The following is a 71,221-nucleotide window of genomic DNA, read 5'->3' on the forward strand; positions in this document are numbered from 1 at the left end:
CTGCAGCCAAAAAAGCAGCCCACTCAGCAGGGTAATCTATTCAATGGCTGGGATTTATTTTTAACGCTCGGCTCTGCAGTCCTTTTAACTCGAGCAGAGAAGTGAACATTTTGATAACAGCAGCCTCCAGGTCAAATGTGATGAGAATTCGTAACTCGCCACAGAGTGGGTTTTGGAAAACCAACCAAGCAAAACAATTTCCCAGAATGAGACGATGAAGATTTGCGTTTCTCTGCACAATGTTGTACACGGAGCTGATATCTGTTGGAGTGTCTGCTTATTCTCCCTCCACAATTTGCAAATAAAATGCCTTCTGGACTATTTTAAATTTGAACAGCTATTGCAACCACGGCTCTGCCAAGCTCCTCATAAAGACTCGAGACATCGGATCTTGAGGCCATCGAAGAAGAAATATTAATCCTGTAATGGGAATGTTCGGATGGTCCCGTTTCTAATCAAAGCCAAAGCCTGGGTTTTCTGCTTCAGGCAAGGAGTCTGGCATCAAGATTTTAGAAACTGCAAGGAACAGGAGGGAGCTCCAGCTCCTGGGATGCATGGGAGCAACACAGAATTAGCAGCAGGGATGGCATAGGTCAGAACAGGGATATGCAGGGGGAAAAAAAACCTGAAAATCTGCCCAAGCTGAGCTTTGTGAAGGAGCTGCTAGGAGGCAAATTTTTATTTATTTATTTATTTATTTATTTTCCCAAATAACTGGAAATATGTCAGAGCAGGTCTGAGAGGAAGGAGAGGAATGTGGAAGGAAATTTGGTGTTGCAGCATTATTGGCTTTATCAGTGGGTTCCAGAACATGTTTCCAAAACTGTTTTCTCTCCATTCCCGATCTGTAGGGAGGCCCTGGAGGCAGGGGCTGGGCTCCTCTGCACAGTGCTGGTGCAAGGAGACAAAGTGGGGGGGGAAGAAAATAAAAAACAATGATTAAAGCCAATAAAAAGCAGCACCCCCTTTCCTGCAGGCTGCAAACTTTGCTGGCCTTGTCCAGAAGATTGTCCCCACAGCCCTGCTGGTGGCTGCAGCACCTTCCTGCTCCCCCCTTATGCTTTTCCCCATTGCTGTTGCAGGAGCCTGGTGCATAGTGAAAAAACTATGTTGGCAATGGAAAACAGCAGCATTTGCTATGCAGCATGGAAAGCCGTGCTGATGGGAACAGTCATTGCTTTAATATTTAATTTGATGAGATCTAGCTTTGAGAAATGGAGCAGGAGCTGCCACAGCTTCAAGCTCAGCCCTTCCAGGGGAATTTCCATGGGGTTCGCTACACTGCGGACTTATCTATATTCTGGCTGGGTGACATGGTAATGCATCTCATTAGCTAACCGAGCACACAGAGCTGCGTTTCCTCCCATTCCCTTTAATTAATCAGGCTTTCAATGCATTCAGGGGTCGCTCGGACACTGGTTTGTCATTCAAAGCATCTCCCTTCCACCGGACCCTGGCTCCTGGGAGCTGCTTGGTCTCTGCAGAGCAAATGTGGCTGCTCACGTGCAACCTGGTGGCATCTCAGGAGGGAATTTCCTTACACCATGAGCCTGTCAGTGCAATGCAGCTAAGGCCCAATCCTGCCTCTCACCAGCCAGAGCTCCCTGGTGCTGTATGGGCTCATGCTGCTGCAGAACCAGGAACCAGGAGCAGGGCCAGGCTGTGCATCAGCACATGGGAGATGTCTCACCTAGAACCTGTTCCTTCTTTGCCCTTTCAGGTGGGTCCCATTGGCCCCAAACCATCTCTGAGACTGAGGTCCAGCCTGCAGCAGAGCCAGCTTTCCTCTGTGTGTCATCTCCTGCCTTCAGAAGTCCTGTTGCATGCTTCAGACAATTTGGGTGTCTTCATCCAGGAGCTGGGATTCCAGGAAGCCTGATGGCCAACAAACAAGCTGGAAATGTGGATTTGTCAGAACTATAATCCAGGTACCACCTAGCTTTCTGCGTGTGCAAAGCCACACACTTTGTCCTTATACCTGCCTCTCCCTCTGCAGCCTCCATCCCTGCAAGTCTTTCCTGCCAGTCCTGCTAAGCCATAGCACTGACATGTATTTCTGCTTTTCCTTGTCTCTCCTTAGCATACATGTCCGAGGCACAACCCCAGAGGCCAAAGGAAAGCAAGAATGTTGAAGAAGATCCACATATGCCTCTGCTTCTTCTTTGTCTCGGGCATTTTGTACGAGATCTCCTTGCTGTCCGGCTGCTTCTTCTCCTGTATGCCTATGCCCAAGCACTTCCTGACACCTGAGCAGGTCTTGAACCTGGGAAAAAGCATCATCTTCCTGGAGACAACGGAGCGCCTGGAGCCGCCCCCGCTGGTCTCCTGCTCTGTGGAGTCTGCTGCGAGGATTTACCAGGACCGGCCCGTCATCCTCTTCATGAAGGGGCTCACAAACGACACGGTGTTGGACTCAAACTCCAGCTATGCAGCCTTCTCGCTTTTATCTTCTATGAAGAATGTCTTCCTTTTCCCTCTCCAGATGGAAACCATCTTCCAGGAGACCCCCCTGCTGCAGTGGTACAACGAGGTGAGAGTTGGGATGAGGGGAAAAACAGGGAATGAATTATAGATGGGGGGATCCTCAGGACGAGGCTCAAAATGAATGGAGGAGAGTGGGCCTGGCTACGTGAAACCAGTCACTTTTATTTTTCTGGTTCAGAATAGGTTTATTTTTGCCATGTTTTGCAATGTAGTCATCTATCTGTTTATCGAACACATTATCAGCATTTTCCCACTATCTGGAGAATCAGATTTTTTGGCAAATGAAATGTTGGTAAAAATAGATTGCATACGTGTTTTGATAAAACAGAGCTTAATAGTCTTGCTCAACAGAAGCTAGTCTAACCAGGCGTGTTGCACGAGTCATCTGAGCGCTTGTGAATGCTGCCATGCTGGCAGAGCACCACCTTTTGTGGTGTAGGAACAGTTTCATGGTGCTGTTTGATGCCCGATGGGGGATGTGGTTGTTCTCTACTAGCATCATGGTCTTGCCTCTCCAACTCTGCAGGTAGACCCGGAGGAGGAGCAGAATTGGGTCCACGTCAGCTCTGATGCCAGCAGACTGGCTCTCATTTGGAAGTACGGGGGCATCTACATGGACACGGATGTCATCTCCATCAGGCCCATCCCCGAGGGGAGCTTCTTGGCAGCACAGAAGTCGCGGTTCTCCAGCAATGGGATCTTTGGCTTCCCTGCCCGCCACAAATTTATTTGGGACTGCATGGAGAACTTTGTTCTCAAGTACAATGGGAACATCTGGGGGAACCAGGGCCCCTTCTTAATGACAAGGATGCTCAAAACCATCTGCAATCTCACCGATTTTGAAGGCGTTGAAGACCACAGCTGCCAGAACATCTCCTTCCTAAACCCACAGCGTTTCTACCCCATCCCGTACCCAGCCTGGGGCCGGTATTATGACGTATGGGACAAAAACCCCGATTTCAACCACTCCTACGCGCTGCACTTGTGGAACTTCATGAACCGCAACCGGAAAGCTGTGGTCGCTGGCAGCAACTCGCTGGCCGAAAAACTGTACAAAACCTACTGCCCCACCACGTACGAGGACCTGATCAAAAACGCAGAGCTGAGGGACTTATCGAGCTATGAGGACTCTGTGTGACGTGTGGTGAGAAGAAGGGGAGTGATCCTTCCAGACTTTCCTTGTCCAATGGCCAAAACACGGTCACCACTGGTGGCAGCAGCTGGGCTCTGCTGGAGAGAGACCTTTTCATAACCACTGTCCCCGCTCCCCTGGACACTAAGGAGCATACGCAGAATGGTGGTGGTTATCCATGGGATGTAGCCTCTACTGACATAAGGACAGCTTTGAACAAGTGGTTTAGGAAATTAGGTTCTGTTTCCTCATAGGCACTCAGAAACCAAACCTTACTTAGTCAAAGGGATGTTTGGGCCTTTCTGGTGAGCTTTCTTGAAGGGGAAAGTTCCTGAAGAGTTGTGTTGGCCTCCTGGGAGGGATTTCAAACGCCCATCTTGACATTACTGGCAGCTACGAGTCTGAGGAGTTGTAGGCAGAACAGGCCTTGGACTGGGATGAGGGCTCTGAGCAAGTGTAGAGCGAGTGTATAGCAGAGGATGGACAACAGTCATTACTGATGAAAAGTAGCCCAAACTACTGTCTTCATTAATCTGTGTCTTTTCTCACATGAACTTTATACCCTACGTTTTCGAGAGGGACCTATCACTGCAAGTGAAAATAAAATGGGTAGTAAACCACCACTCCTCTGAGCTTGCTTTCGCCTGGAAAAGCCTTCCTCTTTTTAAGGAAGTTTACAGTCCTGCACCTCTACTTTGTCTCCTTTCAGGAAGGGGCTGCCCTTGCCCAGCCCTGGGGGCAGTTCTGGCCACAAGGTGTTGTCTCCTGAAGGGTAGGTGCTGGGGCACCATGAACTGATGGCACCAGCCTGAGGGGACTCCCAGGTCCCATTGAAATCTATGGATTTCAGTTGCCCTGAAAACGGGGCACGGCAGCTCCAGAAAAGCCCTTTCTGGAGGTTTTGGGAATGTCACCCATCTCCAGACGTGCCACCAGTTTTTGCTTTCTCTCCGTTCTGTAAGACTTTGCAGTGCCTGTTGCATTTGTCCCGTTCTGTCTTGCTGGCCTCCTGCCCACCCTGGAGGTGCTTCCTTCAGGATTTGCTATTGCTGAAAGACAGGATTCCCATGGGCCACATCTCCCCACCAGCCTCTCTGAATTCTCTCCATGCAGCTCCATTTTTAGGGCCACTGTGAAAAAGAAAGGGCCCCTTTAATCCTAACAGGCTTCCCAGTGACATTTCTTTTCCTGCAAGAAAGCAATGCATCCCCTTGCATTTACTGCCTCCCCTCCCCGAGGTAAAGCAAATCCACCTAACACCACCATGAAAAGCCCAGCTTGCAAATCTCTTCTGCGTCTGTCTGAGCAGCTGTTTTTAGGCTGGGAGCAGAAAGGCGGGGGCGGGTGGCTTGCCCGTCATCGAATGTTTGCCATCTGTACAATGCTATCTTCTGTAAACACAGCAGCTAATGAGCGCGCTGCAATCTGCACATGGCGATGGCAGCCGGATTAATCGGGAGGAGAAAGCCCTCTGTGCGCGTGGGCTTTAGCAGTCAGGTGCCGGGCTTGGGTCTCACTCCAGCCCCACAGATCGACCCCCATCCATCCTCATTAAGCACTGAAGTCAACCAGTGTAAGGGCAGAAGGCACCAAGCCAAGCTGGGGGTTGTCAGAGCACCAGCATGGCACGGGGGGATATTTTGCCTTTTCCTTCCCCAGTGTGAAACTCTCATGGCTCAGCCCGGGGCCATGGGTTTCATGCTTCAGTGCTGCCCACGGAGGCTGGTTTTGCCCAGCTATGGCAGCAGGAGCTGCTTTTTCTCCGTGCTTTTGAGTTTCACAGGCTGGGGGAAGTCTGGGAGGAGTGTAGGGTTACAGCACGGGAAGTTCTCCCTGCTCTGCAGAGCTGTGGACAGCCCCTCACTGCCCTGTCCCATCCCCGTCCCAGCTCCTCACTTCCTCTGTCTGTAGCAACAAGTGAGTATTTGCTTTTTTTTTGTTTTTCTTTTTCTCTTTTTTCCTTTTTCTGCCCCCACTCCTCAAGCTGTGGAGGGGAGGGAGGGACGGTGCTGGGGGATGTGCTTAGGCTTGAGCTGCTCAGGCTCTTGTAGTGCGTTAGCTCATGCGAAAAACATTTCCGAGGCTCCTCTGGGCTGAGTTTTGGCGAGAAGAGACGCTGACGAAGGGAGGGAGGTGAATGCTGCTTGCAGGCAGGGCCCGGGGAGCTGCTTGTGGGCAGGGTCTGGGTCTCCTGACCCCTCTGCTCCGTGGTCAGTGCTGCTCCACCATCACCTTGATGGAGCTGGTTTGTGCACAGTGGAGTGGGAATTGTGCAGGTGAGCACCTCTGACTAAGCTCAGGTGGATGGTCCTCGCTGCTGCCTCTGTGACGGACCCTCATCCCTCATGGCCGGTGTCTACAGCACCCAGCAAGCAAAATCTGAGTCCCAGTGAATCAATGTTTCCATGGTGGGCCCGGAGGGTAGCTTCTACCAGCAGCCATCGCATCTGCTGATGCTTCACTGCATTGCACAGCAGAAGGCAAAGTGCTTTTACACCAGCTGGGGACATACCCAAGGCAAATTCGAGCAAGAACTGAGGAGAAGGAATAAACCTGAAGAGCTGGGTTCCTGCCTTGCCTGCTGCAGTGGTTTCAGTGCACCCCAAAGCTCTGGTTGCACCAGTTGTGACTTGGCGTGTGGCATTTTACAGGAAATGCAGGGGAAGCCCACCAGGCTCTGGCACCCATGGGCATGCCCGAAGCAGGTGATGGGGCAACCTCAGCCACGCTGCTAAGCAGCAGGGCCAGGTTAAACACTGCTGGCTTTGGTGCGTGAAGGCCTTGTTAATATTAACAAGGTTGTGCAACACAGCCTGCTTCCCAGGGCGTGTGGGAGATTGCTAGGGGGTTTTAATTAGCGTCCCAAAGAACAGGGAGACGCCTGAGAGGGAGGGGACTGGGGTTGCTGCTGTCTCCTTTCCTCTTCCAGACCCCGTTTCCAGGCATTTCTCATAAACTCAGCCTCGTTTAGGCGTGGTTGGTTCGCAGCCCAGAGCCTCACCTGCAGCAGCCACGTGCTGTTCCCCAGCAGATCTACGCAGTTTGTGGCCGTGAGTCAGGGCTATATTTAGACCTATATATACATATGAGTGTACATATCTACACAAGCACTGTGTCTGATGCAATGAATTGGGTTGTCTGACACTTGAGTGCTGCTAATAGCATATATCTATATATATACATATATATATAACAGCAGTAATAATGCTAGTGATCTTTACTGGCCATACAAGCCTGGGAGGGAAGGGGCTTGCTGACGTGGTGATTTTAGGTGCACATCAAAGAAGATAAAGTGAATAAAGCCTAAAGGAAGCCTGTGGTTATCTTCATGTCACGCTGATGTGCAGGCCCTCCTGAAGGCTTTCTAGCACAGCTGACCAAAGAGAGGCAGCGACATGAACAGGCTCATGCAGGGCAGAGGAACAAGAGGGGACATTGCAGAGCTTGCAGTGGGTTTGAACATGCTGAGCTGGACTGAGAGCAAACAAGTCTTGCAAGGAATAGGGGAAAAAAATGATCAAAAAATTATGATCCTATCCCAGAATACATGCAGGCACCGCAGAAGGCTTCCTGGCTGGGATTTTCCAGCTGGAAAGCCCCATGCAAGGTGCTCAGCTTGATAGCGCCTTGCTCATGCTCCGTTGTGCCTGTGCCACTGTCACTGTACGTGCCTGCTGAGACCAAGCCCTGAGGAAAAGCACAGGGTCTGGAGCATCCCACTTGCACTTCTGGGGACTGAAATTGTGGCCAAAAAAAAAAGCTGTAATGCTAACCATTGCCCCATCTGAGTTAGCAGAGGAGACCACAGCAAAGCCCACATTTATTCGGCATCTCCCTGGGATGCCAGACCCAGCGTGTCCCTGTCACATGAGTGCAGAAACGGGGCCAGGAGTGGTGACACGGCTGCACGCAGCACACCCAGCAATGCCCTGCCCCACGTCCTGCCCAAAAATAAGGTGAGTGGCCCCCCAGCAAAAAGCGAGGATTAAAAACGAGGCGTCCTCGAGACGGCCAGAGGGCGGCCTGCAGTATGTGGGGCAGCTGCAGACACAAACTCATAGCACAAAGCATTGCAGCTTGGTTGAATTTGTAAATGTTTCACAGCAGTTTGCCTGTGCTCAGACAAGAAACCCTAGAGTCTAGGAACTGCATAGGGCAATTTCACAGTTTTAAAGCTATGTGTTTTAAATATAATTACTTAATTATTGCTTAGGATGCAGCTAGGAAAATGGGTGAACACTGCTTCTGGAAATGATTTAGGTCAGAGCAAGATAACGCAGAGGGAAGCAGCACTGTGATTTTTGTGTGACCAGTGTTTACCAAGTACTGCTTGAAAACAGGCTGTTTTCCTAAAATGTGTAAGTCAAGGAGGTTGGTAAAGGGGGTTACAAATTTGTTCACAACACTTTATTTTAAAGAGTGGCAGTGTGACGGTTTTAGAAAACTTTCCTTTACCAAAAGCAGATGGTAGATAAACTGGAAGGGTGTTTTTTTTTCTTTTTTTTTCTTTTTTTTCTTTTTTTCAGAGCTTGGCAAAAGCAGTAGATAGCAGCTGCGGAGAGGAAGAGAAGAAGAAGGTTTTGTGCTTGCTCCCAGGTATTATGAGCATTGACCTGCTCCCCACCATGGTAGGGCATCCAGTAGAGCTGGAGGGCAGCGGCGTGGCCAACCTTAACACATCCCTTCTCCCTCCCAGCCCTTTTCCACAGGCATTTCCAGCCCTTGCATGGGGCTGTAGGGATGCTGGGCACAGTCCCAGGGTTCACCGGCCCGATCCACGTCCCCTGCTTCCACTTCCAGCCCCGCCGGGCCGGCATGGACTGGCGTCGCTTCAGCGCCGTGGACGTGGAGCGGGTGGCCCGGGAGGTGGACGTGGCCACGCTCCAGGAGCACATCGCCAGTGTCACCTTCTGCAACCTGGATGGGGAGCAGTGCCCCCACTGTGGGCAGCCGGCGGACCCCGTGCTGCTGAAGGTGCTCAGAATGGCCCAGCTGAGCATCGAGTACCTGCTGCACTGTCAGGAGTACCTGGGGAACAGCCTGGCCACACACACACAGCGCCTCCAAGCCACCCGCACCGAGCTGGCCCGAGCCCAGGACCTGGTGTCAGAGCAGGCAGCGCAGCTCCGGGGAGCCAAGGAGGAGAACAGGAGGTGGAAGAAGCTGATGGCTACCCAGCAGCTCCTCCTGCAAGCCGGCCCCAGCAGCTACTGCAAGGTGTGTGGCAGAAAGGTGCAGAGCGCGTCCCCGGTGTGATGCTCTTTGCTGCATCCCGGTGCTGGCTTGTTGCCTCTGTGGAGACTGCAAAGTCCTTGTCAGCCCAGGGGCTCCCTTTTTGGTGGACATGCAGGGGCAGGGGGTGAGAGCTCCATGGGCTGCAGGAGAGGAGGCTGGAAAGGGATGACTGGGGAGATCTTATGAGATCCATGTGTCCTGGGGATATCTTGTGCCAAGGAGACCTGGAAATCCTCCAGCCCACTGGGGGGTTTCTGGAGGCTCCTGGTTTCAGTGGTGGTTTTGACTGTTATCCTGCTGCTGAGGCTTTCCCAGCCTTTCAGCAGAGAGACTGCCAGCCGTGCCTTTGCGTGCACATCTTCCCCCTCACCAAATCAACCTGCTTGCTTACTCCTGGAGGTCAGAAGGCCCCAGACCAGGTGGTTCAGGTTCATGCCCACAAACACTGCTCTCCCTTCCTGCATGGCCTGAGCAGACCCCATTACAAGCAGCACCTCACTGCTGCTTTGCTTATGCTGGCCTGCTGGGGGAAGTCATGCCTCATGTTTTCTGCTGAACCCCAAGGGGCTTCTCCTTTGGCTCCCGCCAGAAGAAACTCCTAACACCTACGTACATCTGACACAACAGCCACATCCCTCGAGGTCTCCCCTTTTGCTTTATGGCAGCAAACCTTTGCCATGCCAGGGATGTGGGGAGAGCCGCTTTCTGCTTCTGGCATCCTCCTGCTGACTCTCTCCCCCTCCCCAGTGCCACCTCTGTGACAAAGCCTTCATGAGCGATGTCTTCCTGCGAGCCCACGTGCAGCGCCGGCACGCGGAGGACACCGAGGCAGGTGAGCACTGAGATGGTTTCCCTGCGCTTTCCTACGACTTCTCATTTCTTCTCTGTTCCTGTGAATATTTGTAAATGTTTTCTGCTCACTGCCGCTCCCTGAAGCACGGGCAGGGTGTGTGGTCAGACACAAGACTGCAGGCACCCTTACAGCCCATCTATGCACCTCAGGCTCCCCGAGGACCTTCCCTACCCGTGGGGATGGAGCCACAGTGGGGAGTCTGGGAGAGTGTTGTGCTTGAGTGGCAGAGGGATTCACCTTTTTTGCTCCTTTTGGCAAGGAATTGACGCTCTTGGACTTGGCAGATCAAAAAACTTTTGCTCTTTGCTGGCAGGTTGAAACCCCAGTCCAGGGCTGATGCAACACAACAGGTTTGTCTTTGCTCTGAGGCACCTTCCTGGGTGCAGCCCAAGACGTCCAAGCAGGGCACTTCAGCTGCTGCAGACAGCCAGCCCAGCTGCTCCTCTAGCCTCTAATCTCTCCAAGTTTATCAAAAAAATAAATAAATCAGAGGCCACTTTTCTCATGTTTTTTCCTGCAGCTGAGCCAGCTCCTTCTGCAGCCTGACACCCTGCGGTGAGTTTGCTCGGTGCTTTGGTGGGGTGTTGCTGGGTTTTTCTGGGTGTTTCTGTCACCTCTCCAAAGCAAAATCCCAGTAGGAGCTGGCAGATCGCACCCTTGCTCACGGTGCCTCTGTTTCCCCAGGCTTTGCAGAAAGGCAGAAGATGAAGCGGGTGGAGCAAATGGAGCAGGAGGTTGAGGAGCTGAAGGAGAAGCTGCGTGAGACACAGCAGCAGCTGGCAGCGGAGAGGGAGGCAGAGAAGCTGCACAGGGAAAAGGTATGGAAAAAGAGGGAGAAGCAATGAAACGTGGGACATTTTTAAGCATAAGTGAAAAAGGCACTGAAAAACATCATACGGTGGGGCTTGTGTCTATTTATGTGGAAAATTTGCCCCAGAAGGTTCCTGTGGGAAATGTGAAGTGGGGGTAAATGTGGCACTTGTGTAAGTGTGCCTGCCCAAGGCTGTGCTGCCTCGTCCTCCCGTTGTGTGCAGCATGGGGAGCCCCAGGAGCATTGCTGCTCACGTGGCTGGTCCAGGGCAGAAGCCCCAGCCCTTGCCCAACCTGGGCTCTCTGCTCCTCAGCCAGGACATCTGCTCCACTTTTTTTGTCCTCTTTAGGAAAAAGAGAGAGCTCACCAGCGAGAAGAGGAGAGCAGGAGAGATTTGGAAAGGTGGAAAGAGGAGGAGAGGATGAAACTGCGTGCAGAGATGGATGGCCTGAAGCAGCTCTTCCTTGGGGAGCTGAAGGACATTGCCAGCAGGAGCAGTGCAATGGAAGGGGTGAGCCAAAGGGACAGCAAGGGGACATCTGAGCTTGATGCCTTGCATGATCCAGGTGGCCTTGCAGGTTCAAAGCCTGAAGAGTCACCCCTTTTCCTGGGGCATGCATGCACTTTGGATTTGGGGGCAACAACTGGCTGAGGTGGGACTACCTGGGAGGAACAAAGAGCCTCCTGAGACCCCCCTGGGACAAGTTGCTCCTTCTCCATGCTGCAGAAACTGCAGGAGCTGCAGGCCAGAGAGACAGTGGTGTCCAGCCTGGGGACCCTGCAGGACGATGACTCTGAGGAGATGCAGTGGCAGACACCAAGCTGGACAGAGCAGGAGAGGACAGCTGTGCAGGTGAGCAGTGGGGTGCCTGTGTCCTCACCCCTGCCACACATCCCAGGAGGTGTGCTGGATGGAGATGGACCCACATCCGTGCACCTCCGTGTGCATCTGCTCCCCGCATGTGTGGTCTCAGCTCAGTTTCTGGTAGCAATGCGCCCAGAAACGGGACCTGGAGGGCACCAAGGGCACGCCAAGGTGCCAGGTCAGCCCTGGAAAACCCTTCTTCACTGGAGCACTGTCGCAGCTCACTGCATGGAAAAGCATTTAAAGTAGCAAATGGACAGAAGAGATTTCTTTACCCGTGCACCAGCTGCCTTCTCACTCTTTAAAAACATCTGAACAAGGCCTTGGCATGCACAGCGCCTCTCAGTGTTGAGTGGGTTGGGACAGGCACAGCTGCTGTGGTGGCAGGTGTCCTTCAGAACCCAAAGAAATGGGATTTTGCCATGCACTAATGCATTTGGGTGCCCCTGCCCATGAGGACCCCACAGCCCAAGGAGGGACACGTGGGTGTGTTTAATTTGGCAGAGGACAGAGGGGAGGCAGGCACTGAAGGACCTGGAGAGGGAGCACCCAGACATCCTTGACATCTTGCCCAGGTGCCAAAGCACCTCACTCAGGAAAGGCCTTTGTGGTTTCTCTCCATCTCAGCTTCAAATCCCAGAGATACAGGTCTTGTCAGAAAAGCTGGGGGAGACCCTCTTTGCAGGTCAGCTTAGTGCCTCCTGATAATGGGAAAGAACGGATCTGCACACCTGAAGTGACTGTAGCTGGATTTCAAAGCCCAGGTCAAGAGAATACAGTTATTTTATTATAAAGGGGAAAGGCGATATGAAATGCAACAACCAAAGTTATCACAGCTGATGAGAAGACATAGGCTTGCCACCAGCAGATTTTGAAGTTGGCCATAGGTCTTCTGTAAGGCCAGTGATACCCTTTGGGGGACGCCTCCCTGGGGATGCCAGGATGACCCGATTGGACTCACATGTCTGTTGGCTTGTAGATCACCAGAACGGCTTGCATTACAATTTGGAGCATCTTCTGCTCATTATCTGATCTGTGAATAGCACAGAGGTACAACAGCCTGGCACCTGCTGTGCGGTGGTTGTACCATGGAGGAGTATGCCCTGGCGGGTATGGTCTGCTTAAAGCTAAAAGCATTTTGGGGTGTATGTGTCCAGGTTAGGCTCCTGCTGTTTTCTGCTCATTTTGTGGTGCATTTAATAGTAATACTCCCCAGGGAGAGGAAAAGTCACCCAAAAGTGTTGATGAAGAAATGACCTTTGAGTGATGCACAATCTGTTTCTTCACAGACCAAGCTGCTGTCTGCAAACAAGCCTGAAGGTAATGATTGCTTTTTTAAGGTGAATCAGTTTGGGTCTAGATCAATTTTTCATAGCTAGGAGCCCTTCAGACCATACCATCCTCTCTGTCTCCCACTACAAAAGCGTGCCATGGAGTCCTCTCTGGGGAGCTGGCTGTGTGTCCTTTACCTGAAGGCACGGAGCAGACATCCTCCAGCCTCCTGACTGCCTGCTGCAACAGCATGGAGTACAGCTCCAGCTGCAAGCAGAAAACCCCTGTCTCTTTGGGTCTTTTTTTTTTTTTTTTTTTTCCCCCATAAAACTAAGAAGCTGGGACATGACGTGGTTTCTTCTTTACAGCCTGGGTTTCCTATAATCAGGTGCCAGGGAGGAAGAGTGGGGACTTCCCAGCTCCCTGATGCCTGCTGTCCAGCATCTCGTCAGAAAACAAACAAAAATAGGATTTCAGACATGGATGGCTATTAGCAAATACCCTGCGGGTACATTGTCCACACCAATCCCGAGGGATGGCAAAGGGCTGTTTGGCCACTGACATCCTCCGGCTGGTGGCCCCAGAGGGTGGTGGTGCTGCTGCTGAGCACCCCGGGCTTTCCCTCAAGGATGCTCTCCAAGGCTTGGGGCCAGACTTGGGCCATCCTTGGACCCCATGGGCACAGATGTGTCGGAGCTTTCCATACAGTGAAACAAGGAGGTCAGAGCTTGCTTTTGTGCTCACCTTGGCCCTCACAGGCTTTTTTCATTCCTGCAGTGACCCGGCAGGTGACCAAAGTGCTAGCTGCTGAAGAATCCTCAGAAGAAGGTGGGCACTGGGAGTGAGACCATCTGTGTCCTGGCAACACCAGGACGAAGCTGGCATTTAGCTTTTGGGGTGTTGCACAGTGAGGATGAGGGGTGGTGGCACATGGTGGGGTGGGGACACGTACCTCCATGCCAGGTATAGCAGCACCATGATCAGCCCTGCGGGGAATGCTTCACCCTAGAAAGCTGCCCCAGGCAGCTGCTGTGCTGTGGGTGGGATTTTGGAAAAGCTGTGTCTGGGAATGACTCAAGCTGGAGGTGGAAGGCACCTCAAAGGGGACCAGGGACCAGCTGGCTCCTCAGGGCACAGCCACTGCCTTACTGCTCCCACCTTCACTGCAGGCGGGAAGGAGGATGCCCTGGGTGGGAGGCAGAGGCTGCTGGAAGCCCTGCAGAGAAACCCAAACCTCCTGAAGAAGTTTCGGCCCATCCTGGAGGAAGCGCTGGAGGAAAAACTGGAGAGTATGGGCGTCAAGAGGGTAAGTCTGTCCTTTTGCTGCTGGCACTTCCAGCCCTGAGCCAGTGCAGGGATGCAAGGAGTACTGCGAACAGATTATTTTGGAGCAACCAAAACACTAGCAGGGAGTGAAACAGCCCATGCCTGGAGCAGTCACAGCCTGAGAGGCAAACAGTAAGGTGGAGGCAGAAAGCACATGGTAGCGCAGGGAATAAACCGCCTCTGAGGTTGGTTATTAATAAATATCCAGCAGCTCTTTCTCTCAAGCAGCCTTTCATATGCTAAATCACCCAGGGCTCCCTCTCTTCCAGGGAAGGAGGGTGTGTGAGGGCACAGCAGCCTCTGTCACGGGGATTTCGAGAGGACTTTCACTGGTCCTTTTCATGCCAAGCATATTAAACAGGACCTCTTATGAATCTTGCCGAGCTCCCGGCAATGCAACACCACCACCTAGCACCTTGCCGAGCTGGTGCAACAGCAACCAGTGGTTGAAGCCTCATCATTGGACTGATAAGAACATTGCACTGGGAAAACGATGGGCTGGGGAAACGATGGGCTGGTACCACCCTTGGGGTTTGGGCAGGTCTTGGGATGGAGCTCAGAGGATACTCATGAGATATGGGCAGTGCTGTTGATGGCTTGTGTCACCACCCAGTGCTGTGGAAGGACAGCTTGGCCACCCTTTTCTTTAGGTCATGACGGGTATCTCCACTCAGACCTACCAGCACCTCCGGGCTGTGGTCAGGCTTCAGCAGCAGCAGAGGGCTGCGAAATTTCCTGGTCTCCTCAACCTAAGGAGAGAGCTGATCCAAACAGTGAAGAGGAAAGTCAAGCAACGCAAGAAACCTGGCATTGCTGCCCCTCGACAGCTCTCCATCATCCCAGGTGAGGTGACCTGTCCCTAGAGAGCAGCCATGGGGACCTGTGGCCACCTGCTGATGGCTGTGGGATGCTGTTCCCTTAGGCAGCAGGGCAGCCCTTGGGCAGCTGGCAGCTGCATCCCTTCTCGTGGAGCTGTGCCAGCGCCAGGCCCCCATTTCTGTGATTCACCTGCTGTGCCCCTTACAGGGACAGCCATGTCCACAAGGGAGAAGCCCATGGAGAGATGCCTGGTTGCAACCACACGGAGACCAGCTGGTGGGGTCAGCTCCTCCCAGCCCTGAGCTCAACATCTCCCAGAGCCACTGGGAAACTCCAGGTATCTCATGTGAATGGTCCCAGGGATGGTCTTGGATGTCATTTCCAGGAAAATAAGGTTTTGTATCCATCAGCAGTGCCACAAGGTCGTCCCTTTGCAAGGAGCTCAAACTTAGAGCAGGGGAGACCTGGCCACTAGTCCCTTCCCCAGGCAGAGACAAGCATCCTTCACTTCTTCTTTGTCCATCTGTCCTCTTTGGGGGAAATTCAAACAGTGTTCATGCAACTGGTATCAAAACACTAAGTGTTAGAGAGTCAGATTAAGAAAAGGTCTCTGGAAAAAATCCCCGAATAATTGGAGTGATGCAATGGTGAAATTATTAAATTACTGAATATGACTTAAACATAACCTCAATTTTTGGGGGAGAGCTGATATAATTAAATTGTGAGCAGAGTCAGCATCATATTGCTTTTATAGAAATGGGGGGAGAAAAGAGGGGAGGGAGGGGGATTTTACAAAAAGATTTTTTTTATTATTTATTTTTTTTATTGCAGTGAGGATGAAATTCTTGTCTTTATCTGGCAAAGTGAAAAAAAGAAGCGGAGATTCCTGGGGCACTTTGCAAGCCATGGAAATAGAGAGAGGGTCTCCTGTGTGGCATCCTGATGCAGCTGGGTTTTGCCATCTGCTCTAATTTTGCAAATACAGGATGAGCATCCTGCCCCACTGCCCCCTTCACCCTCCCCGGGCTCAGTCTGCAGGTGACAACAGCGACCTGGAGACCTCCTCCCCTGCCAAGCCACCAGCACCGGTGGCTGGTGACACAGGGGAGACGGTCCCTGTTCGGCCAAGCCCTGTGCGAGGGATGCTTGGTGGTGGCAGGGAAATGACAGTCCTCTGCCAGCAGCCACTGGATGGTGCCACAAGACCAGGAACGAGCTGCAGCGCAGCATCCCACCGTGCCAGGAGCTTTCAGCAGCATCTCCCGGGCTGGGGCCACCCGCTCCCACCAGGCCCGGTGCCTGTGGCTGCTGTACCTGTTGACAAGTCCAAAGAGCAGCATGGGAGGGAGAGAAGGCAGCTCTTCTTGACCTTGTGTCCCTCTCTGCCAGCTCTCCCAAGTGTCCAAGGGAGACCCTGGCCCAAGCATACGGGGGCAGAGGAGCAAGCCACAGCTGTGGTTTCCTTCCTTCTTCCTTCTTGAGTGGGAACTCTGACCCAAAGGACGACTCTCTGCAGCATCACCAAGTGAGATTGGCTCTGCTTATAATGCTTGTCGGCATAAATGAAGTGTTTTCCAAATTCACTCTGGCTTTTGTACATCTGTAGCAGGGCGTGAAGTGATCTTGATCCCTCCAGAGTACAAAATTTTTAAAAATGCAGCTTCTCAACTTCTCTGTTTTCCAATCCACTCCACCACCAGTTTAAATTTCTATCTTTGCCTGTTCCTAAGTGCAAACATTTGCACGTGCATTTTGATGCTAGGGAGCAGAAAGCCTGGCCAGGGCTGAGCAGAACAGGGTGAATTCATTTCATTCCATCAAATAGCAAAAGTGCCTTCCAGATAACTGCTTGCCAACATGCAGAATACCACCACGTAATTTGTAAATCCACAGGTCCCCAGGGATGTATGCAGTCTGCTGTGTGCTTATACCCTCCCACATTGTGTGGGTCTGTAGCTACATACCTTGAAAAGGAATTGTTCATTTTAATCTTTCGACGTGAAATAAGAACTATACCTGGTTTGTGTTATTCTTTCTGTAGAATTCTATTGCCAGATGTGTTACTTTATGGCTAATTTAACAAATGTTTTTCTTTTTGGTGAGTGGGGATCATAAGGAGAACTGCTTTTAATAAATTGAATAAAGGAGAGATGTTTTCATGCCATTCAGAGAGCTACAGTTGGTGTCTCAGAAAAAGAAATGAGCCTTTTACCTGTAAAATAGGTGGAGGTAGGAGCAAACATTTGCTCCTGTGTAAGGGGTGATAAAGGCAATTCACACACCTCTAGGCTGTGCTGGCATGATCCAAAACTGATGAGAAAAGACATTTTCTGCCCCAAAGAGCAAACAGCAGAACCAGGACAGCCAGAAGAAGCTGTTTCACCCCTACTATGTAGCAAGCTCAGTGTCAAGGCTGTGCCTTGCCCTGCACCTCCCTCTCCCAGCTGCTTCCCTTCTCTATGTCAGAGAATCAAAGAAATCATGCTGTGCCACCAAGTGATGGCCAAACCTCAGTGTGTGCAGCTCCTGCACATGTTCACCTGCAGACAAATGCAGGAACCAGGCTTGTGTTCACTTTTCCAGCAGTTCTCGTGCCTGCGGTGCTTTCCAGCTGCTCCAATGAGCTTCAGGCACTCGACGCTGAGCCCAGATGGTGCCAGGCAGGTGGGGAAAAAAATTGCCTAAGACTGCGAAACTCCAAAAGTATCCTTGTGCTACAAGAACCAAATAAATATATATACACAGGGACAAGGCATTTTTGTTTCGGACTAAATGTTTTGAGCCAGCACGGTCCATAGGAAATGGCTCTCCAGGTGCTACAAGCTTCAGCGGGCATAGGGGGAGAGGATGCACAGTGGGCATGGAAGAGCCATGGATTAGCACCAGCAATGGGAGAGGTCGGAGGTGTTTTTTCTCTTGTGTTATGGACTTCTTCCCCTAGGAAAAGCTGATTCTTCCCGTGCCCCTTTTTAGCGTGCTGTCCTCAATGGGCTGCAGTGGTGGGGACCTGCCATGAGCCCTGTGCCCAGTAGCAGTGCTGCACAATCCTGCTGTGCTGTGCAATGCCAGAGCACCAGGGATGATCCCGAGCAGGCAAATCACCACAGCCAGGGGGATGTAAAACAAAACCAACTGAAACAAAGCCAACAGAAAGCGCGTGGTGGAGGAGAAAGTCAGAAGTGCAAGTGGGGACTCTCGCTCGCAGCTGGGTTTCAATAGGCAGACAGGTGTCCTGACAATTCCTCCACACAAAGATGCCTTTGTAACTGCATTAAGGAAACAAATTCGGCTTCTCCCGTGGGAGAGCCAGAGCAGAACAAAAGCTGACTCCAAAATGCATTTCCCTTGCCCTGTAAAAACAAGATGTTGTAATGCCACGAAACAACTTTAACAGCGAAAGCAATGGGGAGGCTGCTGTGGCCAGAGATGCCCCATGCAAACCACAGCCATCCTGCATGCTGCCGCCTCCTCCAGCACCTTGAAAAGCCCCAAAATGTCTCCTCTCCCTCTCCATCCTTTGCATCTGCTCTTCAAGTCAAATCCTGCCCAGCTGTGGGCTGTGGTTTTCCCTGTCCTCCAGTGCAAGCAGCCTAGTGCTCACCCCTCTGCCCTGACCCACCAGCCCCCGGGCAGGTAGCTCCATGCCTCCCACACCCTTGAATTCCCACAGGGCTTTGTTTTCCTTCCCCTCATTTTTTTGACCTTGTCTTCAGTTTATTGCAGCCTGGGGAGTTCTGCACAGTCTTCACCAGTTCCTGTGCCTAGTTTTTCACACTAGAAGCATCCCCTTTGGCTTCATCCTCTCTGGAGTCTCTGGGTGAAGCATGTTCAAAGCCAGCAGTGTGAAGGGCTAGCGGATTTAAGGAAGGAGAAACCACACAAATCAGGGGTCCCCTGTGGAAACGGGTCCTTTGCACAGCCATGTCACACTGGAGGGTCTATGAGAAAATCAAGGATGTCCTGACAAAACCAGCTAATGCATGCACAGGCAGCTTCCATATTTCAGGTACTGTGACATGGCCATGCCATTTAGGACATCCATGGGGCACACGCATGACCCCCTTCCATGTGTCAATGCAGCACAAATCCACCGAAGTTGCCTGTTGGGCCCTAGCCAGGAGCCTAATGCCATTGGAGTATAAATGCTCTTTGAAAGAATATATTTTGTGTTTTGTTTCTCTCAGTGACATCTGTCTTCATGGAATGCCATTTATTGATAATGCTCTTATAAAGCATGAATACGTGTGGGACAATTAGCAGATAATCAAACCACAGCACTAACGATCTGTGAATGCGATGCAATGCTCCCAAATAACAAAAAGCTGGAAAAAAATAAAGGAAAAGAAAAACCCTATCAAATTTATTCAGCTGGAATATCTCACCCAGAGAGCTATTCTCCCATAATATTTGGTGCAAGCATGGTGTCATAAATCTTAGTGCTATTAATCCATAGACTCATTCATCTCTGTTCAGCTATATAAAAGCAGTAACCTTGTCACTATAGGAAGGAAGATTGGGCTTTTAATTGCATATAGATTTCAGGAGAGTTCTTATCTCATAGTCCAATTTGTAGCTTCAGATATGGGTCCTTGCTTCCCTTGGTCAAAGTCCATGCAAATCTGCCGTGCTCTCATAGACTTATAAATGTTGCAGAAGCTCAGAAAGAACCTATACAGAGCTCTGCTGGCAGATAATACACACAGCCTTTTCAGTGTCTGCTTTATTAGACAAGCCTATATTTAATTAGCTGCTTTGAAGCAGGACGTGCACTTTCAGAGGATGATGAAATTCATGGAAACAAAACTATTGCTGAGTGTGGGCACACACACACTCACATCCTCAACCATGTTTTTTGCTCCAGCTCATCTCCCTTGGCTCTGCGGCTCTACCAAATGCACCCCTTGCCCCATGGTTTGTTGTCGATAAAGGCAAAATAATTGGCAGGAGGTCTTCTGTCCATCACCAGTGGCAGATGCAAAAGGAAATGAGTGATTTCTTCATGGGACCAAGAGGTCCAGAGGAGCTGGGCTCCTGTTATTTCCAGGCTTCTGGGGAGCAAACCTCCTTGTTGCTCCTCAGAGGTTGCTTGCACCTTCAGGCAGCTTGAATATTGTTTTTGTTTGTTTGCTTGTTTGTTTTTTCCAAAATTCTAAGAAATAGGATTTTTTTTCAGTGTAACCCTATCATTTTTAGCCAGCAGAGCTTTAGAGGAAAGCTTGGAAATGGAAATTTTGCTCTCACTAAAGACCAAGAGCTTTCTTTAAGCAGATGGTTTCAGCCACAGGGCTTTCAGGAGTCAGATCAGCTTGGAAGGAGATATTTGGGTCTGTCTCCTGATACAGGGAAACACCAAGTGCTTTCTGCTGAGGAAAGGCAGCTCCATGGCTATGGGCGCTCCTTCTCCCCATGCAGTCATCCCCCTATGCACGATGCTCACCACTTGTGACTGTGCCCATGTAGTGGTGCCCACCAAAAGACTGGGTCCCTTATGACCAACTCAGAACCAAGAGAGGAGCATCTGTAATATCAGGTGCTGCTACATAACAGACCAGCTCATAAATAAATGATTCTTGCCTGCAGAATACGATTTTTATTTTTTTTTAACACTGCAAATTTTCAGCCAAGGTAAGGAAATGAAAACTGGTGCTGGAAGATTAGAAATCTACTGAGGGCAGGAATCAGAGGATCCAGCTCTGCTTCAGCTTTCTGCCACTCTCCATAATGCTCCTGCCCGCAATCTTGTCATCTATATGCCTGCTCCCATCTAAGGGAAACTGAGAGATAGGCAGCTCAGTGTGTTTGTCAGAGTATCTGTGTTGCATAAAAATAAAATGCAACTTTCAAAAGTGTGTCCTTGTAATTTCATGTGTGCATTTTCTTCTTCTCTTCTCTCTTCTCTTCTCTTCTCTTCTCTTCTCTTCTCTTCTCTTCTCTTCTCTTCTCTTCTCTTCTCTTCTCTTCTCTTCTCTTCTCTGTAGTTGTTCTAATGCAGTATTAGTGCATTATGAAATGCACTAATTATGAAGTGCACTAAATGAAAAAGTATTTCTTTTTTTTTTTCTTTTTTTTTTTTTCCTGAGTATTCTTCTGTATTTTTCATTACCTTGTGTACCTCTACCTAACCACCACTTAAGTGTTTCCTATCTAAATTAAACATTCCTGTGCTTTTCAGCCCCTTTCCAGTGGAAGCTGGCAGGAGTGAGAGCATACCAGCAATATTTTTTTTTGCCTTCCTAAGAACAATGAGGTATTTGGAAGTGTTTAATTGCTCCCTTGAAAGTCAGGCAGATGCTGGGCTTACCAAAGTGGTCCCAACCCCCAAAAGCCCTGGGTACCTGCTGAGCTGCACTCCTCAGCACGCCCAGGGAGTTCAAGGAAAATCACTTGGTTTTCCAGCTGGGAAGACCCAGTAAATGCTTTAATCAGATGAATCTGGTTCAGGAGCAGCTGCCTGCAGCTCCCCCGGCAGCTTGTCCACAGTGAGGGCAAATATTCCTACATGGGGCAAGTTTGGCTGAGCAAGAAAGCTGGCAGCTTCTGTTCATGGCGAGGAAAGAACAAATGAAAACAATGATTTGGGGTCGTAAAGGCCTTTTCTTTTTTAATACTAAAGTAAAAAATATAAACAACCAACAAAACAAAACAAAATCCAGCATGCAGAAAAAAAGCAAAAAAGCTAAGTCTATACCGAGATGTGGGGGAAAATCCATCAGAAAGACTGCATATTTAATTTTAAAGGGGACAGTGTTTCTCTTTGCACAACTGAAGTGGTCTCCTTTCAGAACAAATCCTTAAAACAAGTCCTCCACTAGTACAGATGGAAGAGTCAGCACTGGCATCCACTGGTTTCCCCAGGTGGCAGTGGGGACCAGAGTCCCACCGGAGAAAGGGCCAGGACCCTCTGCTGGATGGAAGATCTTCCGCTCTCTCCTCATGGTGGTCACCTCTGCTGACTGGCAGCCCCAGTGCTGACCATTCTCCCTCCACCTCTGAAGGCCAAACTCCAAGGAAATGTTCGGCTCTACCCATGATACCTCCACAACATGAAACTACCCAAGGGACTATCAGTGTTTAGCCAAAACAAATGTGCCTGTGAAAAACTTACAACTGTTATAAGTGGGACGAAAACCTGTTGCAGAAATCTATCAAAATGGCTACTTTGGAGTGTTCAGACTCTTTTTTGCTTTCTCTTTTGCTTATCCCTCAGTACCCTTCACTATGCTCATAGACCCTTTCTTGAGTTCTTATGTCTCTTTCTTCAGCCCCTTTAAATCAATATCCTTTCTTGTGGAGAGGCTGGAAGGGGCAGTGTCCCACCAAGGATTTAATCTTCACATTATTTGGGGAGGAATTAACACAAGAAAGTCCCGATGTTAATAAGGAGTTACACATCTAGTGCTCCCTGGGATTCCTGCTCCAAATGCAACTCTAATTAATTCTAAATGAGAAATTCTTCTGGTTTCATCAACGATCACATCTGCAGGAACACCAGTCACACACAGGTTTTCAGCTACTACAGCAAATGTCTAGCATAGGAATAACAATGGATTATGTATATCCCCCAGTGAGATCTGAAGAAATAAATACACTTTGGTATCACGGGTTATAGAAAATGTCTAAGTAACATAAATCAGATTAAATATCACAGCAGATCAGCACTGTAGTACCACCAGCAAAGCAAAGGTGTGTCTGAGTAGAAATAGTGCCCAGGGAGGAAAAATGCCATGACTACATGGTCTGTATGTATTGGCCATCACCAAAGGGACATGACTTCATTTTCATTCAATACACCACAAAATAATACAGGAGATTTTCAGATTATAATTTCTGCTTTTCACAATGTTTTTGGTTTAGCTTCTTGATTTGTTAAGGCTTTTTTGTATACAATCTCAGTATGTGTTTTTCAATCACAGACATCCAAGGTGACCACAAATGTAACAGGACCATTACTAAATGGGAATTGAAAACTTTTAGGTGAATTAGAAAATGGCACAAGGCAGAATCCTGGTCCTGGCTATCAGAGTTTATATGTAAAATATGAAGAAACTGTTCTACTCTGAAAGCATAGAGACATTACTTTTGCTATAGGCATGCTGAGAGAGAGCATGCCAACAGTCAGCCAAATAAAACCAATGTGGTTAGGATACCACCTCCAAGTGGGGGAAAAACAATAGAAAACACAACCCTATTTACATACTTCTTTGTTTGTGTATACTTGTTTCTAAACTGTAAAATGTTCTGTAAAATACAGCACACCTCAAGCTCAGAAAGTCTACTAGACATAGTCATATTTTGAAGGGTACGAGCGTCCTCCGTCCTCGCTTCGAGGAGCTTCTTCATACCCTTGTCCTTTCCTAGTCTTCGTTTCAGGTTCGTACCCCGAACCAACCTTATAGGGCCCAGTTCTGTAGGAGATGTTCCGCCCCGATGCATTGTAGGACACTGCCTTGTAACTGGAAGAGACATGAGATGTGGCATCAGATGCTGCAGGCTCTGTGACTCCCCTGTGCTGCACCCTGTGTTCCTGTTTGCTGTTGGGTTTTGGGAAACTCTGTACTGTCGTAACTTGGAGTCGCTGAATATGCTAAGCGCCAACCACCCGCAGACAGGCTACAAGTCTCTCTCACGTTTTTTCATAAACCTATCCTTTCTTTCCTGTGAGTAAATCACTGGCTGAGTGAAGGACCTCCCAAGGTCTTCCCCGAGCTTCCTTTTCTTACAGATAAAAGAAACCATTTCCCTCATCAGCTCCTCATAAGACTTGTTAATCATGATAACTTTTGCAATGGGGTCATTATGCCTACACCTGTCTTGTGGTGTACTGGCTGCATGCTATCTTGCCACCCAAGGCCTCACGCAATACCTTCCTGTGTCCACCACAGACAGACTTACCGGGATTCTTCTGGAATCATTCCTCTGCAAGCAAGGCACATCATGATGCCTCCTACGAGGGCCAGGCCGCCTGCCACCCAACCAACAAAGAGGGCTGAGCCAAAAGTGTACCTACAAAACAGCAATGTGCATGGTTACTGCTTTGACCATGCTCCAGGGTGTTTCTTCATTGACATCCCAGTCAATTTGCTCAGACTAATTATCTCCAGTGCAGATAGGAATGAGGTTCATTGAATCTTCCAAGTCATGGGACCAGACTAATATGCACCCGGAGTTTGTTTTTCCTTCAGCTGCAGCATGCCCTGGCCCTGAGGAAATCTGCACCATGGAGCATTCTGAGCTGAACAACCACCTACCTGTTCTGGACGTTCTGCATTCCCTGGTACATGTTGGTTGTGGACATCCAGAAGTTTGTGACCAGCATGTTGGCAAATACAGACACTCCGGTGATGGCACACAGACCTGAGATCAGACAGAAGGGTTGACTGAGACCCATGTAATACAAGTGATCACCTTGGGCCTTGAGGAAACACCTTACAGCTTGGGTGAGACACTGCTTTTTGTCCTGACATGGTACCTTATGGAGAAGTGGGGACCCACTGTGTGTTTGCATTTCTGCCACAATTTCTACATATTTACATTCCAGCAGCAAGAATAAAACTTTATACTTCAAAATCCCAAGTCCTACCAGCAGAAATGCCTGTGACCAGATGTGTTGAAGACTGATCCAGTAATCAATTTCCGGTAAACACAATGATTTGCATGTGGAAGACACAACACCACCCACTTACCTGCAACAATAAACATGATGCCAGAGGTCAGAGTCATGTTGGCTTTTGCAGAATCCTCCATGTTGCCGATACGAATGCATTTCAGAGCAAAAATGCACACAAAAAGGCCAAGGATGCCCAGAACAATACCCACGATCATGAGGGCCCTCACAGCCTGGAACATTGCTGCAAAACAAATTAAGAGCCACAATGAGCAAATGAATTGAGATTTGACAGAGCCTGGGAAGTTTTTAAAGACTATTTATGTATAAAAATAATATATATATATATTATTAAAAAAAAAAAAAAGTTTAATATGCTGAAAGCAAAGACCATCCCATGGAAAATGGGCACCACATCTACTCTCAGCATAATTTGGGATGCCTCTGGAAATGCAGCTGTTTGTCTCAACTTCCCAAAGAGTTGGATGGTTTAAACAACTTCTTTTTGGGAATGTCCATGGGCATTGGTCATGATTTATTCAGCTGAAATTGATGGAAAGGGGTTGGTATACAGCTGGGGCAAGTGTGAATCAGGCTTACGTGGCCTTCTCTATTGCTACTCCAAATAAAGCAGTTCAGCTGATTGCATTTGCATTGAAAAATGTTTCATAGGAGTGGAAAAATCATGACTTTCTAATGTGAGAAAGTTAAAATAAAGCCTAAATTATCCGAAGATACTGATATTCCTACTCATTCTCAGTGTGATAATGGATATTTAACATTGCAGGAATATATCAGGTCCTTAATTTAAATATTGCAGGAGCCCCAAGCTATAGTGCTAGAAATACCACAATTTTCTACCTGCATTTCAAAGTGGAATAGAAACCTTCTTTTCTTCATTTAATTTGTAAGGATTTGCTCATTTTATCTCTCTGTATTTATGTGCGTCGCTGCTGCACCTCTAACTTACATCACACTAATGCTCTGTTGTTGTTTGGCTGATCTGTTTTTTTAAAAAATGGAATTTTTCCATAACTGAACTGATTTGAGAAAGATTTTTTTTTTCCCCAGACTACAATGAGCACAGAGAGCTCCACCCAGCTGTCCATGGTATTCCAACCACTCTGTGACACCAAGCAGAGTTCTGTATGTTCTTCCTTTATAATAAAAACACATGTAACAGGACAAGAGAAAATCACCTTGACCAATGCTGCACATAGACCAAGGGACAGCAACAAGGCTTCAGCAACGACCTCCCCAGCATGTCCTTTGATTGCTTATTTGTAATATTAGACTTGTATACTCCCATCCATGTTAATTAATAGGACACGCAAATGCCCTAGCTCTGAATTTATTGATCATTTTGCCATCAGGGTGGGGTTGCTTGGTTGGAGGCAAGCTGTGATGCTGGTGGGAGCTGAACACTGCTGACCATCAGGCAGCAAAACCCCTCCAGGCTCCTCCTGGCTTAAGTAGAAAAGTAGGGGGAAAAGCAAAGGGGAACATGCACCTTTTAAAATATAGAAGTGAAGGGAAAAGCCTGGGCATTTGAACACCAAGATGATTTTCTAATACGGGCACATATCCTGTCTTGCTTACAGCCTGATACTCCCCACCCTGGCAGAGATAGGAAGGAGGCAGCGCTGGCAGGACACTGGGAGGATGTTGTCAAAAGTATTTCAAAGGCTGTTGTGACTTGGCCAGGACACTTTGAAGCCTCTTTTTGCCCTGCCATGAGCTCTCACAGCCCTGGGTTTGGCTTTGATGCCTCCCTGTGCATGACACTCGGGGAAGATGACAAGAGCTTGTGAGTGACTGAGAGCAACAGGCAACATATCCCACAGCCCCAGTGGCTATGGTAACTCTGCCCATCATCCCTTTTACTGGGCTGACCCAGGGAAGGGAAGGGAACCGTTTACAAGCACTCCCCAGGACAGCAAGGTGTATGGAGCCTGACCAGAACCACATTGGAACCACAACGCCTGGACAAACAGCCATTTGCCATCCCACAAGCTGGGACTACATCACCTTCTCCCATCTGGCAGTCCCACTGGGGCTGCTGCTCTTATGACTCAATTTGCCCTTATCAGCTGATAACAAGTGCTAACGAGCCTGGGATTTTCAATCTCCCATTCATCAGCCCCCAGGTGCGAGCTCACTAGTTATTATTCATCCGAGAACAAGAAGCTGGCGGATATGCCTTATCAGCCCTCAAAAGGTGTTCGTGCAGCACCTGATGCAAAGCAGAGAGCTGTAAAGAGAAGAAAATCACAATACTCATTTGTCTTTACAATCACTAAAGTTTCTTTCTAACTGCTTGGTTTCAGGAGGGGCAACAGAGGCCGATAAGGCAGCATAAGACACTAGGGATCCTGATGGCAGGTCCTTGTAGCCTTCAGGGTCTGCCTCTGGGACAGTCCTTTGTTCCTGGGATGTTTTCTACAGACCTTCTGGTCCCTATGTGCCATCACTAGGGTGGTCCAAGCCCTTCAGGAATAGGTGATCCAAAGCCAAGACCTCACCAGGATATCGTGGGCTCCCAGGAAAGATGTTGCCAGGGCTTTGAGTGCCCGTGAAAGGGCACAATGGACAGGCCAAGCCAAACATCTCCTGCAGACACCGGACTTCTGCAAGAGCACTGAAGTCCGAGTGTGATGGATCTACACTGAAAAGCAGCAATTTGCCACCATCAGAAAGGTGGAGAAGGGACACACGGCAGGGCACAACAAAGTGCAAAGCAATCAGCGGTCACTCCTCTCTGCAGGATGTCAGTGCCACGGGGTTCATTTATGCATTGTTTCTGCAAAAGGATGGCAAGGAAAAGAAAGTGCTCTCAGGTCTGCTGTGGCATTAAGACCCCTTCACCAGGATCCTGGGACCAAAAGTGAGAGCACTGCAGTATGAAGTGAATTCTGGCATCCATCAGAAGTCCTCTGAAGAGAGCTGCTTTTCAAAGGCAGTGACCTCCTCTAGCAGAAAGGAGTGGAAGGCTGCAGACAAACAAAGCAGGAGGCTGAGGAAAATAATTGTACCAGGAGAACTAGCTACCATGCTGCCCTGTAGTTGAAGCCAAGCACAGAAACTACCTGCCTGTCTTTGCATGTGTATTTTGCATGGGATACAATAGCTGTGCTCTTACTTGTGCATATATGATTGCTCGTTTTGCACACACACGATTTCCATACAAAGGGTTTGTCTGCCAGAAAACAGTATCAATGCACATCACCAAAATAAATAAATAAATAAATAAATAAAAGTCTGAAATTTTGAATCAATTTGCATTACTACATTTTTTCAGTCCTAAGTGGAACTGGAGAGCTGTCTTTCCCCCCAGTGTTACTGTGAGTAGTGAAAGGTGATAACAAAGCAACAAAGCAAAGCAACTTAAAGTCATCCAAACTAACACCTCCAGCATTTCTGTTACTAATACAAAATACAAAGGTGAAAATGTAAGTTTATGATGAGTGTGATCAATGGAATATGGAAAGTTTAGGGGAAAACGCTTTTTTTTTCTTTTTAGTTAACTAAATTGAAGCTAGAGCATTCCTTCTCTATGTTTTAAGGTCAGCATCAACTAAATGGGCAGATAAAGAGAATAAAACTGACAGAATATCTATGACACAACAGAAATTGTCTGTGAATGCCTTGCACATTTCTTTGTTGCTTTATCACTTAAAAATAAAATGAAAAGTAGAACCTTGATAATGATAAATCAGCATCGAAGTAATCCTTGCCTCAATGCTCTTTTAAAGCACAACCACATACAGGCAGCATTATTATGATATGTAAATGTAGAGATCAACATGTGCATGTATGGTTTAATAAATATATTTTTTCTGCCAAATGAAATGAGCAATAAGTCACCTGACAATCCCAAGGCTGGAGCCCTAGAAACACATTTATTCCATCACAACCCTCAGGATGGTCACAGCCTGTTCTCAAAAGGCAAAAACCGCACGCCAGCATCCTGGTCTTCAACACAACATTTGCCCCTTCCTTGCAGCAGGGGAGAAGGGTGGGCATACGTGAGGGTACGGGCTGGGAGACTGCCTTGTACTTTCTTCTGCACCAGATGCAAAAGGTCTGCATGCAGTGGTGCTTGCTTGCACCTAGCTGCAACATTTCCCCAAGAGTGAAAAAGGCGCTCAGAACTGTATTTGGTGCTTGGTGGCAGGGCATGGTGCCATAGGGCACAGGGAGGCACAGGGAGCCAGGCTGGCTGCCCCCTTCCCATGGCTCCAGATAGCTCAGGAACACTGGAATACCCTCGCATGCAGGGAGGTGGGAAAAGCTGCTCCTTTTGTACCTGACACCGTGGAAATCACAAGCAAACAAGTAAGTAAAACCCCTCTGCAACCTACTGCTGCAACCACTAAAACTCCACTGTGACTGAGCACACCCTTCCCCTCCTCGCCCTGCCCACACTGCTCAGAGGAAGATTTTTTCCATTGCAGAAAAGATCTGTATTTTATGGGAAAAATAATACAATTGTTTTCAGCAGAAACCACAATTCTAATAACAACACAATAACCGCATGCAGCTGCTTTCCTTGGGCTCTGATCCAAAGGGGCAGAGTGTCTGGAGGTCCAAGCATCCTCACTCTCCTCACATCAGTAACGGAGCTGAGCCCCATGGCACTCATCCAGAGATCACCTACACATGCTCCAAGTTGTGGTCTGCACCAAGTGAAGGTATTATTTTGGTAACAAATACGTGCATATTTTTATGCCCGTGCACCGAGAAGCCTGGAAATTTTATTCCTTGCAATATGCTTTAAAATTGCTGCTCCTGTTTGTGGGTGCAGAGCTACAGGAGAGCTCCTGGGTTAAACCTGGTGCATCTTTTGCCCTACCTGGCAGCCCAAGAATGGTGAAATACGGCCGGCACTCTGTAAAGCCTGAGCTCTGCCGCACGCAGCTCCTCCACAGTCCCTGATACTGGAAGACGGCTGTGACCGGGTTGTCATACAAGTCCTGCGTGCTCCACATATCCATGGCAGTGGACACCATGCACCCCGCAACCCCCAGCGACGAGACGATGAACCCCATCACTTGGCAGATGGTGGTGGACATGGTGTCTCCCCCAGCAAGAGGAGGTGAGACAGCCCCAGGAAGCCACAGACCTAATGGGAGCACCGAAGTCCTCCCAACTGAGCCACCAGAAATGCAGCAACCCTTATCAGATGCTTTCCATTGAGCGGTGTGTTTGCACAAAGTGTTTTTGCAAGATAGTCCGGTTTCACTCTCGCTGGGTCGGTTTGTGCTGGCAGGGCCCGAGATATGAGCTTTTGTCCTTTAGAAGTGCTTGTCCTTCCCGGGCTAAGCGGCCACGCTCGGTCAAGTGTTGGGCAACCCACTCAGAGCTCGCACCAGCCCCCGCTGAAACCCTTCTCTGCCCATCGGGCTCCTGCTGCGTGCTTGGCACAGCGTAAGCATGCTGAGAGGGGCAGGGGGAAAGAGCATGTTCCCATCAGAGCTCAGCATCCATAGCTCACCGCCTCCTTGGCTCTCTGCTTATGCAATGTGGGAGTAAATCTGCCAGCGGTCCAAGATGGGGACACCTCCATGCCCTGATGTCCCTGTGGGCTGTAAAAGAGGTGTGGAGGTGGATAGGGACACCAGTGGTGAGCTTGGTGGGTGGCATGGGGCCTCCACCACAGACAGGGGCATCGCTGCTCCTTGCAGCCTCCTGGGGCATCACCGAGGTCACCTCAAATGCTCATGAGCCCCCAAATTACCCAGCAATGCTCCCCCAGCCCTGTTCTCCTCCAACCCACATCCCTATCACCTATCACGTGGCCCCACCAAAACCCATGTGGGGGACAGGGACCATTCAGAAAGTGCCTTTTTGGAGGTGCTTGTCTGCATTAGGTAGGGCAGTGGTCCTGGAAAATGGGGCAGGGGATATAAAAATTAGGAAATGAATTATCTCTTGGCACAGCGTAGTAGTGCTAGGCTCAGGGGAGTAATATAAATCCGCCATGATGCTCTGCTGATGGAGCACAGTGAGATACAAGGACCTTCCAGACTTCACACTCATCCCTTCTGATCCAAGACCCTGCTCCAAGAGATTTAGTTCAGCCCTGACCTAGAAACAAATTCTTGCTTTATCCAGCCCAGCTCCATGGCACCATCCCTCTCCATATGAACGCCTGGTCAAGACAGTGTGAAAGCTACAAGGAAAGGAGGAGAAGCTGATTTCTGTGGATGGATGATTTACAGTGGGGTTGTTACACATTCGCTATTCCTTCTGGAGAACCCATGGCACCCCTTTTGCTTTTGGGACTGTGCAGAGGGCTGGTGGGCATCAGGCAGAAATGCTTTTGCACTGCAGTCTGGTAGGTCTTGTTATTGCAGCCAAAGACAATTCACATCTTGTGTACAGATCACAGCCATCAAAGCCCTCCAGGGCCAGGCACAAGATGTCTTTGCTTCCAACAGCTTTATTCAAATTTAGTCATTTCCACTGGCAAGTTTACATCAGGGGAAGGGGCAACTCCAACATATCTAAAGGTCAGAAGTAGCCAGCAAAAGAAATAATGTGACCAAAACCCATGGAAGTGAGCCCTCGAGAACAAGAGATGATAGGAGCTGCTCATCCTCAGTGAGGAAGAGGACGCACTCACAAACATCAAACATACCTCATCTGGGGTAATTCATTGTGAAAAGTAAGGGCTGAGGAGGACCTGGAAGCTGGGAGGACAACAAGGGCTAGAATAAGCAATGTAGCCAGCTCCCCATCCTGACCTTTATGGCCCCACAGCCTGTGGCAGATGGGGGCAGGGGAAGGAGTTGCCGAAATGTCCCCATTCCCGAGCATCACTCCAGAAGGGCTGGTTGTGTCCAAGCCTGATGCTGCCCAGCAGGTCCAAAGGACTCCCCTCCTTCTTGCCACCAAGTGCCAAGAGGCCACATCTCTTTTTTTCCAGGCTAGACCACTTCTAGCCATGTCCCAGGGACTGGTGTTCCTCCGGGACATCACTCCTACTCCCAAGGCTGGTGTCACCCCTCAGAGTTTGCGTGCAATGGCTTGCAGAGGTAAACACACACACAAATGGACCCCAGGGCTGGCCACAGCTAAAAATGACCCCTTGGGGAAAATATATGTAGGGATAGTGGAGTGAAATGCAAAGGACATACACTTTCTTCCCATTTTTTTCCCAAGAAGAACCTCCATCCAGCTTGCTGGTGGTGGTGGTCCTGCTGCACGCTGGGTCCCTGTGTTTGCTTTGCTGGGAGGGGAGCACCCACTCCTTCCTCTGAGCCCTTCTGCTGGTTTCAGCTGCCTGCAGCTGGAGCGGCTCTTCCAGCCAGCAAGGCTTGGGCAATGAGGGTCATTCTGAGTCCCAAGCTGAGCAACAAATGAACCCTCAGCCATGCTTAGCACCCCAGGCATTGCTGTATTTGAAGGATTTTTAACTTTTGGAGAGGTTTTTATTTGCTCATCGCTGGGCATATTGCTTCAGGTGCTATCCAGCCATCCCAGCATTACCTGCTTGCCTTTTCTCATGCTCTGATCCGCATCATGTTTGTAGACACGGGACTCAAAGTCCCCACAAGTACCTTCCTTGGTGGCTGTTTGTAGCAAAGTTATGGAGAAAAAAAAAAAAAAAAGAAAAAAAGAAAAAAAGAAAAAAAAAGAAAAAAACACGAACCTGTTTCCATCCCAATCCTTCCTCCAGCCTATTTTCTCTGCCTTTCTGAAATGTTCTTATTTTAAACCCAAATACAGTGTGCTTGTTGTTAATGGTTGCTTCTGAGCAACACAAGATAGGGAAAAAATACATTTCCCTTTGCAAAAAAAAGAACTCTTCAAACCATTTTCCCAGCACCCAGTCCAATAATAGATGATGACCTGGAGGTTTTATCTGAACTTCTGGCTCAGTGCACAACCTGAAAAATCATTGGGTGGTGGGCAGCTGTAGAGCATGTCTCAGCGTCTTTACTACCACCTGATATCCACCTCCAGTCACTCCTGGTGGTTGTCTATGGCCCAGGGTGGCTGCAAGGTAAGGGACCTCTCCCCAGGTATGGACCTGTCATTCAGTCTCCACCAAGGAGGTGGAATTTTGGGGCCAGAGGGCTCGCCCTGCTGCATGGTGATGCTGAACCAAATCAGAGGAAGGGGCACGATGTGGCACATCTCTCGTGAAGACCAAGCTGCCCCACCAAGAAGCAGAGAATGGGGCTGCTCCGCACTCCTAGGCATACCAAATGAGGAAAAGGAAAGGTACTTTGTGACCACTCCCCTCTGCAACCTTTATTTCAGCTCATTCTTGCTTTATCTACCCAGGCGTCAGCTCTGTATTATCTCAAAACCGTTCGCTGGTCCCATTGCAACTCCTGAATGTTATCACTGCCTCTCCCATAAAAATCACCTACAGCTCATGTTGACTTTAAAATTTGCAAATATAACTCACACCCTGGCAGTCAGTTCCAGCTTGTTCAAGCCGAAATAAAGCAAACCCACCCTTTTCTTTCTGTCCCGCCATTGCTATGATGACTTCAGCCTCCTGAAGTATGTGGCCCACAGGTCCATAGCATGAGAAGAGCCGCCCAGCCTTTCTGAACCTTGGCGTGGAAAGGGGTAGTGGCAGCACCCCATCACATCTCAGGCATCCTCTATCTCTCTGGTCTTCAGGTGGTCAAGACAGGTTTTGGAGGTCCCTCAGCAGAGCTGACATGAATGGAGATGCATCCTTCCCCACAAGCCTCTGAGCTGTAGCTCAGCCCCGACACAGCAATTAGCAGTCCCCCTCCTTATGAGCATCCAGCAGAAATGCTGTTTCCTTGGCTAGTGGGCTGCCCAATCTCAAAACACAAAACAAAACAAAACAAAACAAAACTATCCAGAAACACAGAGCAAGGTTTTTCCTAGGACTATGCCAAAAAATGTGAGTTGGTTGTACATAAAAAAATAGAAATAAAGTAATAAAAATAAAATAAAATAAATTAAAATAAAATAAAATAATAATAATAATAGCTACTTTTTAGAATTTCATTAATAGACTGGAAAAAAAAATCCGAGGTAACAAAAGACCCTTCATAGCCTAGAGTTCATGACAAGTCCAAGCAAACTCCTAGAGGACGCAAATACCCTGTCACATAAGCTTGCGTGGCCACTGAAAGTTACCAGCTACAGAAGTTTAACAGGATGCTTTCAGACTCAAAGTTTGCTGTTGGAAAATCTGAAATATTCTTATTTTTTAAGTCACCAGCCTTTTGTTACAGAGCTGAGAGATATCTCTGCTGCCTTTCTGGGAGGGTCAAAAGGGATTTTGTCTCAAGAACAAAATGCCCTTTCAGAAATGGCTGAACAGCTGTAGCTGAAGATGACTGGAAAAAAAAAGAGACCAAAATAGAAAAGAGGAAGATTACTGCTGACATTATCGTAGGTTAACAAACTTGCAAGCAACTGAAGAACTGTCATTTTTGCGGAAAGTGTGACTTCTGCAATAGGTGAAATGATCACCTTCATCAGTGCTCAGCTACCTCTGTTTCTCTATTATTTGTATGTTCAAATTGAGATCGTGTCCTCCAGACAGTCACGGTATGGTCTGCCCACACACCAAAACAAGCAGCAAAAATAATAAGAGAAAGCAAAATCAGAACAAACAGTCTTAGATCTCAAGTGACACATTTCACCAGAGACTGACTGTTTATAGCCGAGCAGTGAGGGGGAAAGACATAAAGTACCTGTTATTTCTCATTTTCATCTATTATCTTGATTTTTCCTCAATCTATTTGAAATTAAAATTCCCAACTAAATTGAAGATAGATGATGGGCAAGGCAAGTTTAATCTTTGCTGTGGGAGCAAGGGATTGAAAAAAAAAATCCTCAGAAACCCAAACTTCGCTGATGTACTCAGGTCACCTCGCTGCTTTGCTGGAGTCCTATTATTTTTATTCACTCCGGCACTATTGTTCCCAATATAAATTGCCATTGTCAGAATAATAAATAGGGGTTTATAATGGAAATGCTGACAAACCATTAACTATGGTGCGGTTTGCAAGGGGGGTTTAATGGAGATCAAGGTGCAGCACGGTTAGAATAAATGTTGCGACAATCTGCTTAAATAATTTCTTTGCAAATTAATAATTTCATTTTTAGCATCACTTTGTGCCCCCCTCTGGCTGGGATGCAGCTGCCCTGCAGCGGCAGCGGGTGGGATGAGATGCCCGTAGGAGCAGATGAATACAAGAATGGAGCCTAGAGGCCTGGAGCTTATTTTTGCACCAGCTTCTCCAGAGACTGGCAGTGCCAAATGATATATAACAGAGAGGAAAGGGGGGGCACATGGAGTGACTTGAGAAAAAGAGCAAGCCCTGCTCATTAAAAAGAAAGGAAAAATCCACCTCGCTTTGTAGGGCAGTGCTGATAGCACTGGCCGCAGAAATCAGCTTGTCAGGACACAAGGACATGAATATTCACATAGTCACACACCAGAAGTGAAGGCAATGACCCCTCACCAACTTTGGGGGTTTTTACTGCAACTTCAGGAGTGTCAGGATCCCACCCACCTTTATTTTTAAAAGTTGTGCTTTGTTATATATATATTTTTTAATCTCTCTTTGGTTGTGCAATAAACCCAGCAATTCACCCAGTAGCTCTGTTGAACCTGTAAGGTGAGTGGCTCATTGGAAATCTAAACATTTAGGAGAGGATTTGGGAGGGACAGAGACATCTCCAGCAACCAGTTGGATAAATGCAGGAAATCCACCCCCTAGACTGATTGCTGTGCATTTGCATTTTAGGAAATTAATGCCCACCCTACAGCCAGCACTCTGGGGGCTGGGACCTGCAAAAAGGGCTGTAATCATGCACTGCAGTGCTGAGATTTTTGAAGGTATTGCACAGCAACAAGAAGACCCCAAATCTCAAGGATTCTCCAATTTCTGCAAAGATTAAAGTAGTTCCTGGAGATGAACACTTGAAAAGTTCAATTGTTCCTTCTCTAGAGTTACATTCTCCATAATTACATTCTCCATAATTTTAAGCTTTCAGAGCTGATGAACTGAAGAAGTTCTTCAGTGTGTGGTGGGAGAGTGTGTGTGGGTGTAACTTAAGACTACATGGGGAGAGGATTTGCGTTTTACACCTCTATTTGTTCCTTGCAAGGCAACTTTAATCTTTATGCATATAAGCAATTGGCATGCTGGAGTCGAGTTTTTCCAACCTGTCCTGCCCCTTGCTGCATGCATTTTCCCCTGGGGAGAAGCCTCAGCTTTGACAACAGTGATAGCATGAATCCAAGCCCTGCTCTAACATCCCCTTTTGGATGTTGTCCATGGTTCACCTGCTGCAACTCATGGCTTTTGCCAGGGACCTCACAACAGGATGCCTAGGCAGGATCAGCACCATGTCTTTCTATCAAAATGCATGCCTGCACCCACAACAAGCTGTGAACACATGGGGCCATCCACAGCCACAGAAAGCCATGGATCAAGCAAGTGGAAGATGCTCATGGGCATCCCTGGCACCTGGCACCAGAGGTGGGTGAATTTCTGTTTTGGAAATGTCATTTGGCAGAAGTTCTGCAATATCTGCTGGTATAATTGGCTTCTTCCCTCTGTTCTTGTGTTGCAGCACAGAGGGTAGATGGATGGAATAACCTAAGTGCCCCTCTCCTCAGTGTATTAAGGCAAGAAGGAAATCTCGATATTCCTGTTGCGACCTAATTGTTCACAGCCCTGGATACTCTGGGCTCAACCAGGACAGAAATAACACCCGTGGAAGGAAAAACTGGAACTGAAGGTAAATTAGGGGTGAGCTGAACAGTGACTTATCCTCTTTGAAAAGGATCTTCTCAGACACCAGGAACATTAGTGGTTCTGGTGGGAAGCCACATGCACCATGCAGCTGGCATGCGAGTGTATACCCAGGTCAGTCCTAGGTGCCTTTCCAGGACAACAGCTCAGCTACCTCATGCATAATAACAAGTTCTGCTGAACCCCAGCTTGGTTGTGGGAGCTGAGGTGCCTCCAAGAGCCCTGTCCTCCAAACCAGGTCCCTCATGGCTAAAAGGTGGGTTCCCCGCTCTGCACCAACAATTCCCCATCACCATCGATCACCCACGGCACCACTTGGGATGCAGCATGGCCACAGCGCTGCCCTCCCAGCCCTCGCCAGCAGCAGTCCCTACCTGGCAGCCCCAGGATGGTGAAGTAGCCGCGGCACTCGGTGAAGCCAGAGCTCTCCCGGACACACGTGCGCCACAGGCCCTGGTAGTTGAACACGGCCGTCACTGGGTTGTTGTACAGGTCCTGGGTGCTCCACTGGTCCATGCATGTCGACGCGATGATGCCTCCTATTCCTAAAGCGGACACCACGAAGCCCATGGACTGGCATATTGTGACGGACATGGTGCTGGCGGCTCGCTGGGCAGGCCCTCGGCGCGCACAAGCCTCCACAAGCTGGCTCTGGGGCACGCCGCCAGGGCAGACGGGACTTTTAGCTGGAGGCACAGCCTACGTCATGGACGGGAGTCAGGAGAGGTCTGGCCTGCGCCATACAAACCTACCCTTTCCCTTTATCTGTTTCGGTGAGATAATTTTCCTTGCTCAGTACCAAGGGCCGTTTGTTGCAGGCGGTGTGAACGCCTCGCTCTCTGTTTACCTTCTCCTTCGAAGCAGAGGTGCAGCCAGCCTGGGCAGTCGGGGGCCAGGAGGTCCCTTAAACCAGTCCCTTAAACCTTCAGAGGCAGCCACACACTTCAGGGGGGCAGGCACAGAGATGCTTAAATCAAATGTAACAGATAAAAATGATGGAGAGCCTAGTCCTTTTCTGGCAGGGTTGATGATTCTGAGCCCAGTGGGGTGGCATTTATTAGCACCCCTTTATTTGGGAGGTGTTTGTAGGTATGTGTAGGACAAAGCATTCTACAGACCGCTCTCATCTCAGCTACACACAACTGAGTCCAGGACCAAGCTCAGGGGGGCCGTGTGACAGACCACTGCCTCATGCTTGACCACAAAACTTGAGCAAAGGATGGTGTGCAGCAGAGGGTAGGATGTAGCCAACGGCAGTGCCCCAGCAGAACAGGCATTCAGATGGATCTCACTGCATGGTGAAGCCAGGCTGGGAGCCAAGGGGAAGGGAGCTGCTGCCAAAGGGTGGGTGGTGGGAACCTGCAGGATGCTGAGGGAGCACCAGGGAGGGCTTGTTTTGCTGCTTGACCAAGTCTGGCAGACAGCCTGAATGAAATAATCGTAGAAGCAAATGTGTATCCTCATTCTCTATCACTTTTGAAGAGAAAGCAGGTATGTCACTAGGTATTGTTGTGAGACAAGAACATCTTAGAGTCCAGACCTTCTCCTAGAGACTTTCTTTGTTGGGTAACGTCTTTTTTGCCCATTCTGTGGCATCCCTCACCACTTCCTTCCTAGTACGATTTTCCACAGGTGCTGACCTGACTGCAGTCAGGGATTTTGCTGGAGAGCTGCTCTTATGGGAGGGAGAGGACAGATGAGCCCTGTCTCAGCAGTGCCAGGCTCATGCAGGGCACTTGCAGGTCCAGGATGGGTCGTTCAGAAGAAGTTGAGCTGAAAGGGACCTCGGAAATTCATCCAGTCCATTCCTGCACCCGCAGCAGAGCAACGCTCTGACCTGCCTTTGGACAGTGTCCACAAGGAAGATGTTGCTCCTGCCTAGGAAAATTTATCCCAGAGTTTCAAAAATAAATATCATGCCTAATACTGATTTTTGCTCCTCTTTGTTCAGGAAAAATAGTGCCCGAAACTAGACACCAAAAAGGGAAAAGATGACTCTGTGTGTCTCACCAATAGTCCTCTGGTTTAAACATGGCACTCTCCGTTTTCCCCGTTTTCTCCAAAGGAACAGTATTGGTGAAATCACGTTCAGTCTCACAGTTCCCTCTCCCAGACCCTTTTTGGGCACAGCGATACCAGCCCCGGTGACACACCTCACCCGCTGCGTGTCGTGGCTGCAATTAGTTTCAGTATCAGTCAACAGAGCTTAATCACAGAAAGCTTTCCCAGTATCACACTGCCAAATATAGAACCCAAAACCAGAGCGCAAATACACTCACTGTGTTTGTCACAGCCAGGGTCACCTGGCGACAGGCAGGACCCATGGCAGATGGCATGGCTTTGAATAAACTGAATTAAAGGTAGATTTGCCTCACATCTGATCAATCTGCGAGGTCTGGAAGATATGTATGCATGGAAAAGCTGCCTGCAGGCAAAGGGCAAATCACCTCTCATTTTGTTTCAATGCCGGTGCCAATTTACAGCAGCCAAAAGAATTGGGTAGAATCATTCACAAGCAGAAATTTCATGGCTATAACCACAAGGACAGTTTTATCTGCTGACAGCATTTTACTGTGAAAATAATGAAGGACTGAATTCCTTCAACCACCTTGGCCTAACATTTTGGGAGAAGACCAATTTAAAAATGGACATAATGGAAAAGGAAGATGAAGCAAGGAATTCAGAACTGCAATTTCAATTGTTCTGGGCCTCAAATTACAACTGTTTCTGGTAAGGACTAAGTGGCACAGTTTCGTCTCAGCCATTTATCTCCCACAGAATGGCTATGCTGAGTTTGAAGCCTTACCGTGTTTTTTTTCCAAAGGCCACTGGCCTCTGCTTAGCCCAGGTCCAGCCAACTGTGTCCACTGTCCTCCCTGCCATCACAGGCCATGTGGAAAATAACACCCATTTCAGAGTAGGGTTTGCTCCTCTGCCTGTGACTTTGGTGATTTAGACTGGCTTTATCCATCCCTGGTGCCCCAGTGAAGGAGACTCCCGACAGGACCCTGCTGGAGCCACCAGTCCCATCCCATCAGCAAAGTCCACGCTCCAGCTAACACATCTCCTCTCCTTTGCAATCCCACTGAGCCTCCTTCTTCCAGCACGGCAGCGAAGATTTCTCCCGAATACAGGATTCATCCCTGCCAAGGAGGACGCCTTGTCTGCCTAATTATTTTATTCATAAGCCGGCCGTAATTTCAAAGACATCTAGGTGACCTATCTAAAGCTAAGTGAATCCCTCACCCTGGAGGGGACCCAGTCTTCTTGATCCCTCTGGGGAGCTGGGGTTGGGTGGCGGAGGAGCTGCTGGAGGAGTGATGTTCAGCTGGACAATGAGGAACACATTGACAAAGCGTTCACATTATTGGCTGATAGGTCTGCATCAGTCACTCATTCACAAGCACAAGGTCTAAATTGCAGAACCAATTAACAGCACTAATAGCCCTTGCCTGAATTAATCTTTGAGACAAAAGAGGAGAGAAGTGGAAGAGCTATTAGCAAATCAAGCTGTACCATCCCTGCTTTATTGCGGGAATCTAAGTGTCTGTATTTGGCTATTATGAACTGACTGCAATTACAGCCCTCATTTAAAATGATTAAGTGGTTATAATTATTTTTCAATTAAAACTTAGATCTTCCATTTATACAACATTGCAGGCTTCAATTAAAGTCCTTTTTCCTTCCTTTTTTTGGGAGAAAAAAAGTGCTACTGTGCCAAAATAATCTTGCATCTTTTCTACCCATTAAGAGCCAAATAAGATGCTAATAATGCTTTTGTTTGCATCACTCCTTCCTGGCCTGGCTGAACCCCTACGTGGTGAAGGAGATTAAATGCTGGGCACAACACTTGAAGTACCTGCTGGAGGTCAATAAAAACGAGCTGGGGAAGTGGTACAGGCCTCAGCTGCTTCTCTGAAACAAGCTATGGCCAAGTAAAACCTACGTTAACCACCTTCAGGGCTATGCATGCAGTAGTTTCATTGTTATTTATAAGGAAGATTGGGGTTGGGGTGCTGGGGGGACTTGGTTTGTCTTTTGCCAAGAACGAACTCACTGCAACATGCATGATTGGAGTGAGTGGGGCTGCAGAGGAGCTCAGGATGGGTTTCTTAAAGGTCTGGATTTAAAAAATAATCTGGAGAGAGGGAAGCCATAAACTTCATCCTTGAATTTTGCAAAGTTAATTTTTTCTACTTTTCACTTTGAAATGTCATTTCTCTTTCTAACTTTGCTTACAGGGACATGAGGGGGTTTAGAAGAAGAAAGGAAACTGAAAGGAAAGGATGTAAAGGTGTTTGAGATGGAATGTGTTGGTCATTCAAATAGAGTCAGTCAGCCAAATGTATTTTCCTTTGATTTTTAGCCACAGGACCCACCCCAAAATGACTTTTGCTTTTCTTTACCTATATAAGGTTAGAGCTCTGAAGTGGCATTGCTTGCCCATGATTTCTATGGTCAAGTTTGATTCAGGAGTGTTAGTCATGCCACACTGAGACATCCCTCCTTCCATCACCGGGTGACCCCTAACAGGGCATGTCACAGCAAGCTTCATCCCAGAAATGCTGGGTGCACCAGGAAATCGTATAGGGAGTGCATCTTGCAAATACACAGGGAGCCCGGGGTGGAGGGGGGTGACTCAAAGGAGCAGGATAAGAAAGTGTTCATAGCGAGGGAGGCAGGATGCAGGCATGTTTTGGTTTTCCCAATGCAGCCACTGCTTCATGTTCTTAGGGTCTCCAGGGAAAGGGCACCAAGGAGCAATTTCCCTCCAGAGGCTCATGAGCTCCCCCTTCACACCTTCTTGGGCACGGCCAAGCAAGATTAGCTTCTCAAGCAGGGTGAATTTGTGCCACTTCTCAATCCAGATCTGATCCCCACAAGCCGTGAAACAACACTCCTGTTTGCCCTCGGGAGGAGAAGGAGGAAGAGGAGGAGGAGGAAATATACGGAAGGGAGAGCTTTGTCCACCAAACAGAATTCAGGAAAACTCATGAATTGCTGTTTGTTTCCCTGTTTTGTGACAAGGAAAAACCCTGAAGGAGCAGCAACACAGGAGGCAGCATCTGAAGACGAAGGGCGAGCACAGGACCCATCTGACCTCAACTTATCTTGAAAGCCTTCTCTCTTCCTTTTTTTTTTTTTTTTTCTTTCCATTTTAATTGTTTTTTCATTGTTAATATTAACCCTCAGTGAAATGGCCCAGACAAACTCATTTTCAAAGGAAGCAGAAAGACCAGACCAGCACACAGGAGCTGGGACCTTCAAGTGGATCTTGAAGACAACTGAACATCAGACCTTGCTTGCTACAGCAGCTTTAGTGCCTGAATTTGGCACCTGGACACCTTTATGAACCTATCTGGCAGGACTATTGATAATACTTCTTCTCTAGGTGCTTGGAAATGGCTTTAAGTCAAATCTTAGGAGAGAGATGACCCAGTGAGCTCCATGTGGGACCCCAGGCAGAGGCTTGCACAAACAAGGAAGAACAAGCAACAGGTTGAAGACACAGGACCTTGTCTCACTGACACAAATGCAGACTAAACATAAGTGCAATTAACAGTGCAATTAAACATATTCCTAAGCAGTGATATTCTCCCAAGCTCAGCACTTTGCAAGAATAGGAGCACTGCCTGAAATAATGGACCCTGTTACCTTAGGCAGGGTGGCTTTGGGTGGCAGCAGAAACCCGTCTCTGCAATCCAAACTCACAGGTATTCTCGGTGAGGCAGGGGGAGTGGTCCCCAGGGATTAGCTGCTACAGGCACAGAGCGCCTCTTCATAAAGCACTTGGCCATAAATCGATGTGCTTGCTGACAGCCAGCCTGGGTTTCCTTTCTTTCCCAGTTTTGGATCGATAGGCCTTCTTTTCCCACCTTAAATAATTTCTTGATCACTTTGTGTTATTTTCACTCACAAATTTGTATACAAATATCATGTGTGCCACTTTTGTTATCTTTCTTCTAGGTGGCATGGGAGTTACCCCTTCAACTCAGGACACAAATCATGCTCTCTAATCTTCTATCACATTTGCTGCACAACTTCAGCCCCCTCCAGCACGTTTATTTTTACAACTTGATACAAAACCTTCCCCTTGTGCTGACACAACACTGAGGCTGCATATTTGGGTACTTAAAAGCCAGGAAATGTAGAAACTGCGGTTAAAGTGGAATGAAACTATGATATCACACGTGCATGTTGTGGCACCCACTCAGACCCCACAGTCTGCAGCTGAGGAGCACTCCTGTAAGAGGACCATGTGTTTGCTGTCCACAAGGACTTCAGGGGTGATGACGCATGCTGCTGCTCAAACAATCCAAGGCAACACAGGGTACCGGGGCCTGTTTCTTTCATTTATTTCTGTGCTGAAAATAATCCATGAAAAAGTTTTCTGCCTGTGCAAGGTAGGCAGAAAGAATTGAGCCTTCCTTGGAGGAATTATGCCCTGACAAATTTTGCCCGGGGCAAATTTAAAGATTGTTTTCAGTCACAGAGTAATCCATTTTTCAGCTGCTACATATTTAAGAAGTCAACAATGAGTTTGTCACTGTCTGCCTCTGGAAGTCAGTGTGGTGCTGCCTTTCAGCAGGTTGCAGGGAGTCTGTGGGGAGACTGGGGCAGGCCATGCCCGGGGCACAGGCAGAGCCAGAGGACGATGGTCTCTCTCTGGGGTTTCTCAATGCAGAGAGGCTTTCTGCATTGCTCACAGAAGGTATGTCTCAGGGTTTCTTTCCATCTTGTGGTATCAGTCCTCATCAGTGTGTGCTGGTGCCCTGCGTGTGGTAATGGCATGGTGCTTTTCATCCTCTTGATCACTTCCACCACCAGAAAAGCTCCTCTTCACCCCACCTACCCTCTGTGTGTTTCAGGCTCTGATCCAACCTTAAGCCTCCTTGGGAATCTCCGTCCCCAAATCACCCTGTGCAGCACAGATGCTTATCAGCACAATGAGTCTGGAGGGGTAGAGAGGTTGCTGGGAGGTAAAACCAGAGGTGACTGGAAGGAAACCAAGGGGAGCATAACCACATCCCACCTCCTCCCTCTTACCCACAGGAGCCCCACACTGCTTGGGGCTCCCTGAGTTACTGAAACACCTGCAGTGCCCGTGCCAGCCCCACAATTCCCATCACGGGGCCACAATATTGAACCTGCTCTGCCAGCAGCAATTCCTGGTGGGGGCAGGCAGGAGGGTGATTTTTAACATCTAAAGTCCAAACAGATGGTAAATTCCTGCATTGGGTTTGGTGGCCAGAATCTAAAGGCTCAGATGCATCTGTCACAAACACCATTTCAAGTCTTTCTTCTCCAAGCCTTTGTTTTCTTCTTATTGCTTTGACACCAACAGACTCCCTCCGGAAATACAGGAATTGTGCTTGCAAATAATACAGCCCCAGCTTTCTCAAGACCTAAAGCCTGGCATTGAAGAGAACAATTGTGTCTGTCTCTGGTTTCTTTGGAAAGACAAAATTTACCTTGGCAGTGCTCCTCTGCATTGGTGGGCAGAAAGCATCTAAAGCACTCTTTTAAATTATCCTCTTTTATTTTTTTTTTCCCTTATGTTTATTTCTTATTTCCAAGAAAGGTTAAATGGGCCAAACTAGAGGACTTCTCTCAAGGTGCCTTTCAGCCTTGTATTATATTGCTCTGGGTAGAAAAAGAAAAAAGAAAAAAAAAAAGAAAGAAAGAAAAAAAAAAAAAAGGAAAAAAAAAGGAGGAAAAAAAAAAAAAAAAAAAAAAAAAAAAACAATGAGAGGATTTCATGAGCCTCTGATTTTAGGATGAATGAAAGGGAAAATGCAGCATGTGAGGAATGAGGACAGATGTCCCTGCACAGCTCCAGCAAAGTCCACTCAGCACTGGGGACAGAGGACAAGGAATAAACTCTTGCACCATCCTCTGCATAGCCATTAAGACTCACAATTTATTTTCTGCCTCTAAGGCAGCTTCCTACACAGTCCAGGAGCCTGAGAGTTGTGCTTTTGCCACTGGTGAGTCCCAGCACTGCACGGGAGCTCCTTGCTAGGAAGGAGAGCACTTTCCACCCTATTACAGGAAGTACCTGCAGATCCTTGGTGTTATATATTAGTATTTTAAACTCATCATCAATGATTTTTATTTTTATTTTTTCTTAAATTCGAAAACATTCAGAATCATCCACTGGCCTTACATGTAGCTGGATGATAAAGTTACAAAGAAAAAGGCAGCTTCCAAAAAAATACACTTTTTCTCTGCATGTTTTTGTCCTCTTGGTGTCCTTTGCTGCTGTCTCTTGCTCTTTCAAGAACAGCAGATATGCTCTCTTTCTCTCCCTCTCTTTCTCTCAAGTAAAAGTCTCAATTTTCTATTTATTTTTTTTAACTCTGTTTTTTAGTAAACTTTGCTGGAAAAGCAACAGAAATGGACCTGGAATATAACTCTGGGCTGCAGAATATAGATGCTCCTATGTGATATCATTAAGGAAAGGCTGTATGACCCCCCATTTCAGAGTCACAGGGTGTCTAATGCGATGCTAAAATACAAGAGAAGCTTTAAGAGCAGGCAATAAAGTGATTTATTGGTTGCTTCCTGTGAGAGCACCAAAGGTGTGTGCTTGAGTTAGGGTCAGCACCCTATCTTTGACTCTGTCATCTCTGTCTTTGAGTTAGAAATCATGCTTGAGGGCTTTGGAGGGAGGTGAAGCAGTCCTCGAGAAGGCCAGGAGGGCCCTGGGGGTTCTGTTCCATCCCAATGCTGCAACACAGCCCTTGAGAAAGCGAGGAAACCTCCAACTGCTTGTGGAGAGAGAGGGGGTTAAGGCATCTGGAGAAGAGAGCAGAACACCTCTCCTGAAAGCAGCAAGGGCAGGAGGATGGGAAGGTGACAGCTAGTCAAAATCCTGGATTGATTTTTCATTTAAAAGTACAAGGGGAAGTCAAATTTTTGTGTTTGTGTTGGCCAAACCTCACGACCCAAGTGGGAATTCCATGCAGAGCAGCAGCCTGCTCCCTTCCAATTAACCTTGTTTCCATCTCCTCCTCTTCATCAGGCAAACCAGGGTAAAACTCCAGAGTTAGCCCTGGGCTTCCCCATTTGTAAGTGTAGCTTTTTTTTCTCCTTGTCTTCCTTTTCACCTTTATTATTCTCTCAAGCTGCCTCCCAATATGACAGGTAGGGAAACTGTTAAAAATCACATCCAAAGCAGTGACAAAATTTCAGTTTAACATAGGTGGTTAATTTCAATGAAAAAGCCTATCAGTGTTGTCACTGGCCATATCAAGAATATTTCCAGGGTTCTGTACTTGCAAAGCAGCTAACAAACATTTCACTGATGAGCTTCTACATGAGGTGCTGGATGTGGGGGAAGATCCTGCAGACTGTGAGCCCCTCTGTCCTTGTAGCTCCCTGACAATGCAAAGGGTGTCTGGCTGCAATTGACTTTAAGTGTGTCAACAGCAATGAATAAACCAACTCTCTGGGTTGTGACCTGAATATGAAAAGTTTTATAATTTGACACAAGTTTTTGTTGGGAGTTGGCTTGGTTGGGTTTTCATGACCTCTGCTGCTGGAGGGATGGGCACATGCCTACACACCTTGAGGGAAATGGACTTTTTATGATGGAGAAGAGAACACAAATGAACCCTGCAGATCTAAACCTAGGGTGAAACTTGCATGACAAAATATTTTTGCAAAAATCTTAGGTTTGGGGTGGAAGACAAGGGGAGGGAGGGGCATGGGACATTTGCATGGTCATAGCAGGGAGATGCCAGCAGCAGCGTGGAGAGGAGCAGCCCCCGCCCACGCTGCCTTGGTCCCATGGGGACGTGGGACATCTGCCTCCACCTTGCTCAGACCAGCTCCTGCTTTGACATAAAAGAGAGATTTCACCAGGCTCATCCAAAAAGCAACGTGGACCGTGGCCACAGGATGGCAGCAGAAACTCGTCGATGGCCTGCAGCTCCAATCCTGGCCTAAATCCTCGCCCTGCGGTGATGGACTTTCTATATTCGAGGCAGAGAACCAAATCATTTGTTGTCTGGAGGAAATTTTCCCACTTCTCCATCCGGAGAACTACTTTGGTTTTCCAAGGAGGCAGCATGAAGACAGAGGGCAGCGGCGTGCACACTCGTGGCCCATGGCACACGGGTTTCCCACAGCGGGACACAGGCACACCTTGAGGGCTAACTGATTGGAGAACTCTCCATAAATAAATAAATAAATAAATAAATAAATATATATATATAAAGGCTGTTCCTTCACCCTGGCCACCTCCTCTCTGCCAGGGCACCGCCGGCAGTGCTTAGACAGCCTTTACACACACACTAAGGCTTTTCAGCCTTTCTAGCCTATTTTACATGTGTTGTTGCTCTTCGTTTTCCCCCCTTTTTATTGACCTGTCAGACTATGCTGTCCATAGGAGCTGGGCTCTGCAAACTTCAAAGAATCAGTGCTACTGCCTCTGCCCTCTTCTTTCTACTTACAACAACGTGGCTGCATTTCCTCCTTTAACAGGCACATGACAGATTTTTTTGTAGGAAGAGATGGTGAGTGAATATTTTGGTAGCCTTAGGATTTTTTTTATTATTATTATTTGTTTGTTTTCCATTTCCATGGGTTCAGCCAGCGCACAAAAATTTACATTAGGCACACAGTTCTCAAGGTTTCCTCACTAAATTCTGGCAACTCAGATTTGCATCCAGAGCTGACAGCATCCCCAGCCTGCCCTTCCTAATGCTATTTTAATCCCTGCAGGTGCAGAGGCTGGAAAGGAGATGCCGTTTGGTATTAAAGAAGTTATCAGGGCATTTTTTGCCCCATGGTGGAAGAGAGCTCCTTCCTTGCCTCTTGGATAAAAGACAAAGAGGATATGGGCCAAAGAGCCAAAGGTGAAGGTGCACAGTGATGACCAAGGGATATTTCAGTGATGGCCTTTCATTAGACAAATCTGGAGGGGCTTTCTCATCCACAGCCAGCACTCGGTAATACAGTGCCTGGGAGGACCATGGTTAGGATGGATGGCACAAAAAAGTCCCCAAAACAGGTTTGCAGGAGCAGGGATGGAGGAAGGTGCTTTCTTTGCAGTGCTTAGCAAGGGCAGGTCTGGGCAGCAAGTGGGGGAAGGAGATAGCCCAGCAGCAAGCAAAAGTCCCTGCCAAAAGCTGCGGATCATGCCTGAACTTAAATAGTGCCTTTCATTTTAATATTTTGCTGTGGGTTTTGTAAAGAGACCAAGGAAGCTCTTCCCCTTTGAGAGCAAGGTTCTGGGGCTGTCTTACAGCTTCAGTGTCCAGGGGATTACGGTAGCGCAAATGGCTACCTGCAGAGTTTATCTACAAAGGATGCCTGTGGGACTTTTCAATGCTCTTCCATCGTGGGTTTATCACTCGCTGGCCTCCAGAACTCAGTGCAGGCTTTAGGGGCAGTTTGCTAAAGTGTCTGCCAATGCTGATTTAGATCTCTTCCTCTGCATTGTGTGTCTTAGTCCCTTTAGCACAAGGGATCTGCTTAGCTCCTGCCTTGTCCCAATTTACTCACATTCACCTGTGTGAGACCCTTCCTGACAAAGCCTCCAGCAGCAGCTCAAGCTGCTTGCTGCACATAAGGATGTATGTGTGCGGGGCTATCACAGCCATGGGCATGCTGGGCCATGACAGGGAGGGATGGGGTATTTCCACACACACACAGCAGCATGTCTTTGTGCAGTGCCCCAGAGACAGTCGTTTCCTCAAGAGGCAGAGAGCAGAGATGTCAAGTGAGGAGAGCATCAGCACAGAGCACAGCTGGTGTGGGAAAGCCATGTTCCCTAGCCCTCAGGGTATTTTCTTTGTCCCAGGATATAGGGGCGTGAGCAGACAGCTGGTGAGGTAGGGTGGCTGGATAAAAGTCCATGCCCCCAGTTGACTGCCTTGAATTACCTTACCCAATGGTGTTCAATGGCCATGGAGCAGGAGGAGCGATGGGGATGGTAACTGGGATGCAGTAGTGCTCTCCTTCACCCTTAAAGAGGAGAAAATCCTCAATATTTGACACTTGGGGGAAAGAATAAGACCACTGAGTCACCCCCTCTACCATTGCAAGATCCCACTGGTGAGTCCATGATACCCCCTTGCCAATGCCATGAAAGGTGGATGGTGGGTCCAAGTCTGCCCAGACTCACCACCATTGTCAATCAATATCTATCATCAGTCAGAGCTGTTTCTGCAGCACTGTGAGCTGTCTTTTTTTTTTTTTTTTTTTTTTCAACTCACCATCACAGAAGTTCTTCCCCATCTTAATCTAGTTTAAGTCCTGTTTCTACTGAACAGGAGTCCATATCTCTCTTTAACCAGCATTATCATCGGCAGAAAGGCCTGAGACTGAAAGGATGCAGAGATTCAACTAACCGTGCCAGTGAAAAAAGTGGTCCTGTTGTGATCCCTTTGATTTGGCCCTAAGAAATCCTATCAAAAGATGTGCTAAATTGCTGGCTCATAGGAAAATACAAGTCATTTTATTCAGGCTTTAGGGAAGATACATTTTTCCCTTCGATACAGTATCTAGTGAATCCGTAAGTTAATTGTGATGTTTTGTAGATATCTTACCAATATTTTTGCCAGTGGTGGGTACTTTGAGCTTCTTTCACTTGAAGGATACAAAACCAAGCAACATTATATCATTACACAGTTTCCAAGGTAACTGGAGAGAAAGATAACACTGGCTGGGGTTGCACACTTTGTGATCTCACTTCATTAGCTCATTTCTTTACATCAGCTTGCTTTTCTGGCTCCATTACTCCCTTTGCCTTGAAACCCCACAAGAACTACGACTCCACTAAGTCTCTCACTAGAAAGGTGATATTGCCCAGTGACTATTTGGTGAGAGACAGAACGAAAAAAAAAAAAAAAGTGGACCATTCACCACTCTAATTTCATTCTGGAAGATATTCATTCACCTCAAAAGGGGAATGAGGAGGGAAGTTTGTCATGAAGAAGGAACTGAGAATCCTTTGCCCCTCTCTCTATCTCGGTGGCCTGAAATGCTTGTTCTTGCTCTCAGAAGACCTCCATGCCCAGCAGATGATCCATGGCATCCATCTTCTTCCCACACGTAGGTTTAACTTATCCTGGGGTGACACAAGAGCAGTGGGGAAATGTCCTGGCTGGGACTTGCAAGGTGCCAACTGAGATTAACACCTCCCAGGACCTAGAGCAAGCAGCCCCCACCGCAACTCAGAGTGACCTGGTGCAGCATTGCATGGGGTGGGTGCTCATAGCAGTGCCAGAGGAAAAACAAATTGGGAACAGGCCTGTCATCCTTCTGGATGTATACCACTGCATAAAAGTGTGGTGAATGCAGCTGCCTCTTAAGAGCAATAGATAATAAGCAGTCAGCAAGTTGCAATGTGTAATAAATAAAATGCATTGAGGGGCATGCAGTTGGAGGTTCAAGTGACTCTAACGATTCGGAAACAAGGTTCTCCATTGGATTTTCTAACATGTTTGCAAGCCAAAGTATTAAAACAAGAGTTAAGACACTTTCTTCTGCAATCTCATTGCCCTATCCATTGTAGCCTTTAGTTTATAACTTCAGAGCCCAGCATATAGTATAATAGATAATTTATATTCAAATAGGTGTTACCCAACACTGTACATGCACAGAGCTTAACAACCAGTGTGTAACACCTGCACCTGATCATGCATACTCCAATCAGTGCTGAAAGCAGAAGGAAGAACTGCCCATAAAATATGAGCAGGTCCTGATGAAAATGATGTAGTTACTGTAGGGGAATTCTTTGGTGTGAGGATGAATTCCCCCTGCCACTGGAAAGAAGCCCAGAGGAGGATGCTCTCCTGGGACTCCCAGCTGGTATCTCAGTTCCCACTCAAGTGCCTACAGACAGAAAAAGAAGGACTCCAGCTTTTGTGCATATGCTGGAGTCCAAGGACTGGTGTCCTAGGGCTTCATTCCCCTGCGTCACCAACCCCAGTCCCACATCAGCTATCTCTGTGGCGTGGCTGCAAAGACTTTTGCTGAGCTCTGGGGTCAGTAATAAGCTGAGTGGTGATTTCGGAGACATTGCTTACACAGAAGTACGCTTGCACTGGATTGCACCAAATCAAAGCTTCCCATGCCTGGCTCTGTGTCCCCACCAGGCGTGCACTAAGTGCAAAATTTGATTCCAAAAATAGCCAGCTACGGAAAAGTCAACCCCAAACTATTTATTTCCCCCCTCCTTTTTCCAATCCCAAAGACAAGACACGCTGATAATTCTGGGCAACCTGAGCCACAAAGGATGTGGATGTGTAGGATTGATTCTACCTATTAGAATAACCCTTGTGCACACCTCTCCTTTACACCAAGCAGCTTCCATCTCTGGTACTTCATCATTTGTGGGGAGAAAAAAAAAAAAAAAAAAAAAAAAAAAAAGAGAGAGAGAAAAAAAAGGATCCAATAATCCAATAGACCAAGGGGGATAATATTTCCAAAATAAGGGTGCATGTTTGTCTATGGTGGTGCCAGCAAAGTACACACAGATCTCTTCTGCAGCTTCAGTATGGACTCAGTTGCCTGGATGCTGATGGCTGCTTTTTGGCAAGGCTGAACTGGGCTTCCAGTTCCATGCTTTTCCTACACCTAGCTGTGACGTTTTACCTAAAGTACAGGCCTGGTGGACAAATTACTTAGCACAGGCACCATCTGTTTATATTCCCTCTAAGAGAGACCTGAGGCATGCTGGATGTGCTGCGGGGACTTTCTAAAAAATTATTATTTAAAATACTGCTTGTCTCCCAAGCTGTGCATTCCTGCTTCTCTTTCCATCTTTTCCCTTTGAGAACGAAAGCAAGGACAGGTCACTTGCCTTTTTATATGAGCATCTCTCTGAACGTATCCAAGAGAGGGAGAAAGAGAAAAGGAAACCAAAAACACAAAACAAAATGAGAGAACATTTTTAATTGGAAGTGTTTTGTTTTCACCAGGATTTTAACTTTAGAGAGAGCCTCACAAATACTCTCTCAGGGTCCACTGCTGAACGGCTTTATTCTGCCGCAGGCAGGCTTTCATGGCACAGCACAATAGCTTTTGTTTCAGAAGTATAGGGCAATGAGGACCTTGAATGCCAGAGGTCTGTATTATATCCATAACTGTAGATTTGGATGGTGGAACGGAGGTTGGGGGAAGGTGAGAATGAAAAATTTCTCCATTGTATAGATGGAGTCCTTCCAGCAAACACCGGCACAATAGGAAGCACATTCTTAAGAGCTGAAGCAGACTCTGGATAAAGACTCACTCATTTTGTACATAATGGTCTCTGTGCTTTAACCTTGTACAGCTGCTATGACACCTGCTTTTCAAAGCCATTGTTGAAGAACAAGCAGAGCTTTGTCTGATGTATACATTCTGCGCCACACATGTTAACATTTCTCTTTTTGTATTTACTTTTGTTTCCCCCACCTTCTCTCTCTTTTTTTTTTTTCTTTTTCAAACATAACAGTTATGAATGAATGGCTGAAAACTAATTTCAGCCTTGATTCCCACAACATCGTGTCCAGTATGAAAGTCTCAATGTATTGTAATACAGAATAAAGGGCAGATATTAGACTGGGGAGTACTCTTTTCCTTTTCTATCAAATTGACGGCCTTTGTGTCTCTGTTTCCTCCTCTTCTTTCACATTTCCCTCCCTTTCCATCTCTCTGGCTGCTGGCTGAAAGGATAGACAGGACACAGCAGCTCCCCTGCCCTCCAGTGGAAATAGCTGGAGGGCCCCGAGGTGCTGATGTGCTCACCACATGTTTGGGATGGATGGTGAGAGCCCAGGCCACCAGATGCAAGCAGTGCTCATGATTAGATGGGATGTGTTTGGGACACCATGGACCTCAGGTGGCCTTTTCTTGGGCAGACATCCAGCTGAAGCCAAGAGAAAGGAAAGCCTGCAACACAAGGGATCCCTAAATATTTGCAAGACCAGTTCTCTTGATTCACAAGACCTGTTCCTGATGAAAAGGACTCGGGAGCAACAGGTCATTTGGTATGAAGCACTCTGCAGAAGAGATGCTGACTTGTTCAGGAATGATTTAACCTGACAAATGAGGAGAATAATGGTTTGGTTTTATTGGAAACTCTCTGTTATCTTCCTCTCACTTACTGGTCTGCTGTGGAAATAGGGCAAAGACATTGTGTCCTTCTGAATTACATTAAAGCTCCCCCACTTCTAAGCTTCCTTAGGTGCTAGCTACAGGGGGCAATGGGAATAAGTGAAACTGCTACTGATCCATCAAGGAGTAATTGAATGATGACTCTGGCCAATGGAGCAGCCACAGCCCAGGCCCCAAGATTTGATAGTGAATCATTTAATGACAAGGTTATTGATCATGTCCACTCCGTGGAAATATCCATGAAGTGATGAGCAATACTCCAACGCCTCATCCCACTGGGTGCTGGCCTCTGTGCTCCACAGCAGATCATCTCTACAGGCAGGAGGTTCAGCTTCATTTTCTTAAACGAGCAGAACTGGGGACTGATGGTAGCCACCAGTCTGGATCTGCTTCTTCTCTGACCAGCACAGGCTCCAGCTTTGCCACAGGCATAAAGCCATGGCAATGCTTTTAACTATTCCTTTCTGTGAACAGACACACAGGCACACCAGAGAGTATGGCCAGAGGTGAAGATGAGTGATCTGCTCATGCAGGGTTGGTTGTTCCTAGTGTGAGCGTTGCCCCTGAGCAGTACATGTTACCATATCCAAGCTGCAACCAAACCCTTAATAACCACCATCCTTAAATCGTCTGGGCTTTGTGCTTCCATTTGTTTTCGTGGCTTGGGAGTTTTCCTTTGGTTTGTGGCTTCAAACCAGCTCCACTTAAAGGCAGATTTTTAAGGCTACAAGGAAATGCCTCCTCCTCAGTTGAAGTCCCCTCCCAGAGCACGAGCCCAGCTCTTGCAGAACTGGGGGATCCCCAGACAGCTCTTTCCTGACAGTGGCATTGCTGTGGCATGGGAAGAGGCACTGACAGCAGTGGGAAGTGCTGGGTAGGATCGGTTCCCAGGTCCGAGGCACATATTTAATTTGAAAAAAAGAAAGAGGCTGAAATACGAAATTAAAGACAGGGGACTGGTTTCTTAAATCCCTATTTGGGTTTCAGTTTTTCATGAGAATAACTCAGACACTTGTTTCATGCTTGCTTTCCTGTCTAATTATTGATGGAAGTGCCTACCACATTCACTTGATCTTCAGCAAGTTCATACTTGCCAGGGAAGGGAAAACTCCATGGATATGTCCAGAAGACACGCACTGTTTTCAAAATGCAAGCAGCCGACTGGACTGCAGGCAGAAAAAAGGAGGGCAGGCTGGATTAGGGCTAAATGCTGAGCTTCTGCTGGGCACAGATCTTCAGTGCAGGGAGAGATGCAGCAGCACAAAACCTGCTTTAGGACTGCGTTCATTGGAGCTGCTGCCAAGAAGGGAAACTTAACCAGGACTCTCATGAGATCAGTGGTACCTCTGAAATGTCACATCCATTCCCGACCTGAATCAAGGTGTTGTTTCTTTTTTTAAGCCTGCTTCTCATTCGACCAGTTTGGTGTGAAGCTTGGATATGCACTTTTCAAGCCCAGATGCTGTGAGCTGAATGAGAAATTTTTGCATGAGAATGACAAGAAATTATAACACAGTGTGAAAAACAAATGTTGGGGTTCCGATGGCTGCCTCCTGATTCAAGCAGCTGAACTCCTAGCTAGGGATGTGTCAGACTGCCATGCTTTGCTTGCCCATGAAGCAGAAAACAAGAAATAGGAGAGGAAGGATGGAAACAGCCATCCTTCCTCTTCCATCCCAGAGCAGGCAATGGGATGCTCCAGGTGGAAAAGCATCAGCTGCTGCAGAGATGCTCACCAAACAGGATGCTGCCTGGTGCAGTGCCCATCCTTCCCAGCAGCTGTAATCATTTGACTGAGCTCATGTTCCTCCTAAGGTGCCCACCTACAGTCTTGCTGCTTCCTAGCCGCGTGCTAGTCTTTAAAATCTTCCCCAGCTATGCTGGCAGGGAGGTGTGAATCCCAGTGGGCTGAATTTCTTAATATTTGTGGAAGTAGGAATGTTTCTTTGATTAAAAATAATAATATTAAAAATAAAAAACAGCAAAGGAAAAGCCAGAGCGAGTGCAACTTGTACACTGAATACTCAGTCCTCTTTCATGTCAGACCCCCAAGATCAGTTCACGCCTCCATATCTGTGCTGTTAATAGAGCGTGAGACAATTCAGGCACCGAGCCATCCGGAGCATAATCCTGCCATTTGAAAGCACATAAAGGCACTTCATAGCAGCAAGTGTCAATAGTCACTCCCCTATTGATATAACATCCCTTCCCTCCTCCATAAACTCCATCTAGCAAAGAAAATAAACAAGGGTTATATGAAATCTACCCCCAGCATTGCTGTAAAAGATGCATTATAGAAAATAAATAAATAAATAGAAAGTCCAACAACAAAAAGGTGATATTTCATCCAATAATTCACTCTCAAGTCCCTGCTCCTTGTTTAGGAAGTGTATGCACAGAGGATTTCTGATGAGGGCAGAGGAAGGAATAGGGCCAGTATCCTGCACCACATCCAGAGCTGGCAGACCTTCTGGATGACAGGCAGACAAAAGGAGCAGTGCAAAGGAGAAGAGACAAGTGCTCAAGGAGCCCTTGAGCCATAGTGTCACTACAGACCATTGGACATCCCTGAATCTGATGCAGTTCTTGCATCCCTGGGCCATTGGAGGCCACAGCAGCAGAGCAGAAAGGGAGCACAGGCCAGGGCTGTGCTGCCAGAGGACTTTGGAGGGGAACAAAACCCATCCTGGGGTTGACCCACAGTTTGCTCCAGGGCAGGCTGCAGACAAGGCTGGGTACCAGGGGTGCTCAATGCCCTGAATCTGCCTCTCATGCCCTGCTGCTCTGCCCCACGAGGCAAGGCAGTGCTGGCAGGGCAGCAGGAGGGCAGATCTGCAATCCCAGAGGGAGTTATCAAGGAGGAATTTAGGCACCTATATCAGCAACCATAGCCCACAAAAGCTCTTTCCTGGCAGCTAGCATCCCTATCCTTGATACAGCACTTGAGCAGGAGCACTGCTCATACAAGGGCTGGGTCATGCTCCAAACTACAAGGTCCATACGAAACATCTAAGCCATACTGTCTTCAGTCAACCCTGGCAGTACCCATGCTTCACATCATGGTGCAAGGAGTAGAGAGTTTTGTGGGGTAAGTTTGAGGGGACTTATGTTCCTAGGAGCGTCTCAGGAGATGGTTGAACCCGCTAGGTGAAGGAGAGCTGGATGTCCCTTATCAGTTCCATCAAAGTGCCATTCAAAGGCATGCGGTATCCTAGCAGCCCAGCTAACCGTGCCCAGGAACATGTCTGGGACGTGAATTCCAGCCTCAGAGCAGGTCCTTATTCCATCAGGAGTAAGGCCCATGGGTCAAATCCATCCATGTCAACACCAGGCCAACATCATTCATGGGGTCATGGAGCATCACTAGACCTGTGCCCTGGGTCTGGGAACGTGATTTGAGAGAGGAGGCCAGACTCCTAAAACTTAGGAACTTTTCCCAGAGTCCTTGCAGAAAAGGACTCCCTTCAACCCATCATCCCAGGGTCCTGCAAGTTTTTTCAGAAGGGTCTTTATCTCTGGGAGCCGTTGAGTTCAGGAGCTGTTGGTACCAGTAACTCCCAGAGATCCACCCAGGCAACAAAGCATCCTCAAGGGAATAGCACAAAATAAGTGTGAATTATGGTAAAGCTGGAAAAAGGCACCTTTGCTATCCTGACGGGGCACAAGGATGTGCTTCACGTGCTTGGATGCAACCAAAAGATGTAAGAAAAACCATCAGAGGCCAGAGCTGGGGTGAAGCAGAGGTGACTGTCCAGTTTTCGCCTCAGTCTAATGAGAGACGATTTGCCAAAAGAGCAAACCCTGATTGGTTAATGAACATCTCACAATTTACAGCAGCAAAATGCTGGGTGCCATCAAATGCAACCCAAAGTTAAAGCTATGACTGCTTTAATAATCAATGACTGCAGAGTATTTAAAAAAACAGCTAAGCTTTCAGGGGCTTAAGACTTATTGCTCGCATTTTCTCAGCTTTCTTAAAGAAAAAAGGGGTGTTGTAGAAAATGGTCAAATTTATCATTTATAGCAAAATATTAATGTAGCAGCAGGAGACTTGATGTGGCCATCTATCTACAAGCATTCAGACTTCAAAGGAAGCATAAACACGAAATTAATGGTTTGTCTAGTGTAAAGGAAAAATAAATGCAAATGTAGCCTCATTAATACCAAGTGGGTGACTTCTTGGTTTATGGGGTTTGGATTGATTTTGTCAAAGGCCAATAGATTTATTAAAAATGTCTTTTAAATTTAGCATCCGTATACCCATTAGTTGAAAGAAATAAAATTCTCTGCAATTGCCACCACCTCTCCTCCTCCTCTCCCCCCTCCCTGGATGTTGTTTTACCTAAATAAAGTTCTTGCATTAGGACTCACTTTCATACTGAAATATGTCTCTTGTAGGAGCCGCTATAAACGTCAGCATTTTCCACAGCGTTAGTTTATGGGCCGAGTGAATTTTAATGGCATCGTAATCTCGCCGCAATCAATTGTGGTACATGGTGGGGGGGTTAAAAAAACCTTGGGGAGTGTCCATTAACCAGAGCTCTGCATCACTCCTGGTGCTCAGGAGCTTTCACAGGGTGTTTGGAGGATGTTTGCTTTTTTTTTTTTCCTTTTAATATCTATCCACAAAATGTTTGTTCTCAGATGTGTCACCTCATTTTTCACAGCTCAGAGGGAGCCCGGAGGTTCCTGACTCCTCTTCTGAGGATGGGCTCTCTGGGTGGGACACCTCATGCCTGCCCCGTGCCCCCCGTCGCAGGACATGAAGCTGGGTGTCACACAGACATCGGTGGCTGGTGGTGGCAGCAAAGTCCCAGCCCACGGGCTGGTTTGCTGTGTCTTGTTGTTTTATTCAATTTAATATCCGGGGATCTGATGATAAATCTGAGAGTCAATGTGGAATGGTGGCTGGGCTGGTTTAACCCCTTCAGTGCCTGCACGCTGGCCCAGCACACAGCATCTCCTGCAATGGCAGGTTTGCAGAATGCGCTTGTGTGTCTCCGTTCTTCAGCTACCAGCACCACAAACAGATGTTTGTACCCCTGATTCAATTGATCATTTCTGCCTGCAAACCATGGGCAGGGGATCTAAGCCTTATAGAAAAAGACATGAGAGAGCTCATCCTGATCATCTGGTGCTCACAGGGCAAAGAGCCTGAGCTGGCACCATGTAAGAGCCTTTCCTTCTGTGTCTTTTGACCTGTTGAAGCCAACAGCACTCTACACAAGTAAAGGCAAAGAGGTAACTTTAGTCACAGAGGAAAGCTGTAGGATCACGTCCCTCTAAGCCTAGCAGGTAGCAGGACTGACTGATGCATAGCATGGAGTTTTCATTAGAAAAATAGAGGAATGCAACCTTGTAATCTCATAGTATGCATTTTGTGTTGCACAGTAACTGCAGATCACAATTCCTCTCTATAAAAAAAAACATCGGAAAGTTATCGTGAAACACAATCCATTGGTTCAACCTGATTTGTTCAGGTCATTTTAAAGAAGGAACATGCAGATATGCTTTCTGTGCTTCCATGCCTGTACTGGAAAAATGGTACAATGTTACAGGAGGGAAGGAGATGGAGAGAAATAAGCAGAATAAAGAAATCTGGGCCCTAAGGATGTATTTGGTCAAGTAAAAGATGAGATGAGGGAGAGACAGGTGACTGGGATGGGGTAGAACTGTATGTACCAAATCTCTGAGCATACACAAGAAACAAAAGGTCCTTACTTGTTTTCTTTGTTAACAATAACCAGGAATGATTCTTAAGATAAACTTAATTTAAAATTAATAAACAGAACAACCTCAGTTGCAGGAAAGCATCCTTTCCCATAACTTGGTCAATTTATTTCTGTAATTCTGATCTAATTGCTTGCACATGCCGCAAAAGTTAGGAAGTTTCCTCTCATCCTTTGAACAACCAGATTCACCATGAAGAAAAACAGAATTTGATGTGTATGGTCTTTGACATGACAACGTCACAAAAAATAAATACTCTGGATTTCATAGGAATTGTACTTTTAGGTACACTTGAATAGTAATGTAAGGGCAAGCCTATACCTCTTATGGCAGTACAGGATGTCACTTAGGTGCAGTGGTTTGTTCTGGCTTTCTTGACACCTCCATGTTTGTTCTCTCACTGCAGATTGTCCTTCTAACAGAAAAAGAAACCAGGATGCAAAAGGATGTTTGGCTATTCGGTACCAGAAGCCTGTGTTGCAGGATGTGATTGTATTTTTAGAGAATAGCTGGAGACCCCCTGAACCAGACTTGCCATTCACAGTGCAGGACCAGTTATGTACACTATGAAGCACATAGGCAGACCCATAGGCATTGGGCAAGAAATGGGTCTATTTCCCACAGAAGCTACAAAAAGAAAAAGAAAAAAAAATGCATTTAATGCATTTATTCCAAGAAAAATAACAACTTTTCAGCCTTTGGACTTTCATTAAAAACACAAACATTTTCAGTACAGCAGAGTCCCTGGGTATCTGTAGGCTACCTTGTAAAAGCTCCCATTCCAAACACCCCGAGATGCCTTTCACTCTTTGGTGTGTGAATTCCTATTAAAAGTGACCCCATCTGCTGTCACTATCAATGCATAAATCTCTGGGCTGACAGCGATTAGCAGAAGACAAACGGTCAAAAAAAGGTAACACTCTCCTTGACCTAGAAATCATCAATTCAGGAAAGCATCTGAAAGCACCCTGGAACCTGTCAGCAGAGCTGGGAGGGGAACAAGTCTCCCGACTCATTTAAATGTTTTAGATGCAAAATGTTTGTCCTACGTGGACAGGTCAAAATGAAAACAAAAATAAGAACAGGAAAGCTGACAAAAACAGCAGCTTCACACACAGCTGTTTTGTTTTCTCATAACAGAAACAAAACATTTAGAGTAAAAAAACCTGACTGGGTTTCTCATTTGCATCCACATACAAATGCAAACCCTGCTTCAAGGAGAAAAGTAGGTGTTTTAAACTGAAAAATGCCATTTCAGCCGTTGCAGAGAGATTACCATGTCACTCTCAGAGGCCAGAGCTAACCCCTTCCATGGAAACCTTCACAATTAGGCTTTTCTGATCATACAGAAGATTTCGGCACCAAGGAAGGCTTTGGGAAGGACCAGCCCCCACCAGCAAGGTGCCTGTCACAGTGCCTGGGGTGCCTGCCTGCTTTGCAGCAGAGAGGAGGAAGTCTGGCTGAGCCCACGCCGTCTGGAACAGGCGTCTCCAGCCCTTTCTCAGGCTCAACAAGCCAACCTTTGGCAAAGCCAGGGCACACTTTCCAAAACACATTTCCAGAATTTCTCTCCCTGCCCTTCGTCCCAGTCGGCCCTCATCCACACACACCAGCACCTCAGCAGCACTTTTCTTCCCAGCAGCCCAGGAGAGCCCAGTCCTGCTCACCCGTGGAGAAGTCAACAGCACTGTAGAAGACCTCGTGCCCTGTGATGTGTCCCACAGTTTGCTGCCAGCTCCTTTGCTGTCACAGGGGTCACCTTGGCCACATCCCCATGGCATCCCATCCATGAGCAGAAAGCCAGGGACTGCAACACATGCGTGCAACATGGATGTGCATCTGGGCTGGATGCATGTCCAGCTTTGTGTATCCAAAAGGGATGAGTGCCCATCTTTGCTTTCCAGCAGCAGTAGGAGGCCATCCACTGCATGGAAGCAAGCTGCCTTATGCCACTGCAGGGCAGGATCATTCTGGGTGCTGCCTCATTCAGCTCTGCTGGCACCATTTCTGGTCTGTTTGTAATGGTCACCAAAAGTGTTGTATGACCTCTCAAGAGTCAAAGGTGCCGTGCCTTTAGCACCCGACTCATACCTCCCACTTCAGACTTCTTCAGAAAAAAAATATTAAACCTCAGGAGTTCAGGGCAATGGCATCCTCTGAAAACAGACCAAAATGCTAGGAGCAGAGAGAGGCTGGGATGTCATTAAATAACTCTCAGGGCTGGGTTTCAGGACAACAGTGATTGCTTTTTACAGCAAATCTCCCCCTGCCACAAAAGAGAAACAGGAACCAGAATGTCTGGATGTATTTGGATTCAGCAGCACACACAGGTACAAGAAGACTGCTGACAATTAGCCAAGACCCTCCTTCTTCCTAGCTCAGGATGGACTCAACCGTTTGTACTCAGTCCAGACCCTGGGACAACCCTCTGCACGGCTCCTCCAGAGAGATGTTCGGCCTTTTTATCAGATGGTGAGCCTGAGGAAGATGCCCGAATGGCTGTCCTTAATGAAAGCTTTTGTCTGGTTGCAGAAAGAGCTGGTAAATACATCTGTCTGCTGCTTCATCTACTCTCCATATGTGTTTCAGGACCATTCTGTGTTGCCCATGACAAGAGCAGACAGAGGATTCAGCTGGTTTTCTCTTCCTCATTTCTTCTTTCTAATAGGGCTCAGAAAAAAAAAAAAAAAAAAAAAAAAAAAAAAAAAAAAAAACTACTGCTGTAAGTGCATTTATGTTACACCTGCAGCATCTATAATATGTTGGCAGGTTTGCAAAGGGAGAGAGACCTTGATTATTTGGGGACCCGTTGGACAACCTCTTGAGCCTTGTCTAAGCTATTGCTACCTTTATCCTCACTAGATGCTTTGGGACAAATCCAAAACACCAGAGCAGAGCTAGTCTGTGGTGGGAGGGATTAGCTTATACAGCATTCATTACACACGTGAGGCTACTATGTAAAAACACAAACAAAAAGACAGCAAACAAACAAACAAAACAAACAAAAACAAACAACAAACAAACAACAAACAAACAAACAGCAAACAAGATTGAAAATTACAGGCAATGTTTCTTTTCCACCTTTCAAATTTCAGAAAACAGATGACATGTTTAGGGAAAATATCCTTGATATATCCTGTCTTGCTCCTTTCTCTTCATTTAAAAAAAATTAAATAACTCAAAAATCCAAGGTGTGTTTGTTTTTGTTTTCTTTAAAGATGATATTAAAATGAACATATTTTTGCAAAATGCTGCCTCTTAGTATGTTTGAATACAGCTTTCATACTCTGAAAAGCTCAGGAAGAAAAATTTAATTCTGCTCCTTCTGAAAAGATTCTCTGAGCAGAGCTATCCTCAAGCCTGGGGCTGCAGGGAGCTGGGTGTGAACTTGCTCTCTTTCCTGTTGGGAGTTTCTCAAGTTGATGACATGCTCCATGGGGCAAAATGAGGACAGGAAGATGAAGTTTTCCCAGAGAGTGATGCTATTAATCGCTCTTTTCATTTGCTTCATGTAATCGAGCTTGGTGCTTTGCAGTAAGTCCTGGCTGAGACTGGAAACCTGTCTGAAAATTAAGAACAAAGAGAGAGACAGAGCTGGTAACCCTTATGTGCAACCATGTGCTTGACGTATGTCTCTTACATTTGGAGGGCAGTAGAATTGCACTGCTAAATATCAGATAAATTAGCCATAATCTAGCCAACCCACCAAGTCAGCCAGCAAGATTTTGTGGTTATGGTACCACACCCAGTAATGCGCCTCCCTCCCCTACGTACTCAACCTGGTATCATTCTGCCCAGTGAGCACCTGTGATCCCACCAGTGAGAAGCTTCCATGTGATGGACTTTGCTGGGATGTTCCCTGGCAGTGCTGCAGTGTCCCCTCTCTGCTCCAGATGAGTTTGCACCTGAACTTGCAATTCTGTTAACCCTGACTCCAACAAAGATATATTTAGAGCCCGTAACAAAACAACATTTTTTTTCTGGTGCTAAGTCTCCTCTGGTGTCTTCTTCCAGAAGGGTTTAATTGTCTTACCTTCCTGCATTTGTCCTGCTCCTGGTGGACTCTTGTAAGGGTTGAACCTGCGTTCCCTCCCTCCAGGCCAAGTAAAATCATTTCTATCTCCAACAGTGAGTCCCAAATTTATCCCACTGCCTCACAAGAGGACGGGTGTTCAATTAAACATGTTTTAACCATGGATTGAGTAAATTAATCTGTAACTTGGCTGTCCTACATTACTGTGGCCTGACCAATTCTCTGCGATGCCCTGATACATGAGATGCAAAATTTCTCCTGTCCATCTCAGCTGACAGCCAAAGCTCTGGCATTTCCCTCCCTCGTACCCATGCACATATTCCCCATGTCCCTGCTTAGGTAGCCCTGGGCCTTCGTAACCGATCCTAAAGGGACCCTACACACTTCACGCACCAGCCATGTAGGGAAGCAGGTCTTCATCCTGCATGTATCAACATGAGCCTTAGATAATAAACGAAGGACTGGGAGAAGAGAGAAATCATCAGGGCTGTTAATTTGACACCGACTCTTTTGATCTCCTCTTTAGATCATAAGGAAAGGGTAAGTGTGCTTCCTTTTAATCTTCGCTCCCGCACTTTAAAGGCCTCAATAATGTTCCCACCAACCAGATCATTTTCATTTGCAACTCTAATTAATCTGTGAATAAATATGCTTCGGAGAGGTGGATTGATTTAAATGAGGGCTGTCTTTTCACCTTTAATCTATAATGCTGCATTTCTCTCTCTTGAGAAAATAGCTTCTAGCTTGCACTCTCTCCCTTTCTCCCCAGGTTCATGCAAGGCTCTTTCTCCTCTTTTTTATTATAAAATAATGGCTTCGGCAGGTGAATAAAAGGTTAGGCAAGTTTGACAAAAATGGGAAGCTATTCACCCTTGCTACCTTTAATCTACTGCATTCTCCTCCTAATGAGTGTAAATTACCCAAGCTATTTCACAGAGTCTTTATATGGTATAATACCAGCTGGCAGGCCATTCTCAGAAGGGCATTTTTATATTATTAGTATTAGTATTATCTTTAATCTTTTGTGGTGTGAAAACTGAGGACAACACAAGGATCCACACAAAGCAGCAGGGAGCCTAGCAGGACCCTCTGGGCTATGTGAAGGAATGGGTCCTCCGTAGGAAGGATCTGGCAGCAAAGTGGCATCCTCGTAGGATGGAAAGCCACCAAAAACCTATCCCTGAGTGCTGATTTGAAGGTGTTTTAAGACTTTTCTTCTGGAAGTATTCAAGTGAAATCAGAAACAGCTGCAAGTTAGTTAGAAAGGGACTACAGCATAAAGGAAAAGTGCAAGGTATCACACCTTGGGGTTAAATATTCTACAGCTCTCACACCCAGTGTGGAACAGAACCTGGAAAGCTACCAAGCAGGCAGGGACTTTGCCTGGTTTAGACCTGTGCTCATGATGGAACAAGAAAACAAGCAGTCACATCATCTCAGGAAATTGCCACTGCTCACCCAAGGTGCTGTAGCAGACTAGGAAAGCAGTACCAGCCCTTGCTAATTCAGTGTATTCATTAGTTCCCAGCTCTTACAGAGAAAGCCAGTAGTGGCCTGGGAATGCTGTCACTTTTCAGTTCAGAAGCAGTGAATTTTGAGGTGTGGTTATGCTTTTTTGTTTTTTCTCATTTGCACTGGCTTGAAACCAAAGAGCAGGCGAGTTTTGTGCCCTGCAGAGCTCATGCCTGGGCACATGGCATCAGCACCCATGCCTGCATTTGGAGCAATGCCCACTCAGATCCTTGGCACACGTGATGCAATGACTTGCAAAAATCAGACAGCACTGATCCAGCCCTCAGCTCTGGGATGGGGTCCACCCCGGTGGGATCCCACAGACCCACTGACCACACCAGATCCAGTGAGTCCTGCGGTGAGCATCACACCCCACCCATCCCTCACCAGCATGAGCTGCCGTCACCCCGTGTTACCAACCGGTGTCACTGTCCCTGCCAGCCACCCTGCTGGGGCCAGGATGTGCTTCAGGGAGGGAAGAAGGAGGATGGGTGGAAAGAGACAGTGCCTGGACAAAAGAACAGGGATGAGAAACTCCCCCCTCTCCAGTTTGGAAAGCAGTCTGAGAAAGAAGTTTAAAGATGGACAAATAAATACAATAAATTAGTACGATTCTTCTGGAGCAAAAAATCTTGGCTTTCTTCTTGCTACAAGTAGCACCCAGGCCACTCACTAGCCCAGTCTATTGCTACACGCCTTCAGTCATTCCTCTCATCTCAGGTTGGCTCAGGTCCCCATTACTTCTGTTAGATTATATGTCTTCCATTTTTTAAAATTTGCTACTTGTGATTATTATTCTCTGGTCTAAGAATGCCTCATATTCAGAGATTCATTTGTTTCACTCTTATTATGCACACTGTATATGTTCAAGGTCGCTAGTTAGTCTATTATTCAAGCGGGCACTTTTTTCCTTTTTAATTCCCCCCCCTCCCCAAAGAGGCTCAGTTCAAGGTCTCACATTCTCCGCTTTTTTCCCTAAGTTTTGCCATTTCTTCTTCTTATAAAAACATTTTCCCTTGCCTCACATTCTCCAGTAGCTTCCATTCAATTCAATCCCTGCTAATATATCTCCACAAGAAGCCCAGGGCAGACCCCAAGTCAGCTGCTTCTGCTGTTTTAAAAGAACCAAAGAAAGCTCTTTATTTTCTTAGACTCTCCAGCAATTTCTTGAGTTGCAAACTGATATACAAAGCATTCTTAGAGGTGGCCAGGAGATTTCCATATCATTTGCAGCAGCACTAGCTAAATATCAGGCTGCTGCGTGGGGACTTGGGTGATAACCACCCCAGGAAATGAACACTTACACTCCTATCCACTAGACATGAATTTTAGCAGTGCTGCTGTTGTCTTGCTTGCAACAAGAGGTAAAACAGCCAGGGATTGCCTAGCAGGCTAGTGTTTAATTTTGGATGAACAAAGGAAGCAAGGCTTTAGCCCACTACAAACCTACTTGTTTGTCAAGTGACAAGATCCTCAACAAACCTGCCTGTATTATCAGGCATCTCTCATTATCCAGATATATTTATGTACATTGTCTGTGCAGGAAGAACACCTACTGCTTTGAGCTCTCCAAGCAGGAGACTCGTGGCATCCACTCCTGAGCTTCCGCGTGAGGTGCAGTCGTGATTTCACAGCAGGCTTTAAGACACAGCAATACAGCCATCAACACATGGAAATTCAGGTTCAAGCCACTTGAAATCGGAGCCGCTAAGGCACAATGTAAGGTACGGGAGGAGTAAGCCACGTTTTTACATGCAGGTTAAAGCTGCTGCCCTTAGGGAAAGGGAGCTGTATTGGGGAGGGGATGCCTGCAGCAGGACAGATGCTGTCCTCAGTGCTGGACGCATTAACCACAGAGCCTGCTTGTGCATCACTGCAACATCAGGATCAGCTCCAAAGAGCAGCTGTCAGGAAATAACCTGAGCAAAACCTTGAGCTGAGCTCATCAGGCCCCTGAGAGCAATCCCAGACTGCAGGGTGGGAGCATGGGGAAGATGCAGAGAGACACCCTATATTTGTAAGGATTTTATGGGCCTACCCTGGCTTAAGTTTCTTTGGGCTTATCTCTGCATACCGGTTGTTAAACAAGCTTGCAGCACTTGTATACCAGATAGTTGTGTTTGATTTTCCGTCAGGTCAGCAGGAGCATATTCCAAACACAGGTTACTTACCTGAAACAGTGGAAGCAGGAGATGAGGTCACCTGTGCTTTCCCACCCAGATGCATTTTCATTTCCAATTGAGAGAGGAAAGAGTCCATCTTCCACCCTTTCCTCTACAATGTTTCCCAAGGCCCACATGCCCTCAGTTGCTGTCACCACAAGGAACTGTGCGTTATTTTTAATCTTCTCTTCCTCCTCCTCTTTTCTGCTTTAAGAAAAAAATATTTTATTTTTTTGTTTGCCAGGCTCAGTCGCAGCACAAGGACATGGGGAAAGACATTCTTTCAATTCTTCGGGCATTGTGGCCGTCTGAAATGGGAAACAAGACAAAGGCAGAGAAGAAAAGCTTATTATGGGCAGCCTAGTTGGAAGAAAATGAATCACCCAAACAGATAGGTTTCAATGATCTCAGGCGAACTACACTCTTTATTCCATACACCCGCATCTAATTGTTCAAGAAAATGTTCATCTGCTTCATAATGACAGTCATAATGGAAGTTATGTGAAATAACTAAAAAAGTTTATTCAAGGGTCTGCTTCTGAAAGTACAGCTATAATGCACTTTCTTCTGGGGATTTAATAGAATTTCCTCTCATCGAAATTGGATGGATAACAAGTAATTTTTTTTTAATTTGAAAACTATGTTAGATAGAAGGCTTTCCTGACATTAGATAGGACTTGTGGGGTATAGGAGCAGGACAGTCAGATGTTATTAAAAAAAAAAAAAAGAGAGAGAACAGAGAGAACCAGATGGGAAAAGACAACAGCAGTGTTTGCCCTGCTGCCACATCTCAGGGTCCCTCATCATCAGCCCAGGTTATATGCCGGGATGAGGAAAACAACAGCTCCTGTTCATCTCTGGGGCCTAAAACAGCAGAAACCTATGCTTAGATCCCTTCCCAAGACACATCCCTAGACCAGTGCTCTCCTCCTTCAGTGGAACGTGGTATGAGTGGAACTTATCTGCACCAACTCTCAGGGCAGAAACAGCAGGAGAAATTCAGGCTTGGCTTCACTTGCCAAGCCCCAGAAGAATAAGAGAAATAATGCAATGCCTGCAAGGAGCAGAATGACTGCACTCACTGGGCTTCCTAGAACATGCTCAAGATAAAACAAAACACTGAGAACAGCTACAATTTCCCTTAGGATGTTTAGAGCACTAGAGGGAGGCAACACTGTGAGTGTGTAGGATCAAGTTTATAGTCTGGTGAAAGCCTCCTCCAGGTCCCTTTGACAGCTCTCTGGTACTGAGGGTGCAGAAGGCAAAGCAGGCTCAGCCCAGCACTGCAGCCAACGCCTGGGCATCACAAGGCCCTACTTTTGGTGAAGCCCATCAGGTTTAATGGAAGGTGTCCCTAACTTAACTCAGAATCAAAATTCTCAATATTTCCTTCAGCTGGACAGCATGAGGTTAGCAAGACACAGAGAAAACTTTTTCTTTCTTTAAACTTAAGAGTTTAAATCATTTTCCCCATGAAATATGATGAAGTACCTGGCATGTCTCTGTACTTCTTGTCAAACAAAACCGTAATGCAACTTCCAAAGCAGAACATTTTGACATGAGCTTCAGCAGGAGGCAAGATGGTGCGATGCTGAAGGACCAGCCCTCTGTTTGACACCAGCTCAGATTCTTCATCCTTGAGCTGGAGGGGAAAGGAAAGCTCCATTCAATTCAGCGGGATCCTGAAGGACGTGACCAACTTAGAAACCCATGAGTCATTCGACCAAAGCCAGGCAGAAAGAAAACCCATGTGATTCAAGTTAGAAATGTGCTGAAGTACTTCACAGAGCTGAAGTCTGAGGCACAGACTGGTAGGTGCAGTTTCCCCTCTGAAGAAATCAGAAACAGTTTTTATTTTCCTTTAAGGGAAATGAAGCATTTTTACCCCACATCTCTTCTCCCTAGAAGACTCACTGGGCTGGTCCTTGTCTTATTGTAATGCCAGGGCAGACAAGGGAGAGGACAGAGGAGCTGAAGCAATAGGAGACAGCAGAGTTTAGGGGACCCTTTTAGAAGCCAGGGAGAACCAGGCACCAGGAACATCCTGCAGGTACAAGAGCTCACACAGCAGGGCTTCCCAGGCTAGCAGCACAGACGGATAGGGATATGACCCATCTGCACCCCCAGGCCTCCCAGTATCTCAAAAAAATGTGGCAGGACTCTCAGTGAGCCCCCCTCCACCCAGGCCCTATTTCAGCTTAGTCCTGCACAGGCACCTGGGGGGCTCAGAAAGGATGCCTATGAGCTGTTCCCAGCTCTTGATGGCAGGAGGCTGGTTCTTGCTGGAAGAGCACTTGAAAGGAATAGAAGGAAGCATTACACCTTTCATTTTATATACAGAAAGCATTGTATGTCAGGCCTTTTGTCTGAGAGCATGCCTCTGTTAGCTATTTTCACATGCAAGCCTTTTGAACAAGACAATAAAGTTTCTTGGAAAAGCTTCAGCTAGGAAGCTAGTTGAAATACATCTGATGTTTATGTTTAAAGTTATAATACTTCAAGATTTATGAAAGTGACAAGCTGAGGTTTCCCAGGGAGCTAATTGCTCAACTTCCAGTGGCATTTCAAATAAAAATTCAGGAAATAGGCTTTTTTTTTTTTCAGGAAATTACCAACACCATTTATAAACAAGCAAAACAAAAGCACTTCTTCCATCACCTATAACGTAACATCATCCAAAAAGGTGTCTCTTGTCTAATTACAGTCCTTTTGATACAATTTTGCTGGCCAGTCTGCCTTTGGAGGAGTACCTGAGAGCATCATCCACCAGTAGGAGCATGTTGGAAGCAGGACATCTGGAAGGTGTTCTCAGCAGTTCAGTGAAACCATCCCCAGAATGTGGACACTCATCACCCAAGGGCCGATGAGTCTCTTATGCCAGTGGAAATTTAAGTTTAAAAAAAGGTTCATTCCCCTTTTACTTTACAGGAAGCAAAAATGAGGAAGCATTTCCACAGCCACTTTGTCTCAGCTTTGTTTTGGAAACCATGCACACAAGGATGGATGTTCTGCTTATTTATTTTATATCTGCTTTTAAGCTTGGGTAGGTGAAAGGAAATAATTCTGCCATGTCCCAGGCTTTTCCCTGTGCAAAACTGCAGACTCACCTCCCATCACCCAGTTCTTCAAAAAACTGCAAATGCACACAAGCGTAGAGAAAGGTGCAAAAGAGCTCAATGACACTATTAGCACTTAAGCAATCCCAGAAGAATTAACAGGGCTTGAAGATGTGCTGCAAGCAATAGGATCTTGATGCTATACTGCCATCAATGAAGGCTTGAAATTGCTATCAGGACCTTCAGGTGCTGAGGGCTTTCTGTAAAATGGAGAAACAAGCCTAGAATTTGGGACAAGAAAGAGCTTTCTGTAATCTAAAGGCACTTGATAAGAAAATTACTGAGTGAATCCCAACACGCAATCAGCATGAGAGTGCTGGGAAGAAGCTACACTTTGAGTCACTCATGGCAGTCACCAGGAAAGAGCAAGAAAAGAACAATATCTATTTATCTTTGCTATCACGACACCAGAATCCAGATGCCTGTAGCCAGCCCTGTGCAGCTGAGGAGGAGGCCCAAGGGGTCCTATGAGACACCCACCCCACTTGAGATACCAACCCAACCTGCCCAGGGCTGCGAAAGAGGAGCGTGAAGCAGCCTATAACTCTGATATCTGACACCACAGAGTGCCTGGGCTGTTCTCCCAAATGTCTGAGGAGTACAGCAACATCCACCCCCAGAAGACTCAGGCCTACTTTTGCCACAGATTTATCTATTCATAAAAAGAAGCACAACCCAGCTCAAGCAACCTTTGCCACAAACTATTCACCCCAATAAGACACTCTCCTGCTGAGGTGATGACTGCCAGGCCCTCCCTAGAGAAGTTCACTCTGTAGACCCAACCCTACACAAAGGGAGAGGAATAGAAAACTTGATGCTGGATTGCTAGAGAAAAGAAATGGTCTCTCCAGGGATGCATAGAGAAACACATGCTACAGCAACCATGACACCCTCAGCCCCAAGAGGGAGAGCCCTGCTGAGACCCTATTTCAGCCCGTCAGGTCCTTGGTGAACTGCCCTACTTCTGCTGAGCAGGGCCAGCTGCACCCTGCACCTTTAATCAGTCCCTTTGCTCGCTTCAAGTTTTTTCCTTCTAAGATATAAATTGTGTGTGTTTTCCTAAGGGTCTTGAAGTGAAAATGTCAGGCTAGCAACGTTCACACAAGCTTTTCAAGCCTGCAGCTGGCCCTGCTGACAGCTGTTGGATGAAGCCCCTTGCTAACATGGGACCTGGGTTTGACTTGCTTACACCCTCCAGCTGCCCGCACACCTCTCGGCCAGGGCCCTGCTGGCTGCATGGGTCCCACACCACCACAGGTCCCAGGGGATCCCCATCCTCATAGCCACATCTGAGCCCTTCTCTTCCCACCCCATAGCTGTACAGAGCCCCTCGAGGCCATTGTTTTCCCCATCTTGTTTCGCCAGAGCTGGTGTAGGTATTGAGGGACGGCTTTTCTCGAGGTGGCTCTCATTGTTCCTTCCCCCGCCTTCCCCCGGCCGGCCGAACGCATGGAAGGTCAGTTAGAAATGAAGCTGCCTTTATCTGCAATCTCCCACCAGCCCTAAGCTGGGTCCCCTTTTTCACACTGAGGCCCAACCAAGCATGAAGGAAAATAATTTTACCCAATCTCTCTGCTCTAACGCGCACCAACCCCCGCCCTCCTTTTCCACAACTCCCCACCGACGTAAAGGGGAAGGAATTAAAAAAAAAAAAAAAAAAAAAAAAAAAGCCCTTTCCACAATGAAAGCACTAGATAGAAATCTTGGTTAGGCACCACTCTAAACGTGACTGCAGCTTTCGGCTCGTCCTCACTCCAATATCACCATCTCCACTGTTTAGCCTTCTGGTACAAAAATAATAATAATAAAAATAGTAACATGGTGATTACTCGTGTTCAGTGTAATTGCAACAGGCAGAAGAAAGAAGACTGATTAATTTGCCTTGTGAATTATGCATTATTTTCCCTGTCTCCCTCCCCCCCACCCCCAGCTCCCAAGCACACTTCTCCAAAGCTTTATTGTGTATATTTCTTGAATATTGTCACCTGTCCTCTCTTTTTTTTTTTTTTTTTGTGAGAGCTGTTGTCAGTAAGTATCAGTTAAGGCTTGGTGTTTAATCCGCTATGAACACTTAGCTGAGGAGCCTGGGTTTGATTACCGTGGTCGGCGTATGAGTGAGAACAGAAAGCCCACCAAGCCAATGCAAAGTGCTACTGCATGTAATTCCCTGCTGCCAGCTGCGGATTTACAGAGCCAGGCAAACTAACTTGCATGAATGAAAAGACAAAGACACTCCAGGCACAACAAGGAAGCCGCTATTCGTATTTTCAAACCACAAGTGGAAGAGCAGTTTTGCCTCTCAGCTCTGCAAAACACTTAAGTGCATGCTTATGTTCAATGTCCACTGGAGCATCCCTGTGCTGAAGTTACAGTCCACAAGCCTGTTGCC

At 47.2% G+C, this 71,221-nt stretch overlaps 3 protein-coding genes across 3 annotated transcripts; 2 read left to right on the plus strand and 1 right to left on the minus strand.

Moving 5' to 3' along the window:
• Positions 1-1,823: 1,823 nt before the first annotated feature.
• On the plus strand, positions 1,824-3,622 carry A4GNT (alpha-1,4-N-acetylglucosaminyltransferase; the record flags this gene model as incomplete). The annotated part of the gene is made up of 3 exons (XM_084291873.1): positions 1,824-1,928; positions 2,081-2,530; positions 3,011-3,622. The coding sequence occupies 3 exons, from the start codon at positions 1,824-1,826 to the stop codon at positions 3,620-3,622; spliced, it is 1,167 nt and encodes a 388-aa protein (XP_084147999.1).
• Positions 3,623-8,356: 4,734 nt separating this feature from the next.
• On the plus strand, positions 8,357-17,482 carry DZIP1L (DAZ interacting zinc finger protein 1 like; the record flags this gene model as incomplete). The annotated part of the gene is made up of 13 exons (XM_084292121.1): positions 8,357-8,833; positions 9,599-9,683; positions 10,398-10,522; positions 10,865-11,026; positions 11,243-11,368; positions 12,670-12,700; positions 13,430-13,480; positions 13,822-13,958; positions 14,629-14,821; positions 14,901-14,952; positions 15,005-15,073; positions 16,187-16,322; positions 17,264-17,482. The coding sequence occupies 13 exons, from the start codon at positions 8,357-8,359 to the stop codon at positions 17,480-17,482; spliced, it is 1,863 nt and encodes a 620-aa protein (XP_084148247.1).
• Positions 17,483-23,072: 5,590 nt separating this feature from the next.
• CLDN18 (claudin 18) lies at positions 23,073-29,473 on the minus strand (the record flags this gene model as incomplete). Its single annotated transcript, XM_084291846.1, has 5 exons — positions 23,073-23,250; positions 23,690-23,800; positions 24,046-24,151; positions 24,481-24,645; positions 29,254-29,473. The coding sequence occupies 5 exons, from the start codon at positions 29,471-29,473 to the stop codon at positions 23,073-23,075; spliced, it is 780 nt and encodes a 259-aa protein (XP_084147972.1).
• Between the last annotated feature and the right edge of the window lie 41,748 nt (positions 29,474-71,221).

This window comes from Netta rufina, assembly GCF_964035555.1.
Source record: "Netta rufina genome assembly, chromosome: 9".
Classification (NCBI taxonomy): Eukaryota; Metazoa; Chordata; class Aves; order Anseriformes; family Anatidae; genus Netta; species Netta rufina.